We start from the raw sequence: 72,089 nt of genomic DNA on the forward strand, positions 1-72,089 counted from the left end.
TGCAACCACTTTTTTTTTGTTGTCAAAAATACTTTTTGCGATAATAATTAATATTATGGCAACAAAATTAAATTCTTTGGCAACAAAAATATTTTTTGCCAACAATAAAACTAAGTTGTTGCCATACTTTCTTGTAGTGCATGTTAGGAGTATTGGACCGATTAGCCAAACACTTAGTGTATTGTGAAGGTATTTTCAGGCATTTTGGTGGTATATGTAGAAAGTTTTGGCACAGAATTTATTTAGGTTGTAGTTTGGAATTTTGGGAAATTGAGTAGGAGTATTTAATTGATGTTGATAACATTTCCGGATTTCCCCCTTCTCCACTTTTTTTTTGTTTGTTTGTTGATTTCTTGACCCAACATTGTATGGGCTTGAGGTTTAGTTGATTGGTCTTAGTTTCTTGACTGAGTTAGTGTATTGCTGTCTGTTTTTGTTTTATAATCGATTCACCGGGCAACAATCTAGTGTGGAGAAACATTGGGTTGATACTGGAAAAGCTCCAGTACATTTTCTCCTAATTTACTGGATTCATGTCCAAAAAATGTCATATGCTTTATCTCCAGTTACTTTAAGTGTAGAAAAAGGTTTTTATGCTCTCTCGTTAAGTTAGCCTGATTTAAATGATGTGTATTTGTCTGTTGTTTCAGATTGACGAGAATGTGCAGAGGGAGATCATAAATCACAGATCATTGAGGCATCCTAACATTATCCGATTTAAAGAGGTAAATACCTCCTTTTTCTCCTGATATGAAGACTTACAACAACCAGAATAACAAGAAGTAATTCTAAGATTACGAACATGCTTGAGTATATACTTCAATTTACTAGATTGAGTAGATTGTGCTTGGTAATTTTAGGTCCTCCTGTTGTTTCTCAGGGCTTCTCTCTTGGCTTTTCGTCTTCTCCTGCTCCATTTTAAATGGCAAACCAGCGTCATGTTGAGATTAAAACACTTCATAGATACTTGCCTTGACTAGATTGCGTAGCTATCTGGCTTATTAATCAATTCTAACAATAATAAGTAAGAAGCTTAGGCTTGTTATGGTTAAAGTTCTTAAGCAAAAGAATGATGCTTTCTAATATGTCCATGGATATCCTCAAGAAGTTTGATTTGAGTAGCCTTGTTTACACAGCGTAAGTGCTCTAGTAGGAAGAAGACTGGAGAATAAAGGAAAATGGATTATGCTCATCTTTCTTCTGAGCAATGTATATTATCCACTGTATTTTCTGTATGATCCATATTATAATCACATAGTTTCCTGTCTGGACTAGCTCAAAGTGTCTACAGAGCATAAAAGATGGAGTAAAATTATCATCCCCTGGGACATCCTCACAAATCATAAGCTCTTGCTCTGACTGAGCTACCACTTATATATTAATCAGAAATTCAGAATATTATGATAAAAGTTCCTTCCAGATAAGTGGAAACAGATATGAGTTACAAATAGTTCTGCTTCCATATGTAACGAGAGTACATAGAGTAATTGGTGTAGTTTTTGCTCAAAATGTCATCCCGATGAACTCTAGAAATGTCTGTTTTGGTCGTCTAAGGCAATTACCACTTCATTGCATAACCCTTTTCAACTGCTGTGATCTTTACACTTAAGGGTTAATGTTATGTGGTATTGTCAGAATCACTAATTCTTAACAATTCAAGTGCGGCATTGCTTCTTGCTGTGTCATAGTAAACATGGTATGGCCCTTCTTGCTATAGGTATTGTTAACTCCTACACATTTAGCAATTGTGATGGAATATGCAGCAGGGGGAGAACTTTTTGCTAGAATATGCAGTGCCGGAAGATTTAGTGAAGATGAGGTTATAAACATATCCAACTTATTCTTTACCTGCATTTGGTGAGAATGAGATGTTATCCCTTATCATTTCATTTTGTTCTACCGACAACAGGCTCGCTTCTTCTTCCAACAACTAATATCTGGAGTCAGCTACTGTCATTCAATGGTATAATTTTGAAAATACTTTTCTTTATTCTTTTATGATATACATATACTCATGATTCATTTAATAATCTTCTAGAGCAATACTTCCATTTCACTGCAGGAAATCTGTCACAGGGATTTGAAACTGGAAAACACACTCCTTGATGGAAGCCCAACACCACGTCTTAAAATATGTGATTTTGGCTATTCTAAGGTTTCTTGTTTTCTAGTTGAGAAGTTATCAACTATCATATATCTAGTAGGACATTGCATTTTTTATTTACTATTTTCTTCATCATGCAGTCCGGGTTATTACATTCACAACCCAAGTCGACAGTAGGAACACCTGCTTACATTGCTCCAGAGGTCCTGTCACGGAAGGAATATGATGGGAAGGTATACATAGAATCTTGCAGAATTCTCTGACAAGCTGTGGTTCTACCTTTAAACCCCATCCCCCTTTCCATCTTCCTCCCATTCTAGCTAAAGTAAAACCCTCAAGCATCACAAGCATTGCATTGACCTGATAATTTTATTTTATCGATTTCGCTTTCACTAATCTGCTAGGGGCCTTTGTTTGCATGGAGCAGTCTGTATATTTGGGATTTTACTGAAAATTGCAGTAGTGGATATGCTTCAAATTTTTTGTGCAAAAGAATTTTAGAAAAGATCAGTAAATTTATGGATGAAGTACTGATATGTTGCTTCGTTGAAAAAGTCATAGATAGCCCCTTAAACTTTACCACATTTTCCTCTGGGCTACCTAAATCGAGAGTTGTACCTATTGGGTACTTAAACCAGTCTAAATTTGATCCTATTGGGTACCTTTTTCACAATAATCAGCAAAATTAAGAGAGTATATTACACTCTCCATGACGTGGCAACTTTGTCCAATGAAAACGTTACACGTGGCGATGGGGTCCATTATAATAATTAAAAAATAAATTATACACCCCCTCCCCCAATTTTCATCTCCTTCGCCCCCCCCCCCCCCCCAACTGGCCGCCGCTCCCCCACCACCGGCCGCCGCACCACCGCCCCCAACCGCCGTCTCCCCACCCCACCAATAATTTATTTCCCTTTTCTTCTCTTCTTTAGGTCTATCAATGTCTTTACAAGACCCACCAACCTTTAATGAAAGGTGAGATAAAAAAAGAGTTATATTAATGGTGAATCCCCATTTGTTCTGGTGAACGAGTCATAGTAACGGTGAATCCCCATTTTTTCCGGTGAACGAGTCATAATAATGGTGAATCCCCATTTTTTCGGGTGAACGAGTCGTAGTAATGGTGAATCCCATTTTTTCCGGTGAGCGAGTCATAATAATGGTGAATCCCCATTTTTTCCGGCGAACAAGATGGTAATGCTACTTTTCAGATCTAAAAAGGACAAAAAAAATTGTGGTAAAAATTAACATCCAATTCAAAAATTAATTTTATATAAATAATTAAAAGAAATGAAGTGTTATAATGAAGAAGAAGAAGAGAAAAAAAAAAAAGGAAGAAGGAGAAGAGAAGAGAACTGCAGTGAAGAAGAAGATAAAAAAAGGAACGTACAGTGGAGTGGGGTCAGGGGACAGACAAGCGGCTGGGGGGGGGGGGAGGTGGGTTAGTTTTTTATTAATTTATCTATTAAATTTTATTTAAAAGAGGTAAAATTTTAACCCAAAAAAAAAAAAATTAAGGATGAAAGGGCTGTCCACGCGCCCAACAAAAAGTGGAATCAATTGCTGCGCCACGTAGGCGCCACATAGGCAAAAGGTACCCAATAGGATCAATTTAGACTGATTTAGATACCCAATAGGTACAACCCTCGATTTAGGTAGCCCAGAGGAAAATGTGGCAAAGTTTAGGGGGCTATCTGTGACTTTTGCCTTGAAATAAAGTATATGTTATCCGCTTAGAGACTCTAACAAATCTGATGAAGAACCTGGTATCAGCATTTACTAGTGTCTGCTTCTAGGTTTGTTTGCACGAGTGAAGTACTACAATACTGTTGAACCGTTTGATGTAGCACAGTTCGTCTTAGATAAATGTGTGGTCCTAAAGCAAACCTTCTAGTAAGAACTTACCCAACCAAAAAAGGAAAAGAAACAAGAGAGCACTAAATTCTTATAAACACTTGCTTGCTCATTTGATCACAGCTGTTTCTGAATGCCTCAATGCTGGTTTACATCTGGTTCATTTTGAGTTATTTTAATTGAATATTCTGCACATCTGAAAGTCTTGCATTTTTAGGTTGCCGACGTGTGGTCATGTGGGGTGACACTGTATGTGATGTTAGTAGGAGCATACCCTTTTGAGGATCCTGAAGATCCTAGAAATTTCCGTAAAACTATCCAGGTGAGTTTGTTAATACTTTGATTTGAGGTTTGAACCAAGTAAGCTTTTATTCTGAATGATGGTTGATTATTTTTGTCTCAATCAGCAGCTGAAGAACTGTTTGTTTCCTTTTACAGAGAATAATGAGCGTCCAGTACTCCATACCCGATTATATACGAATATCTGCAGATTGCATGAACCTTCTGTCTCGAATATTTGTTGCGAATCCATCAAAGGTAAGTTTAATTTACTAAACTTGCTAGTGCATTGATACTGCAGTGGTTTTCGATGAAAGATTCTTTTTCTTTTACACATTAGAAGCAAGCTTTCTTGTTATGCATTGTCCTTGGCACTAAAGTTATTCCAGTTGGCGATAAAATCAACCAAAATAATGACGTTTTGAGCGGAACATTAATCATTAAGCTGTGTATATGCCAAATATTGGCTTAGTTGAAATATTTCAATTGGCTGCAGAGGATCACTATTCCAGAGATAAAGAAACACCCCTGGTTTCTAAAGAATTTGCCGAAAAACTTGATGGATGGCAAGAACGCGAATTATGGAGAATCTTCTGATCAGCAACAGCAAAGAGTCGAAGATATAATGCGGATCATACAAGAAGCAACGATCCCTGGAGAAGGTTCAAAACCCAGGCAAGCACCTGCAGGGGCAACAGCTGAGCCCGATGACATGGAAGGTGACCTGGAATCTGAAATTGACATCAGTGGTTATTTCGTCGATCATATCTGAGGTTTACATTGTGAACTAGACTGAAAAAAGTTGTAGCATGCAATTCTGACTTGCTTATATATAATGTAAAGAAGACTATATGTTTTTGATTATGCACAGAAATATGAGTTTCAGGTGTGCTCAACTGTATGAGATGTACTCAGCCAGCAACTAGAGTTATGTGTTTACTGTTCTTTTAACAATGGACATATCAGGTTATTTTATATTAGTATCTTTCTTGATTCATAATTGACTGAACTCTTGTCAAAATATATGAACTTCCCAAATGTTTCTTTCAGGGACATTAATTGGGCATATTGCATCAGCAATATTAAGGCCCCGTTTGGACATGGTTTGAAACCATGGTTGGACATGCAATTTGAATATTTTTGTTAGGAAAATGAGCTTACATTGTTTAAAATATTTTCTTTATATTTTAACTATTCCGGGTTGTATGGTAGTCCATAAACATGCTCCCAATTAGAGTGTGTTAATTGGTACTGGGCCGTGCACTTTATGTGCTGGTGGGTCTAGTAAGGCAGTGAGTGTAGGCTTAATCCAATGAGGCCCATAATGGGTGGGCCCATTAGGATTTCAATATTGCAGCTAGGTCCCCTCCTCTAACCCTATATAAGACACCTCTTGGCTCTTCTGTGTTATCACTTTAGAGAGACAATAAAATAGGTGTGAGGTTGTTGTCCCATTGACGCCGCCTTAACGAGAAGGGTAATAGGGAGGAAGACCTAGTTCGTTCTGCTGTCAATTATGGCTCAAACAGGTACGCCGTTCTATCCTACTAATCTCTTATAATTTTGTGTCCTATTATCATGTTTGATATTGGAATTGTCATGTTAAATATCTTACATGTGGCATCAGAGCCTAAAAAGCATGATTTAGGATCAAAATTTTATGATTAGTAGAGATTAGGGTTTTGTAACCCGAAATTGGTTGCTGTAATTTCATGTTGAAATTTTTGAAGAAACGGACTGGGACCTTAAGGCTTTTATTCCTCTCGTTGAGACCTTCGATTTGATAGGTGGCTCATTTTCTAACTCCAAATATTGAGAGAGTAATTGCATTTTGAAGTTTTAGGATTTATATGAACAAAACCCATTTGAACTCTTCCTTAAATCTTGATTTGTGATAAAAATCGATTGAAATTTTGTTATGGATTTTGTTATGATGTTGTTGATGACTGAAATATTGGATCAATTGCAAGATATTGCTCAAGGAAGGGCTAAATTTTCAGTTGCTTTCAAGAAATACATTGAAGTTTATTTCTAGGATTTTTGGCCAAAATATTAGGATGAAATTCTATCATTTTTTTAACAACATTGGTTGTGGAATTTTGTTGTGCATGATTCTAATGTGTGGTTGATCGAAAAGTTGTCATCTTACCGGAAATTACACTTTTACGGCGAAAAAAAATAATAATTTCAGGTTCATGTATTGGTCATTAAAATAATTGTTTTAAATCTGATTTAATGTTGGTATAATATGCAAAAACGTTTTTAGACTTTATTCCATTGTAACTGATATTTCATTTTTTTTAATTTGATTTAATGTTGGTATAATATGCAAAAACGTTTTTAGACTTTATTCCATTGTAATTGCTATTTATTATATCAGTTACAAGCTTTAAAGTTGGTGTTTATGTTCATTATTAATGAACCCATTGATTGAAACATTTCAGATTCAAAATACATTCCCTTTACTTTAATTTTTGTAATAAATGTGTTTAAAGTGTATTTTAGTGATTTGACTTGACCAATATTGATAAAATTGAAAGAACTTGAATTTGGGTCAAAGAAAAACTATTTTTCGGGTTTTGACCCTGGTGGAGGTAGAAGAAGGGTTCATCCCCATTCTTCTTAGAAAATCCCACTCTCGCCCAAAGGAGAGTGAGATACAAGCTCCATTTTCCTAAGGTCATTTCAGGCTGAATTTTGGTGTGCAGAATCGTCCAAATTTTCTGGATTTTTTCATAATTGTTTGAGCTCGGGAAGTATTTATTTCGAATTTATTACTTCTGAAATTTTGGAAAATCACAGAAACTAAATTTGGCAATAGAATTTGTTGAAAATTTACTGGAAATTTATATGAGTCATTATAAATATATGGGAGGCTTCACACGCCTAAAACGACTCTGAATAATTATTCTCTAATTTTAGGATATGTTAAGGTTCGTTTATGTTGAAATTAGAAAAAAACTATTTCATAATTAAATTGTTGTTAGAATTGCGACTTGGTGTGGTACATTTGAGATGTAAACATGAAAGGCAATAATTTTCTAAATAATATTATTTAATTAATTTATGAAGTTATCTACCCAAAGGGGGTAATTTTATGAGTTAATTAATTCATCATGGAGTAATTTTGGCTGAGATTCGATTAAAGAAAGTTTTCCACCCAAAGGGGATTATTTTGTTTATATCATTATGTCTCGTGGGAGGTGTGTGACTTAGAAAAGTTTATTTACCCAAAGGAGATAAATTTTTCGAAGGTTACTGTATCTCAATTTTCTTATATAAATCTCCATGAAAGGGTGCGCGATCAGTTGTGTCTTTGTTTTCTCTACCCAAAGGGGAGTTAATAATTATACAACTACTTGCACATATTTTGGTGAAAATATATTGCCTTAATTAGTCAAGTTGCATTTATTTCAGTCTCCTTTACAAAGAACAATAATGTTGCTGAATACAAAAAGTGGAAACGTGATGTGGACTTTGCTTTTGAACTGGTTGAGATGGATATGATTATTATAAAAGATGCATCGACGAAACCCACTGAGGAAAGTAATGACGAAGAGAAAAATGAATATGCTAAATGGGAAAGATTGAACAGATTGTGCTTCAAGGCCTTAAAGAGGTCCATTGCTGAGCATTTACTGGGGTCTCTGCGAGAAACAGATAGCTCCAAGGAATTTTTTGAGGTTGTGGGTGAGCGTTTTCAGGTTTCTGATAATGCTGAAGCCTCAAGATTGATGGGTGAGCTAAGGAAGTTAAAGTATGATGAAACAGTGGGAGTCCGTCAGTTTATTTTGAGAATGGTCTCTATGCAGAATTAGTTGAAGAACTTAGATGTGACTCTTCCTGATAGTTTCATTGTTCATGAAGCTCTTTTACAGCCTCCATCACAATTTAGTCAGATGAGGACAGCTTATAGTACAAACAGCCAGCCATGGACTATTTATGAGCTCATTACTAAATGTGATGCCGAGGAAGCAAAAGTGAAAAGAGAAAAAGTGGCATCTACTAATGAAAAGGTAGAATCTGCTAACATGGTTTCTCAGGCAAAATCTTCTGGCAATAAGTTCAAAGGAAAGAAAAAGTGGCAAGGTCCTAAAAGGACTCAGGCTTTCAAAGGAAATGGTAAAAGTGGAAAACCTAGCAACAATGGCAATCAAAAAGGTGTTGATGGGAAATGTCATTTTTGTGACAAGATGGGTCACAAGATAGCAAACTGTTTCAAGTTTAAGGCTTAAAAAGAGAAGCAAAAGGCTGATCAAAGTGAGTTTGCTTATGTTTGTTTGGAAGCTAATTTAGCTGATGCACCAAAAGTTTCTTGGTGGTTAGATAGTGGTGCTACTATTCATATCAGCACTGTTTTGCAGGGGGTAAGAGATCAGAGGAAGCCAAGTCTAAAGGAAGCAAAAGTTAGAGTTGGAGGAGGCACTTTTCTTGACGTCGTCGCTGTTGGGACGTTTTGTTTGGAGCTAGATAGTGAATTTCAGCTTGTTTTGAATAATGTGTTTTATGTTCTAAATTTTGGAAGAAACATAGTTTCTATTCAGTTGTTGGACAAGGCTGGTTATGTTATGACTTTTGGTAATAATAAAGTTGAAATATTCTATGACTCCAAATGTGTTGGTATTTGTCCTTTAGTTGATGATTTATATAAATTGCCTTTGACTTTCAACTCCTCATTTCATGTTGAGACCGGAAATTCTAAGCGGTCTTTAATTAAAGAGAAGTCTTGAATACTTTGGCATAAACGGTTGGGTCATATTTCTAAGGAACACATTGATAGATTGGTGAAAATCGATATTCTTCCACCTCTAAGTCATGATGACGCCGGGTTATGTGTAGATTGTGTTCGTGGTAAGTTGACTAAGACCAGGACAAAGGGTGCCACTCGAAGTCATGGTCTTTTAGAGATTGTTCATACGGATATCAGTGGGCCTTATTCTACTACTCTGTGTGGCAACATATACTTCATCACCTTTATTGATGACTATTCTCGCTATTTTTATCTTTATTTAATTAAGGAGAAGTCTGATTCTGTTTTGTTTTCAGGATTTTTCGGGCTGACGTTGAGAATCAATTGGGAAAAGTTATCAAAATTGTGAGATCTGACCGTGGAGGTGAATATTATGGGAGATATACTAAAACGTATCGACACTTGGGGTCTTTTGCTAAATATCTTCAAGAAAATGGAATAATTGGTCAAGTTACTATGCATGTAGATCCTGAGCAGAATGGTGTGGCTGAAAGACGTAATCGCACTTTGATGGACATGAAAAGAAGTATGATGAGTCGGACCAATATGCCCGAGTTTCTTTGGGGTGAAGCCATAAAAACTGTTGCTTATATTCTAAACCGGGTTCCAAGTAAGGCTGTTCCTAAAACACTATTTGAATTATGGACTGGTAGGAAACCAAGTCTGAATCACTTTTGGGTTTGGGGTTGTCCTGCAGAAGTTAAAATCTATGATCCGCTGCAGAAGAAGATTGATCCAAGGACTGTTCGTTGTTATTTCATGGGATATCCAGACCATTCGAAAGGCTATAGGTTCTAACGCCCCTCTCGGGGAACTAGAATTGTTGAATCTCGCACGACTAAGTTTCTGGAGTTAGACTTTGCTGAAGGAAGTAATTCTCGGTCTAATGAGCCAAGGGGGAGCAGTAGCAGTGCACATGATATTGCTCCTATGGCAGTAGAAAATGAGAATGTTCAAGCTGGTGAACCACTTTATGAAGTTTCAGGGATTCCACTCCGAAGATCACAAAGCGATAGGAGGTCCGCTATTTCCAGTGATTATCAAGTATATCTTGGTGAAGCTGATTATGATATTGGTCAAATTGAGGATCCCGTGACTTTTAAACAAGCTGTTAACAGTCATGAATCAGATAAATGGCTAGATGCCATGAATGATGAAATGAAATCCATGTATGATAATGGTGTTTGGGAAATAGTTGAGTTTCCAAGGTAACAAACCCATCAGTTGTAAATGGGTTTATAAAACCAAGAAAGACAGTCGCGAAAATATTGAAAGATTTAAAGCCCGTTTGGTAGCAAAGGGCTTTACTCAGAAAGAAGGCATTGATTACAATGAGACTTTTTCACCTGTGTCTACTAAAGATGCTTTCAGAATTATCATGGCACTGGTTGCTCATTTTGACCTCGATCTCCACCAGATGGATGTCAAGACAGCTTTTCTCAATGGAAATTTGTCTGAGGAGATTTACATGAAACAGCTTGAAGGTTTCGTTAAAAGTGGAAAGGAGCATCTAGTGTGCAAATTGAAGAAGTCTATTTATGGCTTGAAGCAAACTTCTCGTCAGTAGTATCTTAAGTTTGATAGTGTTGTGTCATCGTTTGGTTTCGTGGAAAATAAATTTGATGAATGCGTTTATCTGAAAATCAGTGGGAGCATATTCATTTTTCTTGTACTCTACGTGGATGACATTCTGCTCACTAGTAGTGATCATGGATTGCTATATGAAACCAAATAATTTGTATCAAGCAACTTTGAGATAAAAGATCTTGGGGAAGCTTCTTTTGTACTCGGCATAGAGATTCATCATGATAGATCTCGCAACATTCTTAGGTTGTCTCAGAAGTCCTATATTGATCGGATTCTTTCTAGATTTAATATGCAATCTTGCAAGGCTGGAGATGTACCAGTAGCCAAAGGAGACAAATTAAGCAAGACGCATACTTATCTGATCCTGGTCATGACCATTGGGTTGCAGCCAAGAAGGTCATGAGATATCTTCAGAAGAATAAAGACCATATGTTGATATATCGAAAGGTTGACAGTCTTGAAGTTGTTGGTTATTCAGACGCTGATTTTGACAGGTGCACAGATGACTATAAATCCACTTCTAGTTACGTTTTCACACTTGCTAGTGGTGCCATATCTTGGAAAAGCGTTAAGCAGACATTGGTCACATCTTCTACTATGTATATTGAGTTCGTAGCTTGCTATAGTGCGTCTACGCAAGCTGTTTGGCTTCAAAATTTTATTGGAGAACTCAGAGTTGTTAACTCGATTCAGAGACCCATTGTGATGTATTGTGACAATAGTACAACTGTATTCTTTTCCAAAAATAATAAGCTGAGTAGTGGCACAAAACACATACAGATTAAGTTCTTGACAGTCAGGGATTTGGTAAGACAAGGAGACATTGTTATACAGAATATTAGGACAGCCACAGTGCTAGCTGATCCACTAACTAAGGGTCTCAGGCCCATTGACTTTAATCGTAATATAGGTGTTTTAGAGTCTTTTGATTCTTTGAGTTAGTGGGAGTATGTAATATTCTGTTATCGTGAACTTTTATTATATGAAATAAAATGCGCATTACTTTCATATATTGTGTTATTATTAGCATCATTATTGGTTAGTCATATCATGGTATCTTGAGGTGGAATTTGGTTCACCCAAGAGGTAATTCAGATGTGCAATGATTTGCAACGTTAGTTGCTCTATATTTTGGATGCATTTCGGTAATACGGTATCTTGAGATGAAATTTGGTTCGTCCAAGAGGGCATCCATTTCTAGTATATGATGCAATTCGGTAATACGGTATCTTGAGGTGAAATTGGTTCGCCCAAGAGGTGCATCATTCATATGCCTTTATGACATATGGAGGACCGATAAGGTAATAGTGCTTGAGTACATATATATCACACGTGACACTATTCCTTACTACACTGCTAGACCATGATCTTGTTGGCTTAATTGAAAGTATTGTGATTACGGAAGGTCTCGTGTTCCAAAGAATACAAAGACCGCCATAGTCCGGTATTTAAGATTGAGACTGCAAAGGTCAATTAAAGTTTATGGACTGTTTTCTAAAATGTGGCCACAAATATTTTCTTTCATCAACCCGGAAAAATCTATTTTCAAGAGAGTCAGTTTTTTTTTTTTTTTTTTTAAAATAAAGTATTTTATGCTAATGTAGCCCAAGTGGGAGAATGTTAGGAAAATGAGCTTACATTATTTAAAATATTTTCTTTATATTTTAACTATTCCGAGTTGTATGGTAGTCCATAAACGTGCGCCCAATTAGAGTGTGTTAATTGGTATAGGGTCGTGCACTTTATGTGTTGGTGGGTCTAGTAAGGTGGTGAGTGTAGGCTTAATCCAATGAGGCCCATAATGGGTGGGCCCATTAGGATTTCAATATTACAGCTAGGTCCCCTCCTCTAACCCTATATAAGGCACCTCTTGGCTCTTCTGTGTTATCACTTTAGAGAGATAATAAAATAGGTGTAAGGTTGTTGTTCCATTGACGCCGCCTTAACGAGAAGGGTAATAGGGAGGAAGACCTAGTCCGTTCTGCTATCAATTATGGCTCAAACAGGTACGTTGTTCTATCCTACTAGTCTCTTATAATTTTGTGTCCTATTGTCATGTTTGATCTTGGAATTTTCATATTAAATATCTTACAATTTTAAGTTGTATTTTCTCTTATAGACATAAAACCCCATAAATATCCAAATTGCATGTCCAAACATGGTTTCCAACCATGAGTGAAAACGCATGCCCAAACGCTGGTTTGGGGTCATGGTTTCAAACCATGGTTTGAAAACGCATGGCCAACCGCCTACTACCCATAGAAACAAAAAAAAATCACTTTTTTCGGAATTTTTGAAGTTGGAGTTGTGTTTGGCCATTGTTTTTGCAAATAATATTTGGTTGTTGAAATGCACTTTTTCTTAAAAAAATGAAATATGATTTGTACCCCTGACTTTTTAAAAACTAACAAAATCACCCAAAGCAATTAATAAACATAATCAGTGCGAGAAATATAGCAACTATACTCGAGATCGGCTTGTGGAGCGCTCAAGACTGATGGTTTCTTTCTATCAAAAGGTTGCAACTGGGAAGCTTATCGGTGTACACAGAAAATATGACATCTCTAAAAATGACTTTGTTGCAACATTCCCTCCTGCTTCTTTTCTTTTAAAGGCTTTTGGCACATGATGTTCAATTTTTGTTGGAGTGGAGAGCAACCGAGCAACATAAGTTGCCTCTGACCAGTGAAAAAAATTGTATGAATTTTTAGGATAAAATTGAGCAACATAAAAACTTTTGGGAGAAAATTAAAAACAGAAAAACAAAAGTAAAGGTCCAAAACAGAAAATGAAAAAAGTGAAAAAAATGAAAGCAAGGTTTTGGTTGTTTTCCAAATTCCAAATACTACTTTAAGTTGTATTTGAAATTTTTATGGCCAAACACTATAAAGTGAAAAAAGTGAAAAACAAAATTTCGGAAAAAATGAATAATTCTCATGGCCAAACGGGTCCTAAATATTTTACATTTAGAGATTAAATTGTTTTTCTAAAGATATTTATGGATGGAAGGCAGGTTTATATTTTCCCACTGAAAAATGTTCAATGGCTATTGCCCACTGAATATTGGTGGGAAAAACCTAAATAGTAGTGTTTTCACACGTAAAAAGTATGACGTTTCCCTGCGTTTCAATGGGAACTTGTTTCCCACCATGCGTTTTTCCAATGAGCTGGTTCAGTGAGAATGAAGTGGGAAAATCATGTTTTATAGCACAAATTTCCCACTGAATGTCGGTGGGAAAACCCTCTATATCTAGTAGTGTTATAAGCATTGCTTAATCTATTATTACCTAAAAACAATCAAGTTAATAATTGCAAATCAAGAAATAACCCTTCGTGTACGAATTATAGAAGATCTCCTTTAGGGTCAAACAATTTCATCAATTGAGTATGATTGCAAGTGTAATTGTATCTATTATACCAATAATATCAATGAACTCGATTACCACAATATTTCCTCGATTGCCTTTTTTTTTAAAGTAGCTTTTAGGTCTATTTATTAGTTCAAGAATCCTCTTATAATAAGAGTCTTATTGATTGAAATGAAAAAATTAGTAAATATGTTCTTCGGAATAAAAATTAGTTAAAGTTATGAACTTATAATTTGATGATCGAGTTGATTTTATGATTATAAGTTGGTTCGAAATGCTCCATTACCAAAAAAACGAATAATTTTTTTTTCCATCTACAGATTGGTTTAGCAACTTGAATGAGGACGCATCACAGGGGATGAATAGATGGTTTCTTTTGTTTGATTGAGGTAATATGGCATGTCCTTATTGGATATGTTTGACATCATGTACTATTTTTTACACGTATAATATTGTCTATATATATATTAGAAACTGTTTCTCTAACAACCGGATCCGTGGCGCAATGGTAGCGCGTCTGACTCCAGATCAGAAGGTTGCGTGTTCGATTCACGTCGGGTTCAATCAATCCCCCGATCCATATCCGGTCCTTTTATAATTTATTTGACAGCTTGATTATCCTGTTAACAAACACATTATACACAAAGTCGCCCTTGAGCTTGTAACTTAGCAAGGAACTTATCTCCCATGCACGTTTCAAGGTAGTAGAGAAGAGAAGCACTTCAATTCATTGTAAATCTATGATTGCCTTATTAATTTGGTTAAGGCAACCACGTAGTACCTCTCGTAGAGAGTGAGTGCACGTGCACTCGTTAACTTAGGAAAAAATTATGTATATATATCTGAAGTAGGATCATATATTTCGTTAGCCACCCTAAAACACAAAAGCTGATTTGGTGCACTGGTTCAATGCGCGTCTTAGTCCCTCTGCCTGTGTTCGAATCTTTGTTGTTGAATTCTACATCATTTTTCCGAAAAAATAAATGCATATAAAACACATAGGTAGCGAGTTTCGAACCGAGAATTATTTTTCTTGTTTAATTTATATTTATACAAGTACATTGGGTTTTATGTGTGCTTAACAACATTTCTTGACAAAGCAGTGTGGGTGTCGCGTGACACCGCTTCGCCTACCATGAATCCGCCTTTGGTGGTGCCCTGTCGCCTTCAAATCCTGAGTCCGGTCGAAATAACATAAGAGAACATTATAATATAAAAAAATAAGATAAAGGAAGCCAAAAAGCTGCTCAAGCTGCTCAAGCTTGCTAAACACTGGTTCAATGCGCGTCTTAGTCCCTCTGCCTGTGTTCGAATCTTTGTTGTTGAATTCTACATCATTTTTTCGAAAAAATAAATGCATATAAAACACATAGGTAGCGAGTTTCGAACCGAGAATTATTTTTCTTGTTTAATTTATATTTATACAAGTACATTGGGTTTATGTGTGCTTAACAACATTTCTTGACAAAGCAGTGTGGGTGTCGCGTGACACCGCTTCGCCTACCATGAATCCGCCTTTGGTGGTGCCCTGTCGCCTTCAAATCCTGAGTCCGGTCGAAATAACATAAGAGAACATTATAATATAAAAAAATAAGATAAAGGAAGCCAAAAAGCTGCTCAAGCTTGCTAAGCACACATCACACAGGCACTTCATGAAAGTGGGGACTATGAGAAGGCAGAGTGCAGAGAAAAGAAGTCCAGAAACTATACAAATGGTCGAACATCTCCAGCAATAAGAAAAAGAAAAGAAAATGAAGTTGTTCGGTTGGGACTGGAGAAAAGACATGAAATTAAAAAAAAGAAGACCGGATATGGATCGGGGGGATTGAACCCGACGTGAATCGAACACGCAACCTTCTGATCTGGAGTCAGACGCGCTACCATTGCGCCACGGATCCGGTTGTGTTGATTTGTGTATGAATTCTATATCTCCGGCAACTACATAAATAAAAGTCATTTAAAGTAATATCCTGATCTCTCCTTTTTTTTTTTTTTTTTTGGGTGCAAAAAACGTCACTTAGCATGTCCAAGTAATGCTTACTTTTCATTTCAATTTTTTTTGTGTTACTTTCCTTTTTTGTCCGTCTCAAAAAGAATATATTTTTTCTTAGTATTTGATAACTCTTTAATTCCAATTTTTCACATAATGTGTTTAAGAGCACAAGATTAAAGAGTGTTTTGTAGATTCTACATATTTTTAATTTAAAATCACAAGAGTTAAAAGTCATTTTTACTTTTTACACTCCGTGCCAAATTAAAACCAAACAAATAAATTGAATAAAAAAAAGTAGTATTTTTGATAATAGAAAAATTGGATAATGCCAGCTTAGTGGAATTAGCACTGTTGAAAATAATGTAGCAAGCAAGAGACATTCTCTTATTTTTATTCTTTGGTGCACATGTAAAAGGATAATCATGTAAAAGGATAATCATATAGACTAAGAGCCAGTTTGGATTGACTTATAAGTTGCTGAAAATAGCTTATAAGCTGTTTTCAGTTTTTTTGAGTGTTTGACTGGTCAGCTTATAAGCCATTTTGTGCTTAAAATAAGCCCAAAAAAATAATTGGGCCCGTTTGGCTTAACTTATCTAAAGCAGCTTATAAGTTGAAAACAGCTTATAAGCTATTTTTTTTTAAACCCATCCAAACAGGCTCTAAACTTCACTGGCGGTAATCCAGTTTTGTGTTCATTACGCAAAAGCCATTTTTCTTTCTTTTGTTACACTAAAATCATTTTACTTTGCTCCGGTAGTTGGTTATCATTCTATATCCCCATATAAATAAAACATGCATTATAAGTCATAAGTTAATCTATATACTATGTTCGATGAAATATGAAATAACTAATACATTAATAGCTCAACTTTGCATAACTAATTTATGTATTATTAATACTTACCTAACTCTAAATACCAAACCAAACGATCCCTAAGAGTGTTCCCCATGCAACTCGGACAACCGACAATTCTTCCATTGTTATTTGTTAGACAAAGAGGAATATAGCTTGGGTGGGGTTCTTATTAATTCAGACTTCACAATACCATTATTCATTAGTGATGGACTTACTAACCATATATAGGAGCTATCTAGGTTGGTAGCTATCCTTAATTGGTACAATATACATGACATTTCTCAATTCGCACTATGGAAATGAAGTCAACAACTTGTACACCAACACCATAGTATCTGTGGACACGCCAACACCATCTATTTGATCAACCAACAAATTAGCTAGACAAAAACTAGTGCACTAAAAGCTAGGCAAGAAGTGGGAGTGAAAAAAAAAAATGCGTAGGTTAATTTCTTTTTATGGTTTGTAAGAGGTGAGCAAATATATACACACTTGTGAAAGTCTTGTGTACCATCGAATAGAGGCTAAGAAAGAATACTACTCCTATCAACATTAAAGATCTTTCCGGCTATTTTTCTTATTTACATTTGGTTTCCACTTTCCACAGTGGGAATTCCATTAATCGTATATTCTCCGAACGGATTTATGATTTTTAAAGGAAAAAGGCTCAGATTTACCTTCTACTTTAAAAAATTGTTTATTTAATCCTTCTACTTTAAAAAATAGTTTACATTTAACTTCTGATGTAAACTATTTTTAAATTTGGTTTACATTTAAAAATAGTTTACATTTGGTTTCCACTTTCCATAGTGGAAACTGGAAAGTCCTTTAATCGTATATTCTCTAAATAGGTTTATGATTTTGAAAGGAAAAAGGGTTCAGATTTATCCTTCTACTTTCAAAAATAGTTTACATTTAACTTTTGATGTACTTTAATTTGCGAACAAAACCACCCCATGCAGTTAAGAAAGTTGTTAACAATATATCCCTATTGTAACGGAAGTTCACTTGTCTCGACCCCAGCTTTTAAAAATAACATGTCGGACTCCATATTTATATTTATTTTTCACATTTGTTAGAATTATAATAAATAACCCAACCCAATGACCCAATTTTTCATATTTATCAGAATAAATAACCCAACCCGTTGGAAATCCATTTTTTTTATGCAAGCCATGCAGATTGGTTCTGTTGTTCCGTGAAAGTTCTTACCAAACGTTTTTACCAAGTGCTGGGCATTGTCACTTACTCCGAAAATTCCTTCCAACATTTGAATTTATTCTTTTTGTTTTATCAATGCTTGGCATGATGCATGGTTTGAGGTAAACCCTTATGAAAAAGGATATGATGGTTAACCATTTTAAAGATTGTCAGAACCATTTACTATTTTGTGCCTTAAATATTGTTATATTAGTCAACTTATGTAAAGAAGAAGGCAAAAATATCCTTGTCTTTTAGCTTTCTCGACAAGCTTTTGTCCAATTTGTTTTTCCATTTAATTAAGAATCACAGTTATTAAGAGCTAACTACATATTTTATAGGCTAAAATAATATGGGATATAAAGGGAAAGTGTCTAGGAGGGATTTAACTTTGAGAAGAAGAATGGTGAAAAAGGGGCGTAGATTATTATTAATTGAAGCGTGAAGTTTGATGCCTATGTTTCTGGTATTGATGGTGGAGGAATTGGTAGCTTTAGGTGGTGATGGCCGAAGAAATGAAAGAGGAAGAGAAGGTATTGGAGGAGAGGGTAAAACAAGGTTAAAGCAGTATGCGATGTGATGTTCACCTCACCTAAATGTCAGGTGACATGCGATTTTAATAGCTCGGTCCTTTTCGGTGGATTTCTATTAAAAATAAGGGTATTTTTAATAATTTTTTATATAGCAGGAGTATTTTTGTTCGCAAAGTATAACGAAAGTAAATGTAAGCTATTTTAAAAGTAGAGGGACAAATCTGACCCTTTTCCCTGTTTTAAATGTACAAGTTGGCAAAGATCAAAGCATGAACAATAGTGGTAATGTTGGAAAAATTACTACAATATTAAAACTTAACAGAAATAAAACAATAAAAATAACTTATCAAAAGAAATACTTTGTCATGACGAGCCACTATCTTAATTAAAGTGATTTCAGTCCGATTAGTGATCGGTTGCTCTCCAAGATTTCACAACACTTCCAAATACGTATACTTTTGGCTAAAAATTTAAAATTGGCTAAAAATAGAATTGCCCAGAAAAGCAGAAAGAGAAGAACACTTTGAAAAAAAAAAAAAGCGAAAAATTAATTGTGATGGTTGCATAATTTCTTCTGACATGCATGTGTACATATTCGTGTAAGCATGTATTTGGACACTTTTTTAGTAGGCTCAAAGATGTTAAATTTTTTCCAAAACCAAATGGATTAGGTCTAACGTATATTCGGGGCACAGGGAGACAAATCGATCAGTTTTGCTTTCAAGCCTTTTTCTCACGTGTGAGAGATTACTTTCTTTTACTAGCTCTTTTCAAGCCCAATAAATGACAATTCAATATAAGGAGAAAAAGAGAATTCTTTCTTATCAACGAGGGAATTTTGTCTTTTACATAACAAAAGAAGAAAAAGGACCAATAACACATCTTTGACTTTGCATTATCAAGTACCATTGATAACAATTCCAACAAGTACTACATAGATTGAGGTGATCCATGATCTATGCAAATTCGACAAGTTCAACTGTATCCGTTGTTTTCCGTTTGAAATATCAATATGTATATATACATACAAAATTTAAAATGTATAATATATGAAGAGCACACTCATTCTCAACCCACTAATTGTAGATCCTGAATTATATTTACCTCTCCTGCTACAAGCCTATAACTATCCGGAATGATCATTTTGTAATGTCAAATTCACCTAAAAAGATTTTTACAAATCAAATTCACCCGTCTACTGATTTGAAAAATGAAAAGTTTATTGAACATAGAGATGTCAAAATTAAACGTTTAGTTCTGTCTCTTGATAGAAAATCTGGAAGGAAATAGCATTGGTACTTTCCCGGTTTATTTAAGGTGTTCAATGAACGATTAAGCAAATAGTGTAATAATTGGGTGTCATCAAGTTAATATTGGGACTAATTTTTCTTTCCTTTGCATCCGTGACCTAAAGATCACGGGTTTAAGCCGTGGAAGCAGTCACTAATGCTTGTATTAGAGTAAGGTGTCTATGTCGCATCTCTTAGGGTGTGGTCCTTCCCCGAACCCTACTACTGAGAGATACTTTATGTACCAAGCAACTCTTTTTTTTTTTCTTTTTTTTTTCACATCTGATTTCCGCGGTCCATAGTGGAACAGAAATGTGGAAGAAAACGTCTATCCCCCCACCTATAAATATAGAGGATTTCCTCACTACAATATCACAATAATTCACAACTCTTCTCATTTTTCTAAAGGCAAAAAAAAAAAAAAAATGGTCTTTCTCAAAAACAATTACACTTTTCTCTGCATGTTTTTGCTCTTGCCTACGCTATGCTACAGCAATAATTATGTTTCAAGGGCTGCCTATTACAGTACCCAAGATGGCATGGGGACACCAAGTATGCCCTTCTTTCACCTAAGCCTGGCAACTGGTTTGGACCGGCCAAAACCGGTAACCCGTTATTAAACTGGCCGGTTTCCGGTCTAAAAATCGGAACCGGTCATCGGTTCCGGTTAACCGATTCCAAACATGGAAACCGGAACCGGCCGGTCCAAACATTAAAAAAAAACCCTTTTTTTTTGTTTTTTGTATAAATATTATAGTATTTGTTAGTATATTGTAGGTATATTTATATATGTTATATAAGTTTATAAGTAAAGTTTATATATTTACTAACTAACAACATATATGTGTATATATATATATATATATATATATATTAATTTATATGCTTAAGTTATACTACATATACCTAAAATATACTAAGAATATACTTATAATATCAATATACTTAAGTTATAAAATAGAAATTTACAAACTTAGAAAAAACTTAACTTATAAATAACTTAACTAACAGAAAAAACTTAACTTATAAATAACTTAACTAACAGAAAAAACTTAACTTATATGTATTATAACTTATATAAATATATATGTTTAAGTTATATGTATACTATATATATACTTATATAACTTATATATATATGTTTAAGTTATATGTATACCGTGTATAGTTATAACTTATATATATATGTTTAATTTATATATATATATATATATATATATATATATATATATATATATATATATATATATATATATATATATATATATGTTTAAGTTATATTTATACTATATATACTTATATATGTTAAAGTTATATGCATTATATGTTTAATTTTTTTTGACCGGTTAACCGGTCCGGTTCCGGTTTACCGGTTAATCGGTCCCAAAAATGCAAAACCGGACAGGTAATAATTCACCGGTTTACCGGTTAATCGGTCCCAAAAATGCAAAACTGGACAGGTAATAATTCACCGGTTAACCGTGACCGGTAAACCGGTTCCGATTTAACCGGTCCAGTTACCGGTTTGAACCGGTTAAACCAAACTGGTTGCCAGGCTAACTTTCACCTACGTATCAAAAGCAATATTCAAGTTCTATTTAAATTCGTCATAGTTCTATTTAAATTCGTCATTTCATGTATCGCAATCGCCTTAATTATGTTACTACGTTGATGGTGATAGTTGGCTTCAAGCAACTTAAAAATAACTTTTATCTTATGCTTCATGTATGTTAAATTAACCTTTTGTGGGTATATATAGTTTTTAGTTGACACCATGTCAAGACTTTATTTCTAAAAAATATCAAATTAATGTCACTTTGTTGACAAACATTGATTAATTTGATCACTTTCGCAATCGACTTAATGTCACATAAAAAGAGATGAAAAGGTAACTAAAATTTAAGAGGTCCGTAACATATATGGTACTAGTTCATAGCAGCATCACCCACATCTAAATATAATCTTATAACACACACAAAAATTATCAACTAAACTTGCTCATGCACCGTCTAAACTAAACATTTAATTATTGCACATTTTAATCAGGGGGAGCGTGTGGCTATGGAGACTATGGCAAAGATGCCAATAATGGGGAAGTTTGCGCAGCCTCCGAGCGGCTTTACAAATATGGAGCTGGCTGTGGAGCTTGTTACCAGGTAATATATTCCTTTATTCTTCTTTTATGAGTTTAACTTCAATATGTTGACCGTGCGAAAAAAAAGTTTATACATTTTCAGGTCACTTAAAAGATACCTATAACTAATTATCCATACCGAAGTTATATATTATAAACATGAAAAAATAAGATAGGTTATTGTTTGAGTCAAAATTCGTATTTTTCTCAAATAGTTGAATTTGTTCTAAGGTTAACTATAGTTGGTAGTAATTTGATATAGATGAAAGAATTAAGACAAGCAATTTATTAGTTATTGATAAAGAATAAGTAAATAAAGAGAAAAGAGTAAACTTATTACAATTTTGATGAACAACAGTAGCGGAGTTCTTGATCCTCAAGAATGAATGCAAGCTTGATGATCAAAGAATAAAGGTGAAAATAAGCAAGAAATAATAATGATAGTTTATTTTCTTAGTCAGACTTGAATGCCTTCCTCTACAAATGAAAATCCTATTTATAGGTATATGGTCCTATCTGGTGCTCTTCCCGTTGTGTGTTTGTAACGACAATCATTAATTGCTAAATTGATGATTGTCATTTAATTTCCTTGATTCTGGTCGTTAGTAACAGTTTTGTCGTTACTGCATTAATTCCATTTAATGCGTAGCAAAAGAGGGTTTTGTAGTTTCCGTTGATGTTCTCTCCGTTGACCCAGTCTGTTGCCTCTCCGTAAATGCCATGCTCAGCATTACCATATGATATTTACACGTCATTGAATAAACTGACACGTGTCGACTACAAGTTAGTCCACGTGTCAGGTACATTTTTTACCCATACAGTTATAACAGGTAAAAATTCACTGATAGTATAAAAATATTTTATGTAGTTAGTTAGTAGCATTGATTAATTAACAAGGAAATTACAGGTAAAGTGCAGGGACAAGAATTTGTGCAGTGAGGAGGGAACAAAGATAATGGTGACTGACCATGGAGGAGGGCATAGAACAGACTTCATTCTCAGCAAAGCAGCCTATGCTAATCTTGCTAAGCAACCTAATATGGCTAAACAATTGTTTGCTAAAGGAGTGGTTGAAATAGAATATGGTAGAGTTTCTTGCAAAATTGGAGGAAATCTCATGCTTAAAATCAATAAACATAGCAAGTACCGTCACTATCTCGCTATAGTAGTTATGAACCAAGGTGGTGCCACTGACATTCTTGATGTTGAAGTTTACGAGGTTCGTCTCATTTTACCATAGCAAGAACATCATTTTTGCGCTTCATTCACTGTTGCGGAGTCATAATTTTCAGTTCATTGTCTGTTATATATATTTCGCTTCAATTTACGTGACACTTATTCCTTTTTAGTCAGTTTAATAAAGAATGACATCTTTTTATATTTATTAGTAATAATTTAACTTTTGACATATTTTTATATTTATTAGTAATAATTTAACTTTAAACAGCTCATTTTACTCTTAATGAGATTATTTATAGCTGCACAGATATCTATGACTTATTTTAAACCACAAGTTTTAGAAGTTTTTCTTTATTTCTTAAACTATGTCCTAGTTTAACAAGCTTATAAGCAGGAGTGGAGCTAGAGTACATGTTAGGGTTTAGCCGAATTCAGTGATTTTAATTCAAAGCCTATATTTATCTTAAGAAATTGAACATGCATAACTCAATAGCATAAAAGGAATAGGAATCTCAAACTCATAATCTTCAAATATATCTTTTCCACACAAAATAAAGAGCAATTATTATACATGTTGATGCAGGAGGAAACAAAACAATGGTTATCAATGAGGAGGGCTTATGGAGCTGTGTTCGACCTGACAAGCCCACCAAGTGGTGATCTTAACGTGAGATTCCTCACAAGTGATGGTAATGAAATCAAATGGGTGCAGTCTAACAAGGCTGTAATCCCTGCTGAATGGAAAGCTGGGATTACTATTGAGACAGACATTCAGCTCTCTTAGACCAAAAAATATATAGAAGTATGATATAACATATATTTGTATCTAATGACTTATTAGTGCTACTTGGTGATGTCTCGGCAATCAGTTTACCGAATAAATTTTAGATTAGTCGCATATTAGGAATATAATCACCCACAGTGTGCACAAGATGCTTAAATTGTTGCTACTTCGTTCTCTAATATATAACATAATGTTGTTTGGTTTAACGATCTTATTGAGTTATCATGGCTTATGTTTTTGTAATTCGTTCTCTAATAGAAGTTAAACATAATTAGTAATATGCAAAATGTGAGTAATCAAATGTGCTTTTATCACCTGTAGCCCAAGGATTTGAAACATCACATCTCTGTTCTTTCCACTACTGAAGTGGTTGTTATATTCACAAAAGAAACAACAGATTTTAAATACGTACATTTATTAGATAGCTACATCCTATTGGGACATATACTATTAGCCAGGTGTTTGGATATAGTATTTATTATAGAACAATTATTTATTCAATTTTTAATAAAGAGTTAAATAGATCATGTACTAGTATGTGTGTTTTTTTACTTATATAGTAGATGATTTAGTGTATAGAGTTTAGCTTATACACGGAAGATTAAATCATCGGTTCTTATAAGTATAAAGTTTATGTTCACAATCTAAGATGGAAATTGGACAAAATCATCTGTATGATTGTAGGACAAGATTAAATATCATTATGGGAACGGTATAGTTCCGTGTTCTTGTACTAATACATTTTGTATGTATTGAACGGACCAAGTAGAGATAAATGTTTTTGTACTGAATATATAAAACAAATTCTCTAGTTCATTAAATGTACTTATACTCTTAATCTTGATATAATTATTACGATCAATGTGATTTGTCATTATTTTGATTTATTAAAAGGTACGACTCAATTGCGGGTCTATGTATTCTTGGTAAATTGGATAATGGCATAATACATTTGTGAAATAATAATTAGTTGATAGAATTCATGTCTCCACTTTGAGCTTGATGATACTCCTTTATGAATACTTATAAGTCTCATGTGAAAACCCTGCAGGTGCATTTTGTATCCGTCACATGATATAAGTTAAGCAGAAATATAAAGGATTTGATTAGTCAATGGATTAAATTCTCAGTAATTTAATTTAATTGATTGATATTTGTAATCTTAACATGGGGAGTTAAATAAGATTTAATGAAAGATTTCGAAATTAAACTGAGGAGTGCAATTACAGTTTTTTAGTGGAATAAATTGTAATTTATTGTGGTAGGATTAATTCATTCATATTCCGAATTAATACCACAATTGGAAGCCTCGTTATTAAATCTGTGGTCCCTGCTATGCCTAATTATTCTTGGACTTGGAAAATAATATTCTTGAAAGAGCCGTTTGGACATGGTTTCAAATCATGTTTGGACATGTAATTTGGATATTTTAAGTTGTATTTTCTCTTACAGACATAAAAACTCCACAAGTTGCGAAAACTATCAAAACATTCCCAATTCTTATACAATCTTACCAAATGAGCAAGTCGTAGTTCATAACAAAATTAATACGCTACTAGAAGACCTTTCGAAAAAATACACATCAATTGATCAAATTTTAGTTAAATAAAAATGAAAATTTAACATGAATAGTAATGTAACTACTCTTTAATATAATCCTCCCACATGGTACGATCAAACTCTTCACGCCGAGCATGCATATTTAAATAATTGTTAAAAATATTTACCCAGTTATGAGCCTTTTTTTACAAAATATAAACTTATGGGTTAAGTTTTATATTTAAAATTTTTGAAATCATGGTTTGAAACTCCAAATTATGCCTTTTCGGATGACTTGTGGTTTCAAATCATGATTTGAAACCATGAGATGAAATGCATGTCCAACGCTGGTTTCATCTCATGGTTTCAAACTGCATGTCCAAGCGCCTAGTTGGAGAAAAGCAAGCCCACACGTTTTGGATTAGGATTTGTCCCCTGAAACGTGGTTATATATAATGTGCTTTTCAACCCTAACAGGTAGACTCTTTCTTCAGAGGCGGATCCAGGATTTGAACTCTATGGGTTCAAACTTAAGATTTTTACCATTGAACCCATTATATTTTTAAAGTTAGGGGTTTATATATATTATTTATTATAATTTTAATAGATTTTTACACATAAATTTATGCTCAGTGTCGAAAGTTAGGGGTTCAATTAAACCCCTGCATACTACGCTACATACGCCCCTGTCTTTCCTGAGCATGATAAATATCCTGTTTTAATTCTTGACCCGTGGCCCACCACAAAAGAAAATGTTTTTGGCATAGCTTGTGGTTTTTGTCCATTATGACTTTTGTCTTGGCGTCTAACAGTAAGCAAATTTGTTTGCCAAGTTAATTTCAAGTTTTAACCTACGGTGGATGCAACTCTTGAACTGTGGCCTTATGCTATTATTGTCTTGTTTGCTTAAGTGGATGGCTGTATAATTAGGTGGGCATACTTTCCTCTTGCGTGGGTATAATCTTCCTCCTTATAAATGTGGATAATGATGTATAAAAATTAAGAATTTTATGATTAATAAATAATAATTATTACAGTGGATTATTTATGTGAAATCATTGGAAAATTCTTAAAGCTCTATACATGTGAGATTATATTAATACATGGACTGAGAATTTTGATTAATAAATAGGATCCATTACAGTGGTCAATCTATTAGAGTCATTGAAATGTATGTATAAATTGTCCTTCATACGTGTACACTAGCAATGGAATTTTATCTAATGAAGAGATTTTTCTTTAGAAACTAGTAATGCTTAATTAATTCATGAGAAGAGATATCGAGATTTTTGCCCGAAAGGGAGAAATATAATATCTTGAGTTCTTGAGTGTATTAATCAAGAGGACAATTTGTTATAAGTAAGTGTGGTGTGTCGTACCCAAAGGAAGGACATTCCACATGACTTGTGCTCATGGATAGTTAAAGAAAGAGAATAAAAATATAAATCAGATGATTTAATCCTTAACTCTGCCTATAAAACAATTACTTTTCAAATTTGGTCATTGTTTGATGGTCATGAACTTCACTATCTTTGATTGACCTGAAATTTGATGGATCCATCGGAAACGACCTAGTAAGCAATATATAGTCACTGCTGCATTGCAGTGAGCGATGTCATTTTTTCGGCATTTCGAGGTCGTTTAGATGAGTTTTAGATAGTTTGTCGGATTGAAACTTCATTTAAGTATGAAAATGTTATTCTTTATAGCGGTTTTATTTATGTTGAGTCTGGAACATAATTACACATGATGATTTAACATGAATTGATATATGATAAGGATATAGATCAGATTATGCTTTACCCTCCCTAGACCTCACATTGTGGGATTTCACTGGGTATGTTGTTGTTGTTGTTGTTGTTGTTGTTGCTGCTGCGTGAATCAATTATTTTCCTAATTTGATCATAGATTTAGAGATCCGGAATATTACGAACTCTGATTGATTTGAAATTCAGTAGATTCACCGAAAACGACCTATTAAGAAATACTACTGCTATGTAATGATTCATATCATTTTTTCAGCGATTTGCGGTTGTTTATTTGGTGTTTTGGGCATTTTTTCTTTTTCTGAAAATGAATTTTAGAAAAAATAACTCGCCTATGATCTAGTAATGATAGAGATTATTTTTTTTTATTTTTTTTATTTCTATGATTTTCATGACTAAATACTAGTGAAATGATAAATTTATGTGTTGACTTTAGGTCTTCCTCCATATCGGATAAGTTTATTATGGGTTTTCACTAGGTATAATCACTAGTTATTTAGTAACTGATATTTACTCTCAATCTGAGTTATATGTTGGATCAATGGAACTAGGGATAATGATATTCACTTGGCTTAAATTAAGAGTATACTCTCCATCTGAGCTAGCTCTGGTTTTAAATTTATTGGAGTGAATACCTGGCATAGCATATATATATATATATATATATATATATATATATATATATATATATATATATATATATATATATATATATTTCATGAACTGTTCTTTTATATTGAAATTTGTTGTTCAAGATGCTTGGATATCTATGTGATGTATTTTGAATTTTATATGCAATGATTACATAAACATGCTAATTTCCATAAAACAACACTGATATTATGTAAATATATTTTGCAATTTTGTTCGTTGTTCTTGATTCATGTATATTCGTACGCTATATATATTTTTTAAGTCCTACTTTGGTTGGAAAAAAAAAAGGAAACATTTTTATCCAAATTGTTCATGGTTTCGGAATTCTGTTTTTGGATGAACTCCGATTGACCTGAAATTTGGTATGTTCATCGGAAACGACCCACTGAGCAATACTCACGAGAAAAGCTCGTGACCTAGGCCCTTTTGTGGCCATTAGGGGTCATTTAGATGGATTTTTGGGCGTTTTTCTATTTTCTGGAAATTGTTTGTCAAATAAAATTTTATTTCTTCAAACAGTAGTGGTAAGGTTCATTCTCTATGGTCTCCATTGTATATAACAGTGATATAATGAGTTCTCTATGGTCTCTATTGTATATAACAGTGACATAATGAGTTTGTATGTTCATTATGGTTAATTACTATGCTTCAGTCCCTAGTTAATTGATAGCTTATCTCGACTCTCCAACTGAGTTATACGTTGGTTCAATGGAACTAGGGTTTATTAAAAGTGATAGTTACCTAACTTAAATTAGCAGTTTACTCTCCATCTATGTTGGTTCTGTTTTAATTTATGGGGTGAATTATCTGGTATGACTCATATAGTTTGCATGAATAGTTAAGTTTCCCTATCAAATCTAGCTATTCAATATGCATGGTTGTATGTGTGATGTGTGTTTGTAATTTTATTATTCTTACTACATAACTAATGATCTATTTAATGATTATATCTCAAATTCTCAATAGACTTTATCCATCCCACTTACTACTAGTCAGGAACTTCGTCTGATAGAGATAAGACATTAATTTAAAGAATGCATTTTATGTAACTTCAAAGTTGGTCAAAGGATGTACTTTTGAGGGTCATTGAAAGTGGAGGCACTACCAACTTGTGAGTCATATTTAGAAGGAAAATGACTACAGGACCTTTTCCCTTAAAAGGAAATAAAGTTAATGATAAGTTAAGCTAATCCATTCTGATTTGTGTGGTATAATGAACTTCAAGGCAAGAGGTGATTATGAGTATTCTGTGACATTCATAGAAGATTATTCATGATATGAATATATTTACTTGATGATCTATAGGTCCGAATGCTTTGAAAATTTCAAGGTATTTAAGGCGAAAATGAAAAGCGTCGGGGAAATATATTAAGTCACTGCGATTTGATCGTAGTGGCGAGTACCTCTTGCAGAGTTCATTAGTTACTTATTAGATAAATGAATTGCATTTCAATTGTCTACACCAAGTATTCTACAATAGATGGTTGTGGAAGAGAAAATAAATATGACTCTTTTGAAGGTGGTAAGATTAATGATATAGACTCAGGAATATGAACGAAACGAGGTTTATTAACTGTCCTAAAAGAAAATAAGGTAATTATTAATACAAATGCCAGATTTTTAGAAAAGGACTATTTAATAAACCAAGTTCCTAGAAGTAAACTAGTTCTATAGGAACTAAGCAAAGAAATAGCAAATGAGCCATCTAAAAATTCAGAAGTTCAAGAACATCTAACCGACAAATCAGGGTTGACATTCCATTGCATTTAAGTAGTGGGAGAAACGTTAATAGGTGTAAGGAAATTCACTACCTTTAACTAGTGGCAGTGATGCTGAGCAAATAACATTATATGAAGTCGTTAATATTTCAATACCGAAAGACAATGAAGATAATATTAATACTCATGAATATGATAGTGTGATTATAATTGTAGTAGTACTTAGTCATAGTGGGAGAACAATAATAAAGATCGGTTCGGTGTATACCTTTGGGATAGTTTCATGATAGGATCCTGAAAAGAAATACACTTTTGGGAGAGTTTCATAATAGGATCCCTGAAGATCTTAGTATAAAACCGGTCAGTTACGATGAAGCACTACTAGATGAAGTTGCATCACAAAACAACTTCGCAAGTTTTTTTGCAAAGAGCTTATTGGCTAAGACTCTTGGTAGTTGTGCAAAAGGAATACATGTGAAAGTTGTAAATGCATGGTTAAAAGTCTAAGTAGGAGATTGTTGGGGTATATATCATTAACCATGCGTTTAGATATGGCATATTCTAACAATTGTCATGGTTGAAAGTCTAAGTGGGAGATTGTTGGGATATATACTATTAATTATGTGTTTGGATATAATATTTATTATAGAACAATTATTTATTCAATTTTTAATAAAGAGTTAAATAGATCATGTACTAGTATGTGTGTCCTTTACTTATATAGTAGATGATTTAGTGTATAGAGTTTAGCTTATACGCGGAAGATTAAATCATCGGTTCTTATAAGTATAAAGTTTATGTTCACAATCTAATCTAAGATGGAAATTGGACAAATCCATCAGTATGATTGTAGCACAAGATTAAATATAATGTATCTTCATTATGGAGCGGTATAGTTCCGTCTTCTTGTACTAGTACAAATGAACGGACCAAGTAGAGATAAGTGTTTTTGTAATGAATATATAAAATAAATTCTCCAGTTCATTAAATGTACTTATACTCTTAATCTTGATATAATTATTACGATCAATGTAATTTGTTCATTATTTTGATTTATTAAAATGTACGACTCAATTGCAGGTCTATGTATTCCTGATAAATTGGATAATGGCAAAATACATTTGTGAAATAATAATTTGTTGATAGAATCCATGTCTCGACTTTGAGATTGATGATACACCTTTATGAATGCTTATAAGTCTCATATGAAAACCCTGCAGGTGCATTTTGTATCCGTCACATGATATAAGTTAAGCAGAAATATAAAGGATTTGATTAGTCAATGGATTAAATTGTCAGTAATTTAATTTAATTGATTGGTATATGTAATCTTAACATGGGAGTTAAATAAGATTTAATGAAAGATGTCGAAATTAAACTAAGGAGTGTAATTACAGTTTTTTAGTGGAATAAATTGTAATTTATTGTGGTAGGATTAATTCATTCATATTCTGAATTAATACCACAATTGGAAGCCTCGTTATTAAATCTGTGGTCCCTATTATGCCTAATTATTCTTGAACTTGGAAAATAATATTCTTGGGGAAAAGCAAGCCCACACGTTTTGGACTAGGGTTTGCACCCTAAAACGTGGTTATAAATAGTGTGCTTTTAGCCCTAACAGAGAGACTCTTTGATGAGCCGTAATGCTTGCCCACACAATTATTCACTGTCCAATGGCTAGTTAGGTTATATAGCAGAAGACTGCAGGCCGTGGAACTGAAGGATGATCCTGTGGATGGTTTTTGCTCATGCTTGAACGCTAGATTCATGGTAGCATTAACGCTTCAAGAGATAAGTATCTATTTTATGTTTGATTAAAAATCTTTATTATGTGTTGTCTATATTACATACAAGTTCGATCCTGGCTATTTACTTTCGTTGTTTATGCATGTATTCCATCACATCCTTCATGTAGATTAATTCCATAAATATGGTGTTTGCATTTGATATTTGTTTGAGCATACCATCTTCCACTAACAAGGAGTGGATTCTACACCTTTTTTGAAAATAAATTTCCCTTGATGTCACATTCCCTGTTTATTTCACTTGGAAGTAATACTCCTATATTTTATAATGATCTAAGACTTTAATTCCGAAGCAAAGTAGAAAAGAGTCTAACTTTTTCCGGCAACGGCCAAAGCATAAGGTCGCCTAAGAATGAAGACACATTTAGAAAATGTAAGGTAAGATTTTCTTGTGTTAGAGTTCCACTTGGTCAGAGAATGGACTGGTGATCTGTTTATATGGATTTGGGAGATCCTCTCCTCGTGAGATAGTTTTTGGGGTGAGTTGGAATCAAGTGGCATATCTTTACATGGTATCAGAGTCAAGTCTATCCTTGTTTAGGCTTCCTACCGATGCTCCAATTGGGCCCGGGTGTTAGGGGGGGTGTTAGAGTAGGTTAGAGTCCAACATTGGTTGGGGAATTAACTGAGCGCAGAGGCGGATCCAGAATTTGGAGGTTCCGGGTGCCACTGTGCTGTAAATGTAGACGTATTGCAATTTACACGGTCCAATTAATAGAGTGATTAAATATTTGATCGGTTTTATCAACTTTAAATTACGGTTCGGGTTATTTGTCTTTTCGATTTACGTAGACAAATATTTCCAAATATTGTATAGAAAAAATTACGCTCAGATAGGTACATAAACTAAAGCTTGCAAGCATAATTTCTACTATAACATAAAAAATAAAATAAACAAATCTTTTTTAAATCAGTGTGAACTAAGACTCAACATACCCTTTTATTTTCCATTTTGTTAAACCATTTAAATAAAATAAAATAACACATAGAAATTAAAGATAAGAAACAATGACGAAAGAGAGCGGAAAAAATTATTAAAATTTTGTCGAAGAGAGAGGAGAAGATTCGGGAGAAGAGAAAGAGTTTTCAGGAAGAAGAAGAAGAAGAAATTAGCTATCACTTTGGGCAAATACACTCAGTCACCCATCATACACAGGTACATAATTTGCCTATACTAAAAATATTTTAAGAAGTGTAGCAGCAAGGGTTCGAACTTACGCCCCTGGGGAGGAAAACCTGGCGCCTAACCATTGGGACCACGACCTCCATTTTTATTTAGGGTGGCACAATGATCTTTTATAAGATATCTTATACATATATACATACATATATATAGTTTCAACCGAGGCGTTGGGGTGGCGTGGCACTACATAGATTCGCCCCTGACTGAGTGGTCTGTTTATATGGACTTGGAAAATTCTCCCTTCATGAGCTAGTTTTTGAGGTTGAGTTAGGCTGAAATGTCATATCTTTACATCTTGAAACAACTCAGTAGGTAAGCAAGCCCCACCTATAATCCCAGAGTCGTGGGTTCGAGTCACCAAACTCTAACAAAGGGGATCAAAGGGGAGGGAATAAAAAAACAAAAAAAAAAACTCAGTACTGATAAGAAGAAAGAATCCGACTTATAGTTCGGTATGTTTGCGACTGCCCGAGGAGTGATACCTCTCTTATTTTCCCTTTTTTGTTGATAAGAAAGGAGACAATAAGCCCGTCAACATTGAATCTTCCGCTTTTGGCAGCTGTTAGACCTTTTTGTATCTCTCTTTGTACTCTTTCCTTTCTGTCTTTTCAATCTTTTCTTTCTTTAGTTTCTTTCTTAAGTAGCTTATTAGCTTGAAATCTTTCCTTGCCTTTAAGGCTTTACCGGAAACATGAATATTTTACGAGGAATGTGGAAGAAGAAATAAAAGGGGAAGAGGGTGGTGAGGTGGTATGTCAAATGACGTCCACCTCACTCATATGTCAGACCATGTGGGATTTTAATAGCCATCGTGGATCACCGTTCACTACTGGAAATAAAGCCTTCCCTCTGACAAATTAGTGGGAAATTCGTGTGAAAACATGATTTTTTCACCTCATTCCCACTGAATCAGCTCACTAGGAAAACGCATGTTGGGAAACACTACTATTTTTTCTTCTCTCACTGATTCAATTAAAATATCGGGGAGAATAGCCATTGAAGATTTTTAGTGAGAAGTTTCAGCGGGAAAATGGTGATTTTCTAGTAGTGGTTAGAAATAGGTGTATTTTTATTACTTTGCTAACGACTGGGGTGATGTTCTCCAGATAGTATAATGGAGGTTAGATATAGACAATAGTTGAAAGTAGAGAGGTAAATATGACCCCTTATCCTTGTTAGAATAAATAATCCAACCATTAGGGGTGTCTCAGTAAAATATGTGACCTAAAGTCAAAATTTAAAAAGAGGTCTTAAATTTATTTAACAAACTTTATATAGTTTATGTGATGCGTATTCTCATAGCTTCTTAAAATGCATGGCAGTTAATTATATTTTGATAGATTTTTTTTTTTTTAATGTATGATCAATTAGTGTAATCTTTCTTGAGACATTACTGATTTTACTTTTTTTTTTTTTCAATTGAGGAGATTGTTATAGAAACTATTCAAATTATTCTATAAGACAGAGAAATATTTAAAATAGAATTAAGACATAAACTGATTTAATATGCTAATAAGATATCAACTTTTACTTGAATAACTTCCCGTGTTACTTTTAATTCCAAAAATAAGTTAAAACCATCAATTTTATCGTGATTATTATGTCTTAGAAGACATTCAAACTTAAGATAATACATTTTCAGATTTAATGGCTTATTTTTCGAAAGTCGCAAAAGCTGAATTGCCCAGAAAAACAAAAAGAGAAGAACAATTCTGGAGAAGAGATAATACTTTTTCGTGTAGGATAACTTATCACAAACACAACTCATTTATAGGCAAACTATTGGAGATGTTATTACAAGGAGAATTATGGGGCGTTATAGAATTGTTACACCATTCAAAATGACTGTTACAGAGGATTAAAGTCAATTGTCACAAAGGATTAATTCTGCTGGAGCTTTTACACAAAATTTCTTTTGGAATGTATCTGGACATATTCTTGTAAGCATTTATTTGGACACTTTTCTAGTAGGCTAAAAAATATTAAAAATAATTTTGAAAACCATATCTGGATTAGGCCTAACGTAAACCTTGCGCATGGGGGGAGGCAAATTTACTAATTTTGCTTTCAAGCCCTTTTTCTCTATTCACAAGACCACTCTCTTTTACTAGCTCTTTCAAACTCAATTAAGATCAATTCAATATAAATGAGAAAAGGAATTCGTCCTAATTATGGGAGACTTTTGTCTTTCACATAATATTAAAAAAAAAAAAGAGAAGAAAAAGAACCCATACAAAATCTTTGACTTTAAGGCTGGCTTTACCATTTAACAGTGGAAATTACAAGAATGCCCTTGGTCGACGATCTTTAGTCCTCACCCATGCTTCTGGAAGCAAAAATATCATATGGTTCTTTCCGGGTTTAATTAAGGTGTTCAATGAATGATTAAGCACATAGTGTAATTGTGTGTCATCAAGTTAATTTTGGGAGTAACTTTTCTTCCGTTTACATGTGGTTTCCACTGTCCATAGTGGAAGAGAAATGTGGCAGCATACGTCCATCCCCATTCCTCTTCAGAACACCTATAAATTTAGAGGATTTCCTCACTACAATATCACATTAATTCACAACACTCTTCTCATTTTTCTAAAGGCAAAAAAACTAAAAAAAATGGTCTTCCTCAAAAACGATTACACTTTTCTCTGCATGTTTTTGCTCTTGCCTACGCTATGCTACAGCGATAATTATGTTTCAAGAGCTGCATATTACAGTACCCCTGATGGCATGGGGACACCAAGTATATGCCCTTTTTATCTTATAGTATATGTTAAATTTATAATTAACGTTTTGTAGGTACATAAAGTTTTTAGTTGACTCCATGTCAAGACTTTTTATTTTTATAAAATTATCAAATTATACGTCACTTTGTTGATAACCATTGATTAATTTGACTTTCAAAATCGACTTATTAGTGTGACCTAAAAATGAGATGAAAATGTAACTAAAGTTTAAGAGAACATCACCCACATCTTAATACATGATCTTAACCCGGCCCTTCCCAATAATACAGATAAAGTTAATTATTAAGTAAACTTGCATGCACTAGCTAATTACTATTTTAACTTTAACATTTAATCAGGTGGAGCGTGTGGTTACGGAGACTATGGCAAAGATGTTAATGGTGGCGAGGTTTTTACAGCCTCCAAGAGGCTTTACAAAAATGGAGTTGGCTGTGGAGCTTGCTACCAGGTAATTAATCTAATCCTTGTTGCTTTAGGATTTAATTACACACATTAATACCTATGTATTTTAATTGATTATAGCAAATTATTTGCTTTATTTTTAAAAGTATCAAATTATGCTTACTATGGGTAGTTAGTTAGTTACATGTTGGTTCATGTTACTTAAATTTATATATACCAACAGTGTAAAAAATTACACTATCAGGTCAACTCAAAATATCTACGACTAATTTTCATAAAAAGTGAGTCAGCAATTCATGGAAGAATGAATCGGTAAAAAACTTATGACTACACCAACTACAAGAAAAGACCTCCTGATAGTCAATATGGGGCCTCAACACCCATCTATGCACGGTGTTCTTCGACTCATCGTTACTCTAGATGGTGAAGATGTTGTCGACTGCGAACCGGTATTGGGTTATCTACATAGAGGGATGGAGAAAATTGCGGAAAATCAAACAATTATAAAATGTTTGCCTTATGTAACACGTTGGGACTATTTAGCTACTATGTTAACAGAAGCAATAACTATAAATGGACTCAAAACAATTAGGCAACATTCAAGTACCTAAATGGGCTTAGCTATATCATTATGTCGGAGTTGAGTCAGATATATAGCTTCTCTATGGCTCGCTCCTCTGCAATCTTGAAAATAAAACAGATTACCTCCTATAACAAATAACTATGACCTTATATTCCTTACACCGACGATGTTCAATATGTACTTAATCATCAGTAGCATTAAATAACAAGGAAAATTTACAGGTAAGGTGCAAGGACAAGGGATTATGCAGTGAAGAAGGTACAAAGGTAGTGGTGACTGACAGTGGAGAAGGGCCTGGAACAGACTTCATTCTCAGCTACCGCGCCTATGCTAAATTGGCTAAGCAGCCTAATATGGCTAAGCATTTGTTTGCTAAAGGAGTGGTTGAAGTAGAATATCGTAGAGTTTCTTGCAAATATGGAGCAAATCTGATGCTTAAAATCGATGAACATAGCAAGCACCCTAACTACCTTGCTATTGTTGTTATGAACCAAGGTGGTGCTACTGACATCCTCGCTGTCGAAGTCTACGAGGTTCGTCTCATTTACCATATTAACAAAATCTTTTTGGGGCTGCAATCAGTGGCGGAGGCAGAGTTTTTACCGAAGTCTTCATTATCTAGTATATATATATACATTAAAAAAATTAACCTTTTATATACAGTGAGATTTTACAATGAAGAGGTTCAGATGAACACCATTCTTCTGCCCCTCTAGCTCCGCCCTTGGCTGAAACTAGTGTGGATGATAGACGAGTCGGAGCAGGGCAGAGGAGCCTGTCCACACGCCCTATACCATATTGAGTCAACTTGCCACATTTACTATCCAATAATCCTATTTTTTCAACCTTATTTTCAAGATAAATTAAGATTAGCACAAATTTTAACTGTGCCAATTCACTTAAATTATGCTTATAGTTGTAGTCAGGTTTAATCTCAAGGATGATCATCCAACTAATAAAGTTCTATTGCAGTAAAGTCATAAAAAATTGTAAATAAACAACACGGCCATATTTCGTAGTATAAAGTATAGGAAAGTCATCAAAACTTCATCAACTTTGTGCATTGTATATTGATAACCTTTCAAGGACTATCTACCTTTAGTATTTATGTGATGATAAGAGTCTATCTTGGCAATGAATAATTGCTATATGTTGATGCAGGAGGAAACAAAAGAATGGATATCAATGAGGAGGTCCTATGGAGCTGTGTTCGACCTACCGAACCCACCAAATGGTGAACTTAAAGTGAGGTTCCTCACAAGTGCTGGTGCTGAGACCAAATGGGTGCAGTCTGATAAGGCTGTAATCCCTGCTGAATGGGAAGCTGGGACTACTATTGAGACGGACATTCAGCTCTCTTAGACAAAAAAATAAAAATATATAAGCATTATAACATATATCTATGTCTAATGAGTTATTAGTGCTTGGCTATCAGTTTACAGAAGTAATTTTAGATTAGTTGCGGGTGTACTAGGAATCACGCACGGTGAACACGATGCTTTAAGCATCGTCTTGAGTTATATGTGTTAAGTTCTTGTACTTCGTTCTCTAATATATATTATAATAGTAATAAATTTCTTCACTGCTGTTTGTTTTAACTATCTTGTTGAGTTATCATGGCTCGAGTTCTTGTACTTCGTTCTCTATTTGATGTAAAACATAGTACTAGTAGCAGTTGATTCAACATATAAGTAATGAGTGTAGTTGCAACTAGTAAAGTTGGAAGACTTTATATCGTCTGTTCTAGTGTGGTTAGATTTTGCAGCAACCAGGGATCTTGAATACGTCCCCGTTCTTTCCGCTGCTGACATGATTGTTAGATTCACAAAAGAAACAACAGATCTTAACTACAGTTATCAGATTACAACTTCCATCATGTGCATTGATTCAGTAAGTATGGTGAGCTTGCATTTGATATTTGCTCTAGTATACCGTCTTCCAATAATATAACTCACTACAGAAAAAACGCTTTTTCCCAGCAGTTTGGTCCTTTATTTTGGGATGGTTCAAACTGCCGCAGTATAAAATCATTTTAGACCTGTCGCCTGATAAGGGGTCGGAAAACCCTTTTCCGACGGTTTAGTAGAACTGCTGGAATAACTGCAACAAATTACTAAACAGAGGCGGTTTTGTTATGTTTAGCGGCGATTTGTAACTCATATACGATTTCCCGGCGGTTTAGGTTGATTTTACGGCAGTTTAACCCATAAAACTCACAGTACGATTTCCCGGCAGTTTGTAATTCAATTTGTGGCGGTTTGACCCCATTTTATTCTGTAGAATTTGCCTAATATTTTTACATATTCCAACCAATAAACAACATAGCAATTAAATAGAAAAACAACTTTGGCAAAATATATAGCTCATTTCAATTACAACAGCCATCTGATCACAAGACAAAAACTCTGTACTACTCAATAAAAGGCACAGTGGCAAAAAACCTCAAATAACTAGAATAATAGGTTCAAAAACAAGCAACATAGCTCCCATTTGGAGAATTCTTAACGGAACAATTTCTATTTGTCCAAATATAAGACCTAAAATCTGATAAACTGATGCAAAATCCACAGTTCCAGAAAAACAAGTTCATTGCTAACAAAATTAGAACTGAAATCCATAAGCAAAATCCAGGTTGAACAACATGATTAGCATCGCGGTGGGTTTCAACATTTGGATGAGGAATGTGGTCTTGGCCTGTTTGATGCCTGAAAATATAAACATAAAAAACAAATAAAAACAATAAGGAATAACACTTTTCAGATAAAGAATAACCTACTACTTGAGTACCACAAAGTTTAACACTTCTCTCCTGAGGGGAATTTAAGTATTGCATATAAGCAATTCCAACACGAAGAAACCTTTTGTTGATCAATGCTAATTAAACTTTTTGGCCATTAACGCATACCGAAGATCAATGCTACTTAAACTTTTTGGCCATCATCTCCTACTTCTTAAACCTCTCTCCCTATCTATTCTTTCATTTTGTTCTGAACAAGTTATATTAGTGGTAGAAATAAATAGTTTTAGATTTGAACTTTTACTTTTCAAGATCTTTTGAGAATTTTTAGGGGATCTAGCTAGGAGCTTTCAATAAAGGCAGCTAATTTTTAAGAAAAGGTAGAAGAAAAGATTATGGTGATCACTGCAGCTGCCACTTCACTTTTACTACTACTTGCTTCTCATCATTCCCATTTGCAAATTTCAAAACCATCCACATGATTTAAACCTTAGAACCATGTAAATAAAAACTTCATTTGACTTTGTCCTTTTCTTGAAGCACCAACTTAAAAATTCCTTCACAAAAAGCCAAAGGAGTAGACCTTTTTTTTTTTCCTTTTTGCCTAAAGTTTTTTTTTTTTTTTTTTTTTTTTTTTTTTTTATGGCATGGATAGTGGAGGAAGTAGTAACATTATGTTGAGGGACTATAGGAAAGGGAATTGGATAGTGCAAGAAACAATGGTTCTTATAGAAGCAAAAAAGATGGATGATGAAAGGAGAATGAAAAGACAAGATAGTGAAAGAGGGAATAAACCAGGAGAATTAAGATGGAAATGGGTGGAAGATTATTGTTGGAGAAATGGTTGTTTAAGATGGGACCAAAAGTTAGGTAAAAAGAAAGCAGAAAACAATGATAACAAAACTGCTTTAAACAATTCCCTCAATGCAAGTATAAACAAACACAAAAATCCAAAAAGTCAGTAACCAATGCAAGTAGATAAACTCTGTATTTGTAATGACTCTTTAACTTAGAAAGAAACCGAACTGTTTTCATATTCGAGTTACTGGAAATTTGTTTTGAAAGGGAATTTATCATTTTCTATTCAGACATTCCATATTTCAAGAATTTCCGGAAACATACCCCATGTTAGGAGGAACAAATAGTTATTTCAACAGAAAAAAAATACAAAAATATAATAATAGTGCACCTGTATAATGTCGTCATATACACTATTCTTGTAGTTAACTGGAACCTTATGCCATGACTTGTAACACATAGGAAATTTAGAAAAGTCAGACCCTAAATCTCCCATGAAGCCACCCAAGAGACCACCTGCATCATCTATTGGTTGGCCAAGCTTATTGCACGGGATGATAATTCTTTTACCTGTAGGAAGTGACCAAATATCTCGCACCTTCAGTCTTCCTTCTGTAATGGTACCACCCTCATCTAGAACAAAAATTGTCATATTTTAAATAATATTGTTGTCAAGCAAATCGAAAATACAAGAGTAATAATGATGCTTACCAATAAGACTGACAATCCAATAGCTCTTCTTCTTACTTGCAGTAGTCTCACTAGAAGTAGGAGGGACATCATCATCATCCGATGAATCAGATTCAGATGAAGCATACTCAGGCCCATGTGTCGGTGGCATGCTAACATGATCACTAACATTAGACGACGAAGCACCAGAACAAGCTCCACTACAAGTTTGTGATGCAGAACCAGCTTCAGGTGCTGCAACCTTAAAGCGTTTACACCTAACCTCATGAGAATTTGCAGAAGTGATCTCTGTATTAAGTGGTGTAGCCTTGAACCTTCTTGGCCTAGCCATTGCTACAAATATAGGCAGAAAGTTAGTAACACATAATTTTAGCAACAACCAATTAAAAAGCAGAGACTTTAATAGAGAAAATTAAAGTCAAAAATTAACATCAAGTGTCCAAACAGAAGCCTATTATATAGGTGGAGGAACTCTAATTAAATGTGCAACAAACAGTTTGGATGACGCAGTGTTCATTTAAAACTTTTAAAATCTGGTAGTCATATTTCTAAATAGTATTTATCTTCATCTTCTATTTTCATCCCTTGTCAATTGTAAATCTTGATCACCATCAGGAAGCCGACTACCCAGATCTTCTTGTGAAGAAGAAATGATATCATAAATGGACTCGTCTTCTGTTTCTTCTCCCATGTCATACAAGTCTCTTGGTTTTAGATGAACAACAACACTCCATTGTTTTTCCTTTTCATCATCAACATAATATACAAGTTGGGCCTGTGATGCCAATATATACAGCTCATGCTCTTCCCGATCACCAAGATGTATCAAACGGGAAAAATTAACACTCGTAAATCCCAACTCGTTTTTTTTTATGCCTCTATCAGTAGTGGTATTAGCCCATTGACACTTGAACAAGGTAACTGTAAATTGACCATTGTAGTTCAATTCGATTATGTCCACCAATTTTCCGTAATACGGAACACCTCCAACTACCATATTGTTGTCACGGTTGCTTGCATAACTTCTAGTATCAAATGTACCAAATACTCCACAGTTTTGAGTTTTCAGCCCATGCTCTCGTGATAGAGTTCTAAATTTGAATCCATTGACATTGTATGAAGTAAATCTCTTAGCTTCTTCAAGTGGTCCAACTGCAAGCCACCTAAGTTCCCTGGAATGCTCATTGACGTCATTCAAAATCTGACATTGAGAATGAGCCATATAAATTCATGATTGATTAAATCTCCAAAGTAGGAAGAAAATATGACATAACTTTCACTTACTCGCTTTTGAAACCAGTAAACAAATTCTTTGTGCACAATTTTATCTATCGTAGATTCTGACCGAGTTCGACTCCTTAACCTTCTCTTTGTTTCTGTCCTAAATTACCTATATAGAAAATAAGTTAACATTTAGCAGCAACAGTAGCTAGATTAATTTCCGGTGAATTAAATAGCAAAATCAAAGCAACAGTAATGAGTGGTAGAAAAAACAGTTAGCAACAACAGTAGCTATAAGAGTCAGTGATAAGAAAATAGAGAGCAGAGAGAAATGAAAATAGTTTGCATATAATTATGATAAAATCACAACTACTTGGCTACTGCTGGATAAAATCACACACACAAAAATCTACTAGATTGCATTTAATTTACTTACTGGATAAATGGGTCAACTGCTGGACAATTAATTAACACATGACGATGTGCTTGTAGCTTCTGCATTGGTGGTAGCTTAAAATATGAGCCCGCTACTGATTTGCTAATTTTTGGGAACATAGTTTCCTTTTCATGATATCCAACATCATCAGGTTTATCATCCTGTCACGCCCCAAATCTGGAGTGGCGTGACCGACACTCGATGCCAACCTAGGCCCAAGCGAACCACTCTAAATCTAAAACTTTAGGAGTAACCCCTAACTTAAACCAATAAGGCCTACCTGTAACACCCCGTATCTTAGAACTCATGTTAGACTCGTATCATTAGAGTTTTAGCGAAAAATTTGAAAGTTTGTACGTATTACGAAAGTGGTTGACAAGCCTGCTTCGAGCACCTGTAACAACTTGATTAGTTGATAATTTGAGGAAACTTAAAACATGAAAGTTGTAGCCCTTTGGAATAGATTTCCAACGGTATCCTGTAGAGCTCAAACAGAGCTCTATGCTAAGGGTTATGCCTATTTTACTAACGCTGGTTAGAGCAGAATTTTTCGATTTTGGGTTACGTTTTTTAGCTTTTTCCTACTCGAATTGGGACTCCCTATTTTATTATTTTATGAAGCAAAAAGGTCCATAACACTATTATAAACCCTAAGAGACTATTATTTTTCTCTCTACCTCCATCCCTAAAGAACCTAGTGTAACACCCCGTACCTTTAACGAAAGTTTTGACCACGATCCTAGACTTAGAACATCAGATAAAGAATGTGGAAATTGAAATTTTTCTGTTCAGTTGTGATATGGTGGTTTACGCCCATGAACAGTGACCGTATTTCAATTTACGACCATGAACAGTGCCCGTAAACTGAAACCAAGAATTTCTGAACATTCTGGAATTTGACATTTTGAGGTCATATGGTTAAATACGGACCGTATTTCACTTTACGGCCCGTATTTCAAAACGTATTTCGAATTTGGGAAAACTTCCTTGATGAAAGTTGTATAGCATTGAAATACCTTTCCAACGGTATCTTACGGGGGTCAAACGGACATCTGTGCAAGGAGTTATGACCATTTTACTGAAGCGACACAGTGCAGTCCAAAGTGCAGAATACGGTCCGTAAATCAATTTACGGCCCGTAAACTGACTTTACGACCAGCAGTGTTCAGGTCGTAAATTTCACTTTCACAGAACAATATATATTCGTCCATATCAGTTCAACTCATTATTTTTCATTCCTTCAAACCCTAGAACGACCTCCTACTCTCCTCCAACATCAAGAACACCAAGGTAAGTCCATTCTAATTATTCCAACTCAATTCTAACATATATCCTTGTAATCTAAACAATAAATCATCATTCCTAATATAGGGTTTTCAAGAAAACCCATCTCAAGATTCAAGAATCAAGATTTGGGAAATCTTCTCCAAAATTCAAGTCTTTAATTCAGGTTTTGGAGCAATTAAGGGTTTGCAACATATTTCCTTCCAAAGTGATTCAAGCTAGGTTTTGGGTGTTCTTCAATAGAAAAGTGAATTGTTAAATCTTGTTTAACAAATTAAGGTATGCCTCTTTTGAACATACTCTTTTGATCGATTTTTTTTTTATAAACTCTTTGATTTTGATTCGTATGTCTCTTTTGAAAAATCTTATTTTGGAATGCATGACTTCTTTTCTTGAAGGTTCTTTATTGAATAGAAAGGGTGAACTTCTCATACAAAACCCTAATGTATGTCTAAGATTTTAATAATGTTCTTACCCTTATCATTGATAGATTTGACGGGTTAGAATAGAGAAAATGGCATTGAAAGCTCGGTTATGATTTTTGGATATCAAATGATTTGTGGGCTGTTTTGGTATGATTAAATGGATAGAATTAGTTGGATATTGATATAAAATAATTGTTGAGATTGTTGTTGATGTTGTTGTTCTTGAATTTGGAAGTATAAATATTATTCAAGATCCTTTAATGAATGAAAGGAAAAGAAATCTTTTCATGTTCCTTGAACTCTAATTCATGTTTAAATGGTGGTTAATGTGTGTGAGGGGACAAACCCACATTAAACCTAGATTGTAACAAACCCTATATATGTATGTGATATTATGAATGTTTTCCTCTATAAGATATGTTTAATAATGATGGTTAAGGGTTGGTAATGATATTCTCATTGATGATTTAAGACATGGAAATCTTTCGTAAAGAAGTTATACGTTTTCAAACATTGGTCGGAATAACTTATCCTTTCAATATGGCATAATGCTCCGTAATGATAATTTGACTACAAAGATGATTTCTTTTAGACAAGGTCATGCGTGTGTAGGGTCAAGCCCGCATCGAACCTTACACGAACTATACTACTTTGTGAAACTCGCTTTTCCCCATTATTGGATGATTGAACTTAAATCTTCTAAAGGTTAGACCTTCAACTTGTTTTGTTGTAAAATTGGTTTCTTAAACTTGAAATTTGAATAAGATATTTGAATAAGATTCTCAATCGGTGGTAACTTGAAATGCCTCTATTTGGGATGATGACTTGAGAAGTGAGGTTCGGCCCTAAGCCATAATTGATAATTTAGTAATATGACATTATTTGTATTTTTGTTTGTGTTTTTGTAACTGTATGGTAAAGTTGTGTTTGTCCAGAGGACGATTAGCCTCCGTGGTTTCCTAACCAGGAGTATCGATTGATTGATTAGTTTGCCTATGAGTGGCTTGCTTTCTATCTTGTTTCCTGTGAGTGGCTTGTAGTGATATAGAATTCGTAAGTGAAATTCTTGGCATGGTAAATGGTAAAGAGTTAAATTGATATGCCTTTCGTTGATCGATATGTGTAATGAACTTAATTGTTATTGACGGTATGACTGCTTTGAGACAATTGGTGAATCGACTTCTATGCCATGGACTTTGTTGTTCTGTTTGCCTTGCTATTCGGGAGGAGGAGTAGCCACTATGGATCCTAGTGTATTAATTGCCTTGCCATTCGGGAGGAGGAGTGGCCACTCCCGGGTTCGCTACCTGGGGTGCATTAATGGCCTTGCTATTCGGGAGGAAGAGTAGCCACCGTGAATCTATATTTCGGTGTATTGCGCAGTGTGCCTAGCCATTCGGGAGGATGAATGGTTACCGGGGATTTCATATCCCGGTGTGTTTATGCCTAGCCATTCGGGAGGATGAGTGGTCACCGAGACTTTATAATTCGGTGTGGTGAGTTGTGACAAGGGAACCCTACGGTCATTCCCTCGATGTGATTCTTGGGCTTGTGTCAGTATGTAAAATATTCGTATATGTGTAATATTCGTAATCTCTCATGGAACCGTTGTTGACAATCATGATCAATTTGAAAGGCATAATTAAAAGTTGTAACTTAACAAAAGACTTCATAATCGATTTTTGATAATTCTTATGGAGATACACATGTTGAATACTTGTTTCTATATTGATTAATGGATTTGTAAACTGTTTAACAAATGATATTGAGAATCACAAAGTGGAATGGCTGTTTTTATGCTATCTTTTTCAGAACTGATTTCTTTATATATTATTATATTTTATTTTCATAATACTTGTTGTCCCCGAGGCACTCACTGAGTACAAAAGTACTCAGGCATACCATTGTTGTTTTTGATGGTATGTTAGGTAACGAAGAAGAGCAGGTTCGTGATACTTTCGACGCTTAATAGGACTTGCTACTGCTGTGAATTTGGTGAGCCCACATCCTTGTTCGTGGGACACTTTCCGTTTCATTTATTATTCTAGATTTCCGGGCTGCGTCCCGAAGTTTGACGATTGTTATGTCTCTTAGAAGCTCCATAGATAGTTGTTAGAATTGTTGGTAGATTGTCAAAAGTCTCGTACGACTTAATGGGTGTTTGCCACGTTGATGGCCATTGCTTATAAAGACTTCCGCTGATTTAATTCATGTGTTACATTTAATTTATAAATTGTTGGAGGCGAATATTGAACCTGGCGGGTTCAAGTATTATTATTATGTCATTTAGGTTCTTCCGATGTTGTTCATGACGTCGGATGCCGGTCACGTCTAGGGTGGGTTTTGGGGCGTGACACCTAGACACTTCAATCTTTCAAGAAACTCATTCTTTTAATCAAGAAAAATCAAGAAACCTTCAAGAATTTGGTTTGGCAATCTAGTTTTCTAAGGTTTTCTCCAAGGTAAATATTTTAATCAAGAACCTTTGTATTCTACAAGATTTATCATTTATAAAGACTAGAATAAATCCATCCATCCCGTTACCCTATAAAAAATCAAGAGTTGTAAAAAGTTGGAGAAAACTCTAGTATTTTTCTGTTGAGTTTCATTCCGACCATCCATATTAATCTGGTGTTATCGATAATATAACCGTTGGATCGGGCTCAAATTTTAACTGAGTGTTCATAACACATAAGTCTAAACTATGAACGGTGGAGATTGGATTTGGAGGTCCGGAGAAGTACCCTTTGAGCCACAAACAGTAGCTACGAAAATCAGTGAAAACTCTTCTCAAGGTTTCAAATTCAAAACTTTTGGAATTCTTCTTAAAAGATTTAGACTTTTCTTCAAGTTTTGGAACGATTAAGGTATGTGGAGTTACTATCTATGTGTGGGAACATCATTGTTCTTCCCCACGCCTCATAATCCATAAATTATGATTCTTTACGAAAACTAGGGTTTCTATACCATGCTCATGAGAACTCTAGGTCCATGTCCATGATTATATTATGTATGAATTGTTATAATTTCATCATTGAGTTCTTAATATTTCTTTATGATTATTAAGAATCTGTCCGTAATCTATGAAAAATCCATATATCTCATTCCATGGGTTCATGCATGCTAGTTTATGATATATTATGCTATTTTCAAGAAAATACTATACATGTTTTACAAGTTCATGCAAGCAAGCTATAATTTATGATATCCATGTACAAGCAAAGTTATATTCATGAAAACCATGGGCAGAAAGTGCCACTTATTCTACATGTTCATGATTTTGGGAGTTGCTTTAATTACCGAGGAAGGCTTCAGATAGCCTGAAACTACGTAGCCACCGTAGGATGAGGATCGCTCCACCCATGTCCCGGACGATCTCTCATAATGATTGGATCCTTTCATATTTTATTAAATCTCATGTTCCCTGGCAAGGACTGAGTGTTCTGCTGTCAGGACGCATGCACCAGACCATGTATCGGTTATAAGTTATTGCTCTCCCTACTTACGATATTTTTACCATGTTATATATATATATATATATATATATATAACATGGTAAAAATATTCATGTTCATGAACAGTTTTCAGTTTCACTTTAAGTGCTTATCATTATTATTTCATGTCTCGTGTTATTTCATTCAGTTGCTTTACATACCAGTACATTTAAAGTGCTGACGTCCCATTTCTATTGCCCGGGGGCCTGCATTTCACGATGCAGGTATGGACTTACAGGACGACAGATGTACTCTATAGGATCATCCACGTATCAGCTTTTGGTGAGCCCCATCTTCTTCGGGGTTTGGTCATTATTTACTTTTCTGATAGTTATGCATTTGAGGTATGCTGGGGGCCTTGTCCCAATAAGTATGTTTAGCATTTCAGACTCATGTTAGAGGTTTCATAGACTAGTCAGTGTGTCATGTCAGATATTCAGAGTCGTGTATCCATCTTTGGCTCAATTTATGATATTTTCGCATTAATGTTTTAAACAAGTATTTTATTAAATATTATGACATATCATGTTTTATAAATGCTCATCACATTACATGCTATATTTCGTTCATGTTATGCCTCATGATGATTCAGCAAGCCATATGGTTCGCTCGGTCACATGCAGTAAGGCACCGAGTGCCGTGTTTCGCCCAGGCCATGGTTCGGGGCGTGACACTACCTGCACACAAACGATACTAACAAGTCGGCGAGGCTGTATTCTGGATATATATATATATATATATATATATATACTGACCATCGCGTCTGAACTAGGGACACATATCCAAAATATAAATACACAATTGAGCAAGCCGACGAGGCTGCCATGTATGCTGTACAACAAAATGAGAGCCGGCAAGGCTACATAACATCCCCAACAACGTACAACTATCCACAGACCTCTAGGAAACACGAGCTGTAGAAAGAATAGGACATGGCCCCGTCATACCTGTATATACATGTCAAAATAGCATATTTCAAAGGGACTGCAGCTCCGGACCAAGTGGAGCTTTCACGCCCCAAAACCCACCCTAGACGTGACCGGCATCCGACGTCATGAACAACATCGGAAGAACCTAAACGATACAATAATAACACTTGAACCCGCCAGGTTCAACATTCTCCTCCAACAGTTTATAAAGTAAATGTAACAAATCATGAATATATAAATTAAATCAGCGGAAGTCTTTATTCACCAAATACTTAGTCAAACGTAATAATGTGCCCGAGAGTTAATCAATAACTCAACAACTACCCACAAGAACGTATACTATGGAGCTTCTAAGATAATGAGCAATGTCTAAATCATCGGGACGCAGCCCGAAACTAAAAGACGAAAAGTAAGTTCACTTAAGTCGTAGGCGTATCACGAACCTGCTCCTCAATGATACCTAACATGCCATCAAACACAACAATGGTATGCCTGAGTACTGGGTACTCAATGAGTGTCTAAGGGGCAATAGTTAACAAAACAAGATATAGTGAATAAAATCAATAAAATGATATCAATGAAAATAACAGTTCAAACCCAGGAATAAAGTGAGTCAGCAACATTAAAGAGTCATCAAAGAACCCAACAATGACAAACACATTAACTTAACTCCTTACCATTTACCAGGTCAAGTATTTCACTGACGAATTCAAATCACCATAAGCCACTCACGGGTAGATCAATCAATCGATACTCCGGGTTAGGAAACCGCGGAGGCTAATCATCCCCTGGACTAGCACAGCAATAGATACTCCGGGCTTAGAAGCAACAGAGGCTAATCGTCCTCTGGACTAGCACAGCCATAGATACTCCGGTCTAGGAAGTTACGGAGGCTAATCGTCCTCTGGACTAGCACAGCAATAGATACTCTGCGCTAGGAAGCAAGGAGGCTAATCGTCCTCTGGACTAGCACAACCATAGATACTCCGGTCTAGGAAGAAACGGAGGTCAATCGTCCTCTGGACTGACACAACAATACTCGTATCGATACGTTAGGATCCATAACGGCTAATCGTCCTCTGGATTAGCACAGCTTGCCCATACAGGCCCAAACACTAACAAAATACCAATCATGGCATATTACCGAATCATCAATCATGGCTTAGAGCCGAATCCCACTTCTCAAGTCATCATCTCAAAATGGAGGCATTTTAAGTCATAACCGATTTAGAATCTTATTCAAATCTCTTATTCAATTTCAAGTTCAAGAAACCCATTCAACAACAAAACAAGTTTAAGGTCCAACCTTTAGAAGATTAAGTTCAATCATCCAATAATTGGAAAAGCGAGTTTCACAAATTAGTATAGTTCGTATAAGGTTCGATGCAGGCTTGACCCTACACACGCATGACCTTGTCTAAAACAAATCATCTTTAATTCCAGAATAAATTCCACCAACAAGAGTTATAACTTATACAAACAATCAAGGAAAGATTCTCAAATACAATTCATGCTTTCACAATATAAGCGTACTTCACAAGTAGAAATAGTTGAAAAGATGATTTTTGGAATATAGACATACTTCAAGGAATATTTTTGAGAAAATCTAGACATACATGAAAAGACGAATTTTGAAATATAGACATACAAAACACCTTCATAGTCAAAAGGATTTTCTTTAAAAGAGACATACAAATTACCTTTATATTCAAAAAGGATTTTATTTTTAAAGAGACATACAAATCATCCTTATTGTCAAAAAAATGATTTTCAAAAGAGACATACAAATCACAACCAAAGAGTTCGTAAAAACCGATAGAAACAGTATGTTCAAAAGAAACATACCTTAAATCCCATTAAAATATTCCAAACGTAAGCTCCATGCTTCAAAGAATCATTCTACATCTAATGTCCAATAAACTATAGATATCCACCAAATTCGCAGCTACTGTTCATAGCTGGAAACGCATAGCTACAAACCTCGAAATTTGATCTTCACTGTTCACAGTTAAGACCTATATGTTGGGACCACGCAGTTAAAATTTGGGCTCGATCCAACGGTTATATTAGCGGAAAACGTCAATTTAATATGGCTGGTCGGAGGAACCTCTACAGCAAACATACTAGGGTTTTGTTTTTAATAAAGTGCATCTAAATCAATCCTATTTCATGATTCTACCAACTATTCCATGTCTAAAACATAATAATAATTCCATATATCCATAAAAGTGTGAGGGTGTTACCTTTTTGAAGAAATCCCAAAGCTTCATCCCATATTTGACCTTGAATGAAGTTTCCACAATCTAGCGATTTCATGTAATGATTTGGTGTTAATCTAGTGATTTGTTAAGGTAATTACCTTACGGATTTGAGTAAAAACTCACCTTAGAGAGATGATATATGGTCTGGTGGAAAAACCCTCTCCTTGGACGTTTTTGGGTTGTATTTATAGGTTATTATAAAGGCTTGGGCTTTAAAACCTAATCCTACGAGAATTGGGATTTCCATTTTATACAACTTCAGTAAACCAGTCATAACTTTTTGTACAGATCTTCGTTTGACCTCCATAATATATGGTTGGAAAGGTATTTCAAATGCCTATAACTTTCATGTTTTGAGTTTTTTCAATTTCCCAACAAAAATACCCTAAAGATGGGCATACCTGAAACTGTCTCAGACTTAGACGAATTTCAGGATTTTTAATGAACTTCCTTATCTCATTTGACCCCGAAAAGATTATTTAACACCATTATCCATCCCAAAGGGATCCAAAAGGTTAAAATGACATCTAAACCCCAATTATTTCACATTGACACCTAACTCGAATTTACGGGATGTTACAGGAGCGCACTGACTGCGGCTGAGTGGAAGGCCTACTGAGCTGGATCGTCTGTCTGATTACCTGAACCTGCGGGCATGAACGCATCGCCCCCAAGCAAAAGGGACGTCAGTACGAAATAATGTACCAAGTATGTAAGGCAACAGATAACTGAAACTAAAATGGAACTGAAAATATAATAATCTGGAGGCTAAAGAATGTTGTGAGTATCTCACCTGACCTGTCTCATATGAATTGCAATACCATGATAACATATGTCTCACTGACCAAGTGGCCAGGCTAAATAAAATGTTTCACTGACCAAGCGGCCAGGCTAAATAAAATGTATGGGAAAATACATAAACCCCCCCCCCCCCAACGTATACTCGGATTAATTATGACGCACCTAACCTTTGCGGGCGACCTATTACCCCCCTGGCCTTATTTTTTCTGTATTTTTGTACCACTTTTTGACTGACGTGGCAAAACAAAAAATTGAAGCCTAGTTGCACAGTGGAGAGTGTTGCACACTCTCCGCCACATTGGTGCCACGTCACTGCCACTTTTCCTTTTTTTTCATTTGATTTTTCTTTTATTAATTATATTTACACTAATTAATCTCTAATTAACCATTAAACCATTAATTTTGTCTTCTTCATCGCTAAACTCTTCTTCTTCATCACTAAACCCTTCTTCGTCTTCTTCATCATTTCAAGAAATCCATCAACCCATTTTCTTCCTCCATTAGCACACACACATTCAACCCATTTTCTTCCTCCATTAACACACACACACACACACATTCAACCCATTTTCTTCCTCCATTAACAACACACATTCAACCCATTTTCTTCCTCCATTAACACACACACACACATTCAACCCATTTTCTTCCTCCATTAACAACACACACACATTCAACCCATTTTCTTCCTCTATTAACACACACATTCAACCTGTTTTCTTCCTCCATTAACACACGCATTCATTTGAAGGCAAATCAAACACCAAAATATCTCCTCCACCGAAATGACATTATGTTTTAATGGGTCAGACCTATTTTCATATTGGTGTTGTTGCTGCTGCTGCGGTGTTGCTGCTACTGCGGTGTGGCGGCAGCGGCGGCGGTGGTTGAGGAGAAAGAAGAAGAAAGAGAAAAAGGAGAAAGAAGAAGAAAGAAAAAAATAATTTGCATTTAACAATTGAAATGTGGAAGAAAGGGAGGGTGGGTGAGAGGATAAAATATAAATTAATTTTTATTAAAATATAAAAAATATTTTTACTGCTTTCACTCACCATTTGTTTTTTTTGCCACGTCAGTCGAAAATGGTACAAAAATACAGAAAAAATAAGTCTGGCGGGTAATAGTTCGCCCGCAAAGGTTGGGTGTGTCATAATTAATCCGAGTATACATTGGGGGGTTTTTATGTATTCCCTAAAATGTATGTATATCATGTATGCGCTGGAAAGTATAAATACTGTAACATGTCTTTTCTGTCTCTTTATGAACTCGAGGACATAGGGAGGGGATATAGCCCTTCATAAAGAATAACATAACACTCAGAAACTAGACAACAATATGACAAGCTCTACTTTTACAAGTCTCTAGTCATAAGGTTTATCACGCTCTTACCATAGATGGAATCATGCCAAGAAAAGAAGGAACAACCTTAACATACCTGGAAGCTTATTTCTCGACTTTACAACTTACTTCCCGTCTTGCAATCTACATAAGATCATTCGTGGTCTCGTAATCTACATATAAAACCAGTCATACTATTGTTAGGCTTATCGTCATATGCTTGTCTTAAGCCTTTAAATTAAATCCCCTTAAAATCTGCCAAAATTCGGGCAGCATCTCCCCTGTTTATATTCCTAGCCCGAAATCACAATACCAACAACCAACACAACAACAACAACACTAACACCAACAACATCATCATCAATACCAAAATATTCCATAAAACATCCCATACGATATTTATCAACATACAATAACAATATACACTTCCTTTCTTCCCAATCAAGGAGCATAATCTCATCAACACACCAACAACATTAGATACCATCCATATACATGGAAATTATCCCAGCAACATAGCTACAACATGCTCAAAACAGTCCATAAACTCAACAACTGCAACACAACACTTTATGACCTTTCCTCCATAACTATTTTCACTTTTAAGACTTGCTTAACCTTCAAATCAACTCAATATAAGAGATAGGATGAAGAACATACCTTTTAATTGAAGACCTTTAGCCACACCAACTTTCTTCAAGACCAAACTCACCACAACATCAAGTAGAAACAAGAACAATCACTTTTCATGAACTAGTTAGGTGTAATCTTGTTGGATTCTTGATTTAAGGGGTTATAAGTGTTTAAAATAAGTGTATGGATGTGTCTAGAACTCCCAAGAAGTGTAAATGATGAAAAAAGTGGAATAATATGGTATTTCTACCCCTTGAGAGTCGGTTCCACCGACTTTTCAAGAGGGGCCCGCGGGGAGCCATTTGGCAGCTTGGAGGCTTATCTTGAAATGCCCATAAATCCCTACTCCAATGTTATTTTGATAAACGGTTTGTTGCGTTGGAAACTAGACTTCCTGGACTTCAATTTAGGATTTTGTTTCACTTCAAAACTCCTGATATACTAGGAGATACATCCCTCTAAAGTTGACCCAAAATTTCGGTCCAAAATTCTGCCAAATTTTTTAAATTTTCGACAAACTTATTTTCTTCGATTTGCTTGGTCCCGCAATCTTCCAAAACTCTCCATACATGATATTTATCATTAATCATACTTGATAATGGTCATGTCCTTTGGTTCCAAGGTTGTCTTTCCCGGTTACGACTTACGAGATCGTAATTCATCCTTTACTTCATTGTTACGTACTTCCTATGGCTTGTACCTTTCAAAACTTTATGGGACGTCTCCGATACTTCATTAATATGGTGAAATACATGGCGTGCTCATGCTCTGAAAGTGCGAGGTGTAACATCCTTCCCCCCTTAGAAACATTCGTCCTCGAATGTTGTAACTTGCGAGCTTACGATGCTATCATTAATTTCTTGAAACGATTGTCCTCCTTCAGTTCCTAATCTCCATGCTCTTATACTGTGGGCTCATTATTCTTCTTTCATATTATCCCAATTCTTTGTCGAACTCATTCATTAGTTCTATATTCTCAACTGGAATCTAGCTACCGTCCTGGGGCCTGTTGCCATTAAAATGGTCTTAACTCATGAATTCTACGGCTCCCTGCCGATCTATGAGCACTCTTGATTGTTGTACTCTTTTTCCTTCTCCTTATTTCTCTACTAGTAGACAAACTCTCTTGTTCAGATATATTACCTTTCTTTGCTTGCTTCTCTGGTGCTATTTTAGATTTTCCCTTTTTGTACTAGTCGACCTTATATACATACCGTATCATCTCCTTTTAATTCCTTGGTCGGACCCCCCTTAATTCCTTACAATATCATCATATTCGTATTTGAACTTTTCCTCCAATTTCCTCTCCTCAGTTTTAGCATAATTACAAAATAAACTCATGAACATGGAACTAAAATAAAATCCTAATTAATTATAATTTTCTTCCAATACGAGTATGCTTCCCTCCTTAAGTCATTGGTTCTCTTATACCGGTGACTAATTGAGACTTAAACAAACCTCCATTCTTCTTTGGCTCCTTATCGACGTCCTTGCACCATTCTGTTAGCCATTTCATCACGGCAATTTTTTATATGGTTCTATGTCATACACTCTCACAGTTGGTATAACTGGCGATTTGGAATTTCACGACTTACGAGGTACTTCCTAATCTCAGGCAGGACTGCTGTCTTGCTATCCATAGACACACTATCTTTCTTTCCTTTAAAGATTATTGAACTTCATATAGATATTCCTCTTTTAAAGCTTTCATCTCTTCTACTGCTACAAGTTCTTTTTAGTAATCCGATTATCCCTTATACTTATCCCTAGTCACCTGCGGCCTTTATCACTCCTTCTGCTACCCCTTGGAGTACTTTACTGCATATCTAAATGTATCTAAAATTTCTTCGGCACGAGCGATTCGAGTCATAGTTCGAAATACAACATATTGCATTGGTGAAACTTATTCTCCTTCCCATATCTGTCTCATGATATACCTGTATTTAATCTATTCTTACTTTTCTTTAGCACATTCTTGACAAATCAGTTTATCTCGAAATTTGACTCCTTCAATCCAGTATATTTCCCCCTTTTTGAGCATGGGAATATTGTAGTTCATCTTAGAACTGAATTTGTTCTTCCCACCTTTTAAAGGATGTTCTCATATACCCGTAACCTTTGAGTGTTAACCGTCTTTGATAGTCATCTGGCTGACCTTAGCGATCCTTCAACTCCTCTATTCCTTATAATGCTGGAGTTCTTTTCATCGCATGGTTTAACTTATTTTCTTTTTTGCTAGTTGAGTTCTTGTATCAAATCAAAATGCTTATACATATCGGATACAATTCAGATGCTTTCTTTATTGTTTTTTCACTTCTACCTTTCATGACTAGTAATCCTCTAGGCTAATGAATTAATGGGGACATCGAAATTCATTAAGCCCCCTTATGGAGTGTTCGACTATACCACGCTCCTTTAGCCATAGTCTTTCTCCACTACTTTCTTCTTAATATCCTTGAAATTCTCCTTGCTCTGGGTTCCCAATTTCGATTTATGTCTATATTATACCATTAAAAGTTGATATTCCACACCATCTATTCCCACGACTCGTCCTTTCATTAGCTTAGCTCATTTTGTCCCGTAATTCTTCTAAACTACTTGTTTGCATCCCAGCTATGCATCATAGTCCTTCCAGTGTTCTGTCGATTCTTGTTCTTATCATGAAATCCTCACAAAGTACACCCTTTCCTTTCTTCTTTCGTCGAGTCTTCATCTTCCTTTATGATACTACAACTTGCACACATATATATATATATATATATATCTCGAATTTTCTCGATTTTCTTCATGATCGCATCTTTGCATCTTTTATACAACCATTGTCTTCTAATTTCAATTTGTTTTCCTTTGGGCAAGCCTACTGACTCATTAACCTTCTACTTATTGTCGGCGGTCACGTAATTCCTTTTAATAATTTCGTTGACACCTCTTCCTTCCTTTAGTCCTCATAGTCCCTTTTGTTTTCTTTTACTCGTAAAACGTATGTTTTCATCAGTTATCCTTTACTCTTAGGTTAGGAAACTTTGGAATGTTTCGTTATGAGTGTGAATCCCTTTTGACGCTGAAAATCTCTTTTTGGGGTACTTTCTTCCCTTAAATAGGAGTACCAATCATGGGTTCACATCTATCCTCCTGGTTAAATCTCAGGAGTTTAAAATTTCCTCGTCACTCTCCTAAGACCTGTTTATTTCTTCTCAAGGATGCACTTTTGTCCATTATTTATAACCTTCTTGGTTCTGGTTATGAAGACGTATAAGTTGGTTCCAGGGTCCTCACGTTCATCCTTTGTCACATACAAAATTACTCTATCTCCCGCTGATTTATTTAAATTTGATCCTATCGTCTGCTTTCTTGCTTTCATCCTAACCTTTTCCTCAAATATATATATGTTACGTCCCGTGTTTTTTTTATATACATTGGGACAACCCGAATTAACTATGATAATTTAAGGCCAAGACCATTCGGGAAATTGAAGTCGGGACTTTTGACCATTTGATTTTATCCTGAGATATAAGTTATATATGAAATTGTTGGTATTGAACACTTAGGAAAAATTGGGACCACAATTCATAAAATTGGAATTAAAAATCTTGCAAAATAAAGCCATTGTGGTCGTGTATGTTGAAGTGGTCCCACACATTGTTGTGGCCAATTTTAGTTGGTCCAACACATGTGTGGGCCAAAGCAAAATATAGATATTTTGTGGGATTAAAAGATGACTTTCAAGTCATCTTTCTATCACTTTACACTTAGAGAAAAATCAAGCATTTGAGAGCACTCTTTTCCTCTAGCTCACGGCCAAAGAGGGGAAAAAACCAAGATCAAATCAAGCCCTCCAAAAATTACTTCCTTGATACAAACCCACTATATTGAGGTCCCTAAGTAGCGTGGAAGAGTTGTTTGGGTCGTCCAACCATTCATTGTGTCCAATTGCAAACCCTAGCCATTTGTGGTATTGAAGAAGAAAGGTAAGTTTTGCTCTTGTTCTATGTGTTGTGAACGTTTATTTCATGTTGTAGTACATTAATATGGATGAAAATCATGAAATATGGTGTGTTGAAGTTGGGACGTGTGTTTGGTGTTCTAGCCGTGTATATGGGTGTTGAATTGGATTGATGAATTAATTCTTGTAGTATGTTAAATTGTTGTAGTGTGTAGGATGGCTAAGAATTATATATATATATACTATATGCCAAAGGACACACTAATGTCGCTTAGCGTTTGAATGGTTGTTGTGATGACTTTTATGTTGGAAGCGAGAGTCTATTGTCCCAAATTGATATAGTAAGCGTTGCGGAATGATTTGGAGAACTTTGTGCACTTAATGCAATCTTTATATATGAGAACCATGAACATATGTATATGTGTAGTGTGGACGAATGTGGGTCATATAATATGTCGAAGATCGCATTAATATCGCTTAACGTTTTAATTGTCGTCGTTATGAATTCTAGTTGGAAATGAGAAATTAATAACTCAAGATTGATGTTGAGATTTTGTGGGCTGATTTGAGTCTTATTGTGCGTTTGATGTAAGTCGTATATTTGTGAAAATGACATCGATATATTGTGGATTGTGATACAAAACATGACTTGAAAATGAGGAATGTGAAAAGGGGGTTGCTCACGGTTTAGGGGGCTGTTTTCGGCCACTTTTGGAGCAAATTGTTGGATTGTTGGAAATATCATGTGAATTGTTTAGAATGTTCTTGAATGTTGTTAGTATGGGTTTGGGTTAGTATTTGAATGTATAAGATTTGATGTTGGCTTGAAGGTAAGCCGTTGAATTGAATATTTGGAGAGTTGTCGAATGGTGTAAAAGAGAGCTATTAATGTTATTTTGCCTTTCGAATTAATTACCGATGTTGCTAGGTTGGTTCTTGTGGTTGTTGTTGTTGATTTTGAGTGAGTTAAATTCTCGGGTAGGCCTATTTAAAGGGGAAATGCTGCCGAATTTTCTGTAAAATTTAGAGTTAGTTGGAATAAATAATTGCTTAAGTGCCTATGGTTAATATTGGATATTCGTTGGCATGTTTGTAGACCTTGGGGAGCCCGAGGCGTAGATTGGGATTAACTTAGGTTGGCTATCTTGGAGTGCGTTCGAGGTATGTAAAGCAACCTTCTTTTCTTGGCATGCCTTAGTTTTACATAGGCTAGATTAGAGCCTTAAGGAAATTCCAAATCCGAAATCCGAGCATGATATGATCTATATATATTCCTTGGCACTCTTATGTATGATTTGATGAAATATGAACCATTATGTTGTTTAAAGAAGTGATTTCCAAACTTTGTACAAAAAGGTTTCACTTTAATGAATTTCGTAATTTTTGAATGCCATATCTTTCGCATAAAGGCTCGGATTGTTCCAACATTTTCATAAGAATTTGGTATAACCATTATTCCGATTTCAAATATGATCATTTTACTTATGTTTGAAGTTATGATAATGATTTTATGCATATGACTACTCACGACTCTATTCGTGCATTCTGTTATTCCTTTCGCCGAGTCCCGGGCCGGTTCTGTTATCGTGCGCATTTTGATATACTCTGGAGTTATGCTGTGTTTATGGTTCACCGAGATACTCGCAAAAGAGGGTCGGGTTCCACTTATATATGGCGTTATGTTGTGATGTGATATGTGACGGGGATACGGAGATTTGAGATTTTCTGGTGTTATGCTGTGTTATGGCGCCATCGACGGGTGGGCGACCATATTCTTCTGTACCCGATGCATGACTTACATATTTTTGAAAGTAAACAAATTTTGATATGTTGGATGTGCACTTATGTTTGATACTTCCATTTCGTTTATATCTCAGATTTGCTTTCTGTACATTCTGCTTTGCATACTCAGTACATATTTCGTACTGACCCCCTTTCTTCGGGGGCTGCGTTTCATGCTCGCAGGTACAGACGCACAGTTTGGTGATCCACCGGTTTGGGACACCCCCTTTTTGCTATTGGAGTGCTCTTCTCCTTTCAGAGCATATCTTTTGGTAAATATTTTTGTTCGCTATGTATGTATATATTCGTTCAGGGGTACGGCGGGGCCCTGTCCCGCCATATGATTCGTTTGGTCTGTTTAGAGGTCTGTAGACATATTTGTGGGTGTGTGTGCCAACTTCTGTACAGATGTGTTTGTATGATTCTACTCGTTATGGCAGCCTCGTCGGCGTGCGTTTTGTATATGTGTTTTGGGTCGTTGTGCCATTTGATAGCCTTGTCGGCTTTTGATACATTTGACAGCCTTGCCGGCTTTTCGATATATATATATATATATATATGTTCGCACATGGTTGCGTTGAAATGTGTCTGATACAGTGTGATATGCTTTGAGACGGCATATAGTATTTATGGCCGCATATGCTATTTTGATGTGATCAGATATGGATAGGTATGTCAGGGTGCCCAAGTAGGGCACTAGTCACGGCCTACGGGGTTGGGTCGTGACAGAAGTGGTATCATAGCGGATTGTCCTCGGAATGTCTACAGGCCGTGTTTGGTAGAGTCTTGTTTATCGGTGTGTTGTGCACCACATCGATAGACAGGAAGCTACAGGACATTTAGGGTGTTTCCTTTCTTTGAATCTTAGATCGTGCGATAGAGCTGTGTTATTAGGATGACTCTGTTCTGATCAGTTGTTGTGTTTTTCTTTCAGTGATGCCTCCGAAAAAGGCGGCAGCTGCCCAGAAGGGCAAGTCATTAGCGGCCGGAGAGACTAGCCGGGCTCGGAAGGGTACTCGGACCCTTGCTCAGATGATGCGTGATATTGCGCCCCAGCCAACAGACTCTGCTACGTCTTTATCATCAGAGGAGTCTGGAGCACCAGCTGCTGCCTCTATGGATCAGGGGGCAGCTTCACCACTAGCTCCAGAGGCTCCAGCGGCCGCGCCTCCAGCTCCTCAGCCAGGGTCCAGGGTCTAAGCCCGAGGAGGACCCCCACGACTTCATTCGGGGAGTGCGGCGTTCATTAGATTTGGTCAGGGCTTCAGAGACCGAGTCTGTTGAGTTAGCCTCGTACAAATTGCGAGATGTTGCTGCCAATTGGTATGAGTCTTGGGAGCTATCCAGGGGTGAGAGTGCTTCCCCAGCTACTTGGGATGAGTTCGTGGCTGCTTTTACCCGCCACTTTTTGCCCCCGGAGTTACGGCGGGCGCGGGTTGACCGATTCTTACAGTTGCAGCAGAGAGGCGGGAGTGTTCGCGAGTATAATTTGGAGTTTGATTCTTTGGCTCGATATGCCCCTGCTATAGTAGCGGATATGGCTGACCGTATGCATCGGAATGTGATGGGATTGGACCGCTACTTGGTTGATAGTTGCATGGCGATGGCGTCACAGACAGATATGGATATCGCCTGGTTACAGGCCCATGCTCAGGGTATGGAGAACTGACACAGGGCCGATTATTCTGGTAGAGATCGAGACAGGAGGCCGCCCAAGAGGGCCAGGTCCGCGGGGTATTCTGGAGATTCTCGAGGCGGACAGCCTCAGCAGCAGTCGTCGGGCAGGTACTTTCCTCCGTCAAGTCGGGGTACACAGTCAGTCGGCAGACGATTTGACAGTGCAGGACCATCTGGGGCCGGTCAGAGTTCCAGAGCATCGGGTTCCCAGACAGTCAGAGGTCCCAGTCAGTCCAGACCACCCAGGCCCCGTTGTTCTTATTGCGGTAAATCGCACCAGGGGAGTGCTACCGAGCTACAGGAGCCTATTTTTCTTGCGGCCGTCAGGGCCATATTATGCGTGACTATCCGATGGCGAGTGGTTCTGGCAGTACAGTTCAGCCGACGGGATCAGCCGCAGGTTCATCTTCTACTCCCTCAGTTGTGCGCCCTGCGGGGCAAGGTATTCCGACACAGACGGGTCGCGGTCAAGGCCGTGGTGGTGCTTCAGGTTCTAGCGGTCCTTCGAACCGCATATATGCATTGGCTAGCCGCCAGGATCAGGAGGCTTCGCCAAATGTTGTTATAGGTACTTTACTGGTTTTCTCCCGATCTGTGTATGCATTGATTGATCCTGGTTCGACTTTATCATATATTGCTCCACTTGTTGCTAATGATATTGGGATAGAATCTGAGCCAATAGAGCCTTTTGAGGTAGCTACACCTGTAGGGGATTCTGTTTTAGCCAGACAGGTTTATCGGGATTGTTCTGTTATCATATCTGATCGTTGTACTAAAGCGGATTTGATAGAGTTAGATATGCTTGAATTTGATGTTATTATGGGCATGGACTGGTTAGTTTCTTGTTATGCTAATGTTGACTGCCAGAAGAAGGTAGTTCGTTTCCAGTTCCCAGGGGAACCAGTTATAGAGTGGTCCGGGAGTACAGCGTCGCTGAGGGGTAAGTTTATTTCATACCTCAAGGCTAAGAATATGATTCAGAAGGGTTATATTTATCACCTGGTTCGTGTACACGATACTACAGCCGAGGCACCTACTTTGCAGTTAGTTCCGGTTGTCAATGAATTTTCAGATGTATTCCCAGATGAGCTTCCGGGTCTTCCGCCTGAGCGAGAGATAGACTTCGCTATTGATTTGTTGCCAGATACGCAACCCATATCTATTCCTCCGTACAGAATGGCACCGGCAGAACTAAAAGAATTGAAGGAGCAGTTGAAAGATCTATTAGACAAAGGCTTCATCAGACCCAGTGCATCGCCCTGGGGAGCGCCGGTATTGTTTGTGAAAAAGAAAGATGGGTCACTGCGGATGTGTATTGACTACAGAAAATTAAATAAGGTGACAATAAAGAATAAGTATCCCCTCCCCCGGATTGATGATTTGTTTGATCAGTTGCAGGGTGCCAAATATTTCTCTAAGATAGATTTGCGCTCGGGGTATCACCAGGTACGGGTACGAGAGGCAGATATTCCGAAGACTGCTTTTAGGACCCGGTACGGGCATTATGAATTCAAAGTTATGTCTTTCGGGCTGACTAATGCTCCAGCGGTATTCATGGATTTGTTGAATCGGGTATTTCGACCTTTCCTTGATATGTTCGTGATTGTGTTTATTGATGATATATTGGTTTATTCACGATCAGCAGAGGAGCATTCTGATCATCTGAGGACAGTGCTTGGCACTCTTCGGCAGCAGCAGTTATATGCTAAATTTTCGAAATGTGAATTCTGGTTAACTTCTGTGGCATTCTTAGGGCATATTGTCGGAGCAGATGGTATCCAGGTTGATACACAGAAAATTGAAGCTGTACAGAATTGGCCTAGGCCTACTACACCTACAGAGGTACGCAGTTTTCTGGGTTTGGCCGGTTATTACAGAAGATTCGTAGAGAATTTTTCTTCTATTGCGGCGCCATTAACAAAGTTAACTCAGAAGGCAGCGAAATTTCAGTGGACCGATGCCTGTGAGCGCGACTTTCAGATGTTGAAGCAGAAATTAATTACAGCTCCGGTGTTAGCTCTTCCAGAAGGGCCAGACGGGTATGTGGTTTATTGTGATGCCTCTGGTATGGGTTTGGGTTGTGTGTTGATGCAGCACGGTCGATTCATAGCCTATGCTTCCCGGCAGCTCAGACCGCACGAAAAGAATTATCCCACTCACGATCTGGAGTTAGCCGCGGTGATTCATGCTTTGAAGATTTGGCGGCATTACTTATATGGGGTCCACGTTGATATTTATACCGACCATAAGAGCCTCCAGTATATTTTCAGACAGAAAGAACTGAATTTGCGGCAGAGGCGGTGGTTAGAGTTGCTGAAAGATTACGATGTTGATATTCTATACCATCCAGGGAAAGCTAATGTCGTGGCAGATGCACTCAGCCGTAAGTCCATAGGCAGTTTGATTGATGTGCAGTCTGATAAGAAAGAAATGGTTCGTGATATTCTTCAGTTTGCCAGTCTTGGAGTCCGCTTAACCGATTCTAGAGATACTGGGATTTCTGTTCGAGGAATGGCTGAGTCCTCGATTTTGGGGGAGATAAAGCTGCGTCAGTATGAGAATCCTGTTCTGATTCAGTATAGAGATGCAGTCCGTGAAAAAAAGCAGACACCGTTTGAGATCTCATCCGATGGAGTACTATTATTCAGGGGCAGATTATGTGTACCTGACGTTGCGGGACTGCGATGATAGGTTATGGCTGAGGCACATCATGCCGGATATTCTGTTCATCCAGGGTCGACGAAGATGTATCACGATCTGAGATGCCTGTATTGGTGGGACGGTATGAAGAAGGACATAGCAGAGTTCGTTGCCCAATGCCCAAATTGTCAGCAAGTAAAGATTGAGCATCAGAAACCCGGTGGGTTATTACAGGAGATGGAGATACCAATGTGGAAGTGGGAGATAATTAATATGGATTTCATTGTAGGCTTGCCTCGCACTCCACGGAGGTACGACTCCATTTGGGTTATCGTTGATCGGCTAACAAAATCAGCTCACTTTCTTCCAGTCCGGACTACATACTCAGCTGAAGATTATGCCAGGCTATATATTAAGGAGATTGTGAGACTGCACGGAGTTCCTGTGTCTGTTATTTCCGATAGAGGTGCCCAGTTTACAGCAAATTTCTGGAGATCATTTCAGGAGGGATTGGGGACCCAGGTGAGTCTGAGTACAGCATTTCATCCCCAGTCCGACGGACAGGCCGAGCGCACTATTCAGACATTGGAAGATATGTTGCGTGCCTGTGTTATTGATTTTAGGGGTAGCTGGGATGACCATTTGCCGCTTGTTGAATTTGCTTATAATAACAGCTACCACTCCAGTATTCAGATGGAACCATATGAGGCTTTGTATGGCAGGAAATGCAGATCTCCGATCGGTTGGTTTGACGTGGGTGATACTCAATTAATTGGTCCAGATGTGGTCCAGCAGGCAGTCGATAAAGTGAAATTGATTCGAGAGCGGTTATTAGCGGCCCAGAGTCGACAGAAATCTTATGCTGATAAACGACGTCGACCGTTAGAGTTCCAGATTGGCGATTGGGTTTTCCTGAGAGTGTTACCTATGAAAGGTGTTATGAGATTTGGCAAGAAAGGAAAGCTCAGTCCGAGATATATTGGGCCTTATCTGATTATTTGAAAAATAGGCAAGGTGGCCTATGAATTGGATCTGCCAGCTGATTTGGGAGCGGTACACCCGGTATTCCATGTTTCTATGCTCCGTAAATGTATTGGTGACCCTTCCAGAATCTTTCCTTCGGATGATATGCAGGTCACAGAGGAGCTATCTTACGAAGAGCAGCCTATAGCCATATTGGATCGTTAGGTGAGAAAGTTGCGGAATAAGGATGTGGCTTCTGTTAAAGTGCTGTGGCGGAATAATAATCGCGAGGAAATGACCTGGGAGGCTGAGGAGTAGATGAAGGAAAAGTATCCTCACCTATTTCCAGTACCGTCAGGTAATCCAATTTCTATGTTTGACTATGTTGATTTATGAATGATTTGTATGTGATGGCTATAAAAGAATCTTCCCCCGAATTTGTAGTAAGATCCGTAGCATTAATCTAACATTCGAGGACGAATGTTCTTAAGGGGGGGAGGATGTTACGTCCCGTGTTTTTTTTATATACATTGGGACAACCCGGATTAACTATGATAATTTAAGGCCAAGACCATTCCGGGAATTGAAGTCGGGACTTTTGACCATTTGATTTTATCTTGAGATATAAGTTATATATGAAATTGTTGGTATTGAACACTTAGGAAAAATTGGGACCACAATTCATAAAATTGGAATTAAAAATCTTGCAAAATAAAGCCATTGTGGCCGTGTATGTTGAAGTGGTCCCACACATTGTTGTGGCCAATTTTAGTTGGTCCAACACATGTGTGGGCCAAAGACAAATATAGATATTTTGTGGGATTAAAAGATGACTTTCAAGTCATCTTTCTATCACTTTACACTTAGAGAAAAATCAAGCATTTGAGAGCACCCTTTTCTTCTAGCTCACGGCCAAAGAGGGGAAAAAACCAAGATCAAATCAAGCCCTCCAAAAATTACTTCCTTGATACAAACCCACTATATTGAGGTCCCTAAATAGTATGGAAGAGTTGTTTGGGTCGTCCAACCATTCATTGTGTCCAATTGCAAACCCTAGCCATTTGTAGTATTGAAGAAGAAAGGTACGTTTTACTCTTGTTCTATGTGTTGTGAACGTTTATTTCATGTTGTAGTACGTTAATATGGATGAAAATCATGAAATATGGTGTGTTAAATTGTTGTAGTGTGTAGGATGGCTAAGAATTATATATATATGCTATATGCCAAAGGACACACTAATGTCGCTTAGCGTTTGAATGGTTGTTGTGATGACTTTTATGTTGGAAGCGAGAGTCTATTGTCCCAAATTGATATAGTAAGCGTTGCGTACTGATTTGGAGAACTTTGTGCACTTAATGCAATCTTTATATATGAGAACCATGAACATATGTATATGTGTAGTGTGGACGAATGTGGGTCATATAATATGTCGAAGATCGCATTAATATCGCTTAACGTTTTAATTGTCGTCGTTATGAATTCTAGTTGGAAATGAGAAATTAATAACTCAAGATTGATGTTGAGATTTTGTGGGCTGATTTGAGTCTTATTGTGCGTTTGATGTAAGTCGTATATTTGTGAAAATGACATAGATATATTGTGGATTGTGATACAAAACATGACTTGAAAATGAGGAATGTGAAAAGGGGGCTGCTCACGGTTTAGGGGCTGTTTTCGGCCACTTTTGGAGCAAATTATTGGATTGTTGGAAATATCATGTGAATTGTTTAGAATGTTCTTGAATGTTGTTAGTATGAGTTTGGGTTAGTATTTGAATGTATAAGCGTTGATGTTGGCTTGAAGGTAAGCCGTTGAATTGAATATTTGGAGAGTTGTCGAATGGTGTAAAAGAGAGCTATTAATGTTATTTTGCCTTTCGAATTAATTACCGATGTTGCTAGGTTGGTTATTGTGGTTGTTGTTCTTGATTTTAAGCGAGTTAAATTCTCGGGTAGGCCTATTTACAGGGGAAATGCTGCCGAATTTTCTGTAGAATTTAGAATTAGTTGGAATAAATAATTGCTTAAGTGCCTATGGTTAATATTGGATATTCGTTGGCATGTTTGTAGACCTTGGGGAGCCCGAGGCGTAGATTGGGATTAACTTAGGTTGGCTATCTTGGAGTGTGTTCGAGGTATGTAAAGCAACCTTCTTTTCTTGGCATGCCTTAGTTTTACATAGGCTAGATTAGAGCCTTAAGGAAATTCCAAATCCGAAATCCGAGCATGATATGATCTATATATATTCCTTGGCACTCTTATGTATGATTTGATGAAATATGAACCATTATGTTTTTTAAAGAAGTGATTTCCAAACTTTGTACAAAAAGGTTTCACTTTAATGAATTTCGTAATTTTTGAATGCCATATCTTTCGCATAAAGGCTCGGATTGTTCCAACATTTTCATAAGAATTTGGTATGAGCATTATTCCGATTTCAAATATGATCATTTTACTTATGTTTGAAGTTATGATAATGATTTTATGCATATGACTACTCACGACTCTATTCGTGCATTCTGTTATTCCTTTCGCCGAGTCCCGGGCCGGTTCTGTTATCGTGCGCATTTTGATATACTCCGGAGTTATGCTGTGTTTATGGTTCACCGAGCTACTCGCAAAAGAGGGTCGGGTTCCACCTATATATGGCGTTATGTTGTGATGTGATATGTGACGGGGATACGGAGATTTGAGATTTTCTGGTGTTATGCTGTGTTATGGCGCCATCGACGGGTGGGCGACCATATTCTTCTGTACCCGATGCATGACTTACATATTTTTTAATGTAAACAAATTTTGATATGTTGGATGTGCACTTATGTTTGATACTTCCATTTCGTTTATATCTCAGATTTGCTTTCTGTACATTCTGCTTTGCATACTCAGTACATATTTCGTACTGACCCCCTTTCTTCGGGGGCTGCGTTTCATGCCCGCAGGTACAGACGCACAGTTTGGTGATCCACCGGTTTAGGACACCCCCTTTTTGCTATTGGAGTGCTCTTCTCCTTTCAGAGCATATCTTTTGGTATATATTTTTGTTCGCTATGTATGTATATATTCGTTCAGGGGTACGGCGGGGCCCTGTCCCGCCATATAATTCGTTTGGTCTGTTTAGAGGTCTGTAGACGTATTTGTGGGTGTGTGTGCCTACTTCTGTACAGATGTGTTTGTATGATTCTACTCGTTATGGCAGCCTCGTCGGCCTGCGTTTTGTATATATGTTTTGGGCCGTTGTGCCATTTGAAAGCCTTGTCGGCTTTTGATACATTTGACAGCCTTGCCGACTTTTCGATATATATATATATATATATATATATATATATATATATATGTTCGCACATGGTTGCGTTGAAATGTGTCTGATACAGTTTGATATAATTTGAGATGGCATATAGTATTTATGGCCGCATATGCTATTTGGATGTGATCAGATATGGATAGGTATGTCAGGGTGCCCAAGTAGGGCACTAGTCACGGCCTACGGGGTTGGGTCGTGACAATATATTACCTGACCCTCAATGGGTATACGTTTTCCTTGTCCAAGTTTCTCTCCCCTTCATGATATCATAACCTTCTTTTTCCTAATGCTCGTGCTTACATATTTGGTCGCGTTATCGCTATCTGACTTTAATTCCCAAGAAAGCCCAATCTTGATTCTCTCTGTAGCGCTTGCTACCTCAATTTTGATATGCAGCACAAGTAATACTTTTAACATGTCGTAAAATCAATCATAAGGGTATACATAATACTTGATGTAGCCACTCGTGACTTATCTTTTTTTCGCTTTTCAACACCTTTTCTTGCAAGATATCCGTTTCCATTTGATTTTGTCCTGAATCTGTGGTTTTAATACATCTCCCCTCTCTTTTTGCCCAGCTAGCCAGAGAATTCTAATTGTAAAGCTCATATGTTCCTAATTTCGCTCGGGTTATTCTGGTTTCTCGTATTCTTTTTTGGATGTCTAAATCCTCAGGTCTTCCTAGCATATCTTTCTATGTCCTAATTGTGAATCCTGGCGATATAACTTTACTTAAAAATCTTTACTCGTACGTGTACCCTGTCTCTTTGTCTAAGATAATCAACCTCGCATTCTTTACTTTTCTGTAGCAACCGAATCGATCCTTGCAATATTTTATCTTCACTTGTACACCTACTCTCTTCTCTCCTTACACATAAACCGACATCACACCTAATTTCTCTATCATCAAATAATCTTCACAATACCTGTCTGAAAAAAATTGAGGTAAAGCCTTCTTATAAGGATTAGCTAGAAATACACCACATATTCCTAAGGTTGATACAATCTCTACTTCCTTCGTCCGCCAAGCAACATCACATTTAGAAGTTATATAAACTATCCAGAAAACAATCATAATTGCAAACTAACTTACCTAACCATTTCTCATTCTTGAGTTCAAGGTCATCATTAATACCCGAAGTAACTCGGCCATAATAATTCTCAAAATAGTACCAACTATCAAATACTCAGAATCCCCTTGAAGTCGAATGACTGGTGACTTCTAAATCCCAATGTAAACCCACATCATATAGGAAAGTTCGATAAAACGAGTCTGTGTGCCTGTCATCAAATCGTCCTAATCTTATGTATATATATAAACTTCTAGAGTAAACCTTTCCCCTACTCGTTAACCTCCTTTCCCATATCAATATCTCTTCGTTATCTCTTACTCACCAATCTATAAATTGTAATACTGCATTTGAATTGTTAGTGTCAACTTTCCCTTTATCTTCAATAAATCTCAATTCTCTAAAATCTCGAATGCACCTCATTCCAGTTCCTTTAATTACTAATCATTTTTCCCTCCAGGGTTCTTCCCTCAAATTAAATTAAAATCATTCTAAAACTTCTCTTTGAAAGCATCTCATAATTGTTCATTCAATCATGACTTACCAAACATCCGATTGTCACCTATTCCCTTCATTCTTTCTCTATAGCATAGACATTCAAACAATTCAATTTGTAAAAATTTCGGCAAAGTTTCCTCTATACTTCTTACTGCCTCATTCCTGCACACAGCCCAGAAAACACATCCGATCCCGATTTCCCGTAATATCTAGCTCAAGTTCTTATATCAAAGTCTATCAATATTAGTAAGGCACGAAACATACCTTTCGGAGTATCAACTTCAATTCTCATCAATTACCTCATAGCGGCATAATCAACTGTTTATCCATGATCAAAACATTTAGGGTTAGAATCAGGGACATCACATCCTATAATTAAGCTCTACGACACGATCTAAGATGAGAAAGAAAGGTCAATCATTCCTAAATGCCTTGCAGCCTCTTGTTTATAAGTGTGGCACGCATCACACCCATAAACAAGACTCTTCTAGACACGGTCTGTATAAAACCCTAGGACAGCACTGCTCTGATACCAAGTTTTTCATGCCCCAAATCTGGAGTGGCGTGACCGGCACTTGATGCCAACCTAGGCCCGAGCGAACCACTCTAAATCTGAAACTCTGGGAGTAACCCCCAACTTAAACCAATAAGGCCTACCTACACACAAACAATACTAACAAGCCGGCGAGGCTGTAATCTGGATATATATATATATATACTGACCATCTTGTCTGAACTAGGCACACACACCTAAAATAAAAATACACAACTGAGCAAGTCGACGAGGCTGCCATGTATGTTGTACAACAAAATGAGAGCCAACAAGGCTACATAACATCCCCAACAACGTACAACTGTCCACAGACCTTTAGGAAACACGAGCTGTAGAAAGGACAGGACATGGCCCCGTCATACCCATATATACATGTCAAAATAGCATACCACAAAGGGATTGTAGCTCCGAATCAAGTGGAGCGCACTGACTGCGGATGAGTGGAAGGCCTACTGAGCTGGATCGTCTGTCCTATTACCTGAACCTGCGGCCATGAACGCAGCGCCCCCAAGCAAAAGGGACATCAGTACGAAACAATGTACTGAGTATGTAAGGCAACAGATAACTGAAACTAAAATTGAACTGAAAATATAATAATCTGGAAGCCAAAGAATGCTCTGAGTATCTCACCTGACCTATCTCATATGAACTACAGTACCATGATAACATATGTCTCACTGACCAAGTGGCCAGTCTAAATAAAATGTCTCACTGACCAAGTGGCCAGTCTAAATAAAATGTCTCACTGACCAAGTGGCCAGGCTAAATAATATGTCTCACTGACCAAGTGGCCAAGCTAAATAAAATGTATGTATATCAGGTATGCGCTGGAAAGTATAGTTACTGTAACAAGTCTCTTCTGTCTCTTTATGAACTGGAGGACATAGGAAAGGGATATGGCCCCTCAGAAAGAATAACATAACACTCGGAAACTAAAAAACAATATGACAAGTTCTACTTTGATAAATCTCTAGTCATAAGGTTTATCACGCTCTTACCATATATGGAATCATGCCAACAAAAAAAGGAACAGCCTTAACATACCTGGAAACTTATTTCTCGACTTTACAACTTACTTCCCGTCTTGCAATCTACATAAGATCATTCGTAGTCTCGTAATCTACATATAAAACTAGTCATACTATTGTTAGGCTTATCGTCATATGCTTGTCTTAAGCCTTTAAATTAAATCCCCTTAAAATCTACCGAAATTCGGGCAGCATCTCCCATGTTTATATTCCTAGCCCGAAATCACAATACCAACAACCAACACAACAAAAACAACACTAACACTAACAACATCATCATAAATACCAAAATATTCCGTAAAACATGCCACACGATGTTTATCAACATACAATAACAATATACACTTCTTTTCTTCCCAATCAAGGAGCATAATCTCATCAACACACCAATAACATTATATGCCTTCCATATACATGGAAAGTATCCCAACAACACAATCATAACATGCTCAAAACAGTCCAGAAACTCAACAACTACAACACAACACTTTATGACCTTTCCTCCATAACTATTTTCACTTTTAAGACTTGCTAAACCTTCAAGTCAACTCAACATAAGAGATAGGATGAAGAACATACCTTATACTTGAAGAACTTTAGACACACCAACTTTCTTGAAGACCAAACTCACCACAACATCAAGTAAAAAACAAGAACAATCACTGTTGACACCCAATTTTGTCCCGCCTCTCCTCCGAAATACCTATTTACGCTTTTAATATCTTTGAAAAATAAAAAATATATTATATTTCACTATAATTATTAGCCTTTTATCAGTACCGGCGTTTCGCTATTCTATTACCGCACTAGTTATTATTATTATTATTATTATTATTATTATTATTATTATTATTATTATTATTATAATTCACAATTTTATCATTTCGGCATTTTTGCCAGCATACGCCAACGCATCGCATTTATCTTTGCATAATTAAAAAATAGTGTTTATTTATTGTGGATTTTCAAAATATTATTGCACGGCTATTACAACGCCATTTTTTTACCTGAGCACCAATAATTGCATATTTTATATTAAGTAATATTTTAACACAAGTTATTTAAATAGGTCTTTTATTTAAATGTAGTAGCCCAATCAACTCATATTATTTTCTGACCAATTCACAAAATCAGTCCATATTTTAATTTACCAGCCACTTTAATTCAGTCCAACCCATTTTAATGCCCAACCCACATTTCAAATACCAGCCCATATATCAAAAAACGGACCAGCCCACACCACTGACCCGACCCGCCCCTTTCATTTAACGAAGGAAA

The 72,089-nt window shown here is 36.2% G+C and overlaps 4 protein-coding genes, 1 long non-coding RNA gene and 2 other non-coding genes across 10 annotated transcripts in view; 5 read left to right on the top strand and 2 right to left on the bottom strand.

The window, feature by feature from the left end:
- LOC132640808 (serine/threonine-protein kinase SAPK3-like) overlaps positions 1 to 5,200 on the top strand; it is a 6,780-nt gene extending 1,580 nt beyond the window's left edge. For 2 of the 3 annotated variants that reach the window (XM_060357588.1, XM_060357579.1), the window contains exons 3-10: positions 651 to 725; positions 1,718 to 1,819; positions 1,910 to 1,963; positions 2,063 to 2,155; positions 2,245 to 2,337; positions 4,179 to 4,283; positions 4,400 to 4,498; positions 4,737 to 5,200. In XM_060357588.1, the coding sequence (XP_060213571.1) occupies positions 651 to 725; positions 1,718 to 1,819; positions 1,910 to 1,963; positions 2,063 to 2,155; positions 2,245 to 2,337; positions 4,179 to 4,283; positions 4,400 to 4,498; positions 4,737 to 5,012 (897 nt within the window). In that variant the 3' untranslated portion in view covers positions 5,013 to 5,200. The remainder of the gene's footprint in view (positions 1 to 650; positions 726 to 1,717; positions 1,820 to 1,909; positions 1,964 to 2,062; positions 2,156 to 2,244; positions 2,338 to 4,178; positions 4,284 to 4,399; positions 4,499 to 4,736) is intronic. The other variant, XM_060357597.1, reaches the window with a different exon arrangement.
- A 9,236-nt stretch (positions 5,201 to 14,436) lies between these two features.
- Positions 14,437 to 14,508, top strand: TRNAW-CCA (transfer RNA tryptophan (anticodon CCA)). Its single transcript has one exon. It is a non-coding gene; the product is annotated as a tRNA-Trp (tRNA).
- Positions 14,509 to 15,771: 1,263 nt separating this feature from the next.
- On the bottom strand, positions 15,772 to 15,843 carry TRNAW-CCA (transfer RNA tryptophan (anticodon CCA)). Its single transcript has one exon. It is a non-coding gene; the product is annotated as a tRNA-Trp (tRNA).
- A 4,356-nt stretch (positions 15,844 to 20,199) lies between these two features.
- LOC132609899 (expansin-like B1) lies at positions 20,200 to 24,153 on the top strand. Its single transcript, XM_060324135.1, has 4 exons — positions 20,200 to 20,371; positions 21,866 to 21,975; positions 22,861 to 23,172; positions 23,716 to 24,153. The coding sequence occupies exons 1-4, from the start codon at positions 20,245 to 20,247 to the stop codon at positions 23,914 to 23,916; spliced, it is 750 nt and encodes a 249-aa protein (XP_060180118.1). The 5' UTR covers positions 20,200 to 20,244; the 3' UTR covers positions 23,917 to 24,153.
- An 11,005-nt stretch (positions 24,154 to 35,158) lies between these two features.
- LOC132609976 (expansin-like B1) lies at positions 35,159 to 37,892 on the top strand. The gene is made up of 4 exons (XM_060324240.1): positions 35,159 to 35,321; positions 35,664 to 35,773; positions 36,532 to 36,843; positions 37,472 to 37,892. Exons 1-4 carry the CDS (start codon positions 35,195 to 35,197, stop codon positions 37,670 to 37,672), a joined length of 750 nt encoding a protein of 249 aa, XP_060180223.1. The 5' UTR covers positions 35,159 to 35,194; the 3' UTR covers positions 37,673 to 37,892.
- A 746-nt stretch (positions 37,893 to 38,638) lies between these two features.
- Positions 38,639 to 40,886, bottom strand: LOC132610058 (uncharacterized). 2 transcript variants are annotated; one of them, XM_060324408.1, is made up of 4 exons: positions 40,557 to 40,886; positions 40,416 to 40,478; positions 40,237 to 40,293; positions 38,963 to 39,015 (listed from the first exon to the last, which is right to left on the bottom strand). In XM_060324408.1, the coding sequence occupies exons 1-3, from the start codon at positions 40,864 to 40,866 to the stop codon at positions 40,283 to 40,285; spliced, it is 384 nt and encodes a 127-aa protein (XP_060180391.1). In that variant the 5' UTR covers positions 40,867 to 40,886; the 3' UTR covers positions 38,963 to 39,015; positions 40,237 to 40,282. The 2 variants fall into 2 exon arrangements, with proteins under 2 accessions (XP_060180324.1, XP_060180391.1); XM_060324341.1 differs by having other exon boundaries at positions 38,639 to 39,015; positions 40,237 to 40,478.
- A 2,015-nt stretch (positions 40,887 to 42,901) lies between these two features.
- LOC132610187 (uncharacterized) lies at positions 42,902 to 45,890 on the top strand. The gene is made up of 3 exons (XR_009571065.1): positions 42,902 to 43,482; positions 43,564 to 43,755; positions 45,830 to 45,890. It is a non-coding gene; the product is annotated as an uncharacterized LOC132610187 (long non-coding RNA).
- Positions 45,891 to 72,089: the final 26,199 nt, after the last annotated feature.

The sequence above is a fragment of the Lycium barbarum genome, chromosome 1 (assembly GCF_019175385.1).
Source record: "Lycium barbarum isolate Lr01 chromosome 1, ASM1917538v2, whole genome shotgun sequence".
Lineage (NCBI taxonomy): Eukaryota > Viridiplantae > Streptophyta > Magnoliopsida > Solanales > Solanaceae > Lycium > Lycium barbarum.

Excerpts from the sequence above, each read along its gene's own strand:
- LOC132609899 (XM_060324135.1), top strand. The coding sequence starts at position 20,245 with ATGGTCTTTCTCAAAAACAATTACACTTTTCTCTGCATGTTTTTGCTC. Across the intron at positions 21,976-22,860 it reads GCTGTGGAGCTTGTTACCAG|GTAAAGTGCAGGGACAAGAA; the intron begins GTAATATATTCC and ends AGGAAATTACAG. Across the intron at positions 23,173-23,715 it reads TTGATGTTGAAGTTTACGAG|GAGGAAACAAAACAATGGTT; the intron begins GTTCGTCTCATT and ends ATGTTGATGCAG.
- LOC132610058 (XM_060324341.1), bottom strand. The coding sequence starts at position 40,866 with ATGGCTAGGCCAAGAAGGTTCAAGGCTACACCACTTAATACAGAGATC. Across the intron at positions 40,479-40,556 it reads TTGGATTGTCAGTCTTATTG|ATGAGGGTGGTACCATTACA; the intron begins GTAAGCATCATT and ends TTTTTGTTCTAG. Across the intron at positions 39,016-40,236 it reads TATATGACGACATTATACAG|GCATCAAACAGGCCAAGACC; the intron begins GTGCACTATTAT and ends TTATATTTTCAG.
- LOC132609976 (XM_060324240.1), top strand. The coding sequence starts at position 35,195 with ATGGTCTTCCTCAAAAACGATTACACTTTTCTCTGCATGTTTTTGCTC. Across the intron at positions 35,322-35,663 it reads TGATGGCATGGGGACACCAA|GTGGAGCGTGTGGTTACGGA; the intron begins GTATATGCCCTT and ends ACATTTAATCAG. Across the intron at positions 35,774-36,531 it reads GCTGTGGAGCTTGCTACCAG|GTAAGGTGCAAGGACAAGGG; the intron begins GTAATTAATCTA and ends GAAAATTTACAG.